At 35.2% G+C, this 69151-nt stretch overlaps 8 protein-coding genes across 16 annotated transcripts in view; 6 read left to right on the top strand and 2 right to left on the bottom strand.

The window, feature by feature from the left end:
* SYTD (Calcium-dependent lipid-binding (CaLB domain) family protein) overlaps positions 1-5879 on the top strand; it is an 8127-nt gene extending 2248 nt beyond the window's left edge. Inside the window, exons 6-13 of the mRNA XM_088510485.1 lie at positions 1459-1560; positions 1882-1956; positions 2571-2650; positions 3417-3567; positions 3653-3883; positions 4314-4613; positions 4821-4934; positions 5408-5879. Coding sequence (XP_088366611.1) covers positions 1459-1560; positions 1882-1956; positions 2571-2650; positions 3417-3567; positions 3653-3883; positions 4314-4613; positions 4821-4934; positions 5408-5554 — 1200 coding nt within the window. The 3' untranslated portion in view covers positions 5555-5879. The remainder of the gene's footprint in view (positions 1-1458; positions 1561-1881; positions 1957-2570; positions 2651-3416; positions 3568-3652; positions 3884-4313; positions 4614-4820; positions 4935-5407) is intronic.
* A 1117-nt stretch (positions 5880-6996) lies between these two features.
* Positions 6997-16934, bottom strand: LOC132190619 (bifunctional purple acid phosphatase 26). 3 transcript variants are annotated; one of them, XM_059605656.2, is made up of 10 exons: positions 16733-16934; positions 16191-16413; positions 13870-14070; positions 12738-12849; positions 11245-11474; positions 9955-10093; positions 9331-9551; positions 8186-8307; positions 7860-8021; positions 6997-7516 (listed from the first exon to the last, which is right to left on the bottom strand). In XM_059605656.2, exons 2-10 carry the CDS (start codon positions 16380-16382, stop codon positions 7465-7467), a joined length of 1431 nt encoding a protein of 476 aa, XP_059461639.2. In that variant the 5' UTR covers positions 16383-16413; positions 16733-16934; the 3' UTR covers positions 6997-7464. The 3 variants fall into 3 exon arrangements, with proteins under 3 accessions (XP_059461639.2, XP_059461640.2, XP_088366493.1); XM_059605657.2 differs by having other exon boundaries at positions 16191-16400; XM_088510367.1 differs by lacking the exon at positions 6997-7516 and having other exon boundaries at positions 7899-8021; positions 8186-8245.
* Positions 16935-18450: 1516 nt separating this feature from the next.
* On the top strand, positions 18451-20413 carry LOC132190201 (uncharacterized). Of its 2 annotated transcripts, XM_059605112.2 has the most exons (2): positions 18451-19790; positions 20292-20413. In XM_059605112.2, the coding sequence occupies exons 1-2, from the start codon at positions 18663-18665 to the stop codon at positions 20319-20321; spliced, it is 1158 nt and encodes a 385-aa protein (XP_059461095.2). In that variant the 5' UTR covers positions 18451-18662; the 3' UTR covers positions 20322-20413. The 2 variants fall into 2 exon arrangements, with proteins under 2 accessions (XP_059461095.2, XP_088366745.1); XM_088510619.1 differs by lacking the exon at positions 20292-20413 and having other exon boundaries at positions 18452-20158.
* Positions 20414-27872: 7459 nt separating this feature from the next.
* Positions 27873-34858, top strand: LOC132190382 (EamA-like transporter family). 2 transcript variants are annotated; one of them, XM_059605358.2, is made up of 8 exons: positions 27873-28355; positions 29728-30129; positions 31162-31379; positions 32080-32147; positions 32242-32343; positions 33366-33483; positions 33572-33707; positions 34397-34858. In XM_059605358.2, exons 1-8 carry the CDS (start codon positions 28275-28277, stop codon positions 34457-34459), a joined length of 1188 nt encoding a protein of 395 aa, XP_059461341.2. In that variant the 5' UTR covers positions 27873-28274; the 3' UTR covers positions 34460-34858. The 2 variants fall into 2 exon arrangements, with proteins under 2 accessions (XP_059461341.2, XP_059461342.2); XM_059605359.2 differs by lacking the exon at positions 27873-28355 and having other exon boundaries at positions 29728-29787; positions 29873-30129.
* A 1093-nt stretch (positions 34859-35951) lies between these two features.
* LOC132190569 (ER membrane protein complex subunit 7 homolog) lies at positions 35952-40306 on the top strand. The gene is made up of 7 exons (XM_059605602.2): positions 35952-36218; positions 36368-36411; positions 38848-38956; positions 39171-39234; positions 39321-39437; positions 39537-39645; positions 40028-40306. The coding sequence occupies exons 1-7, from the start codon at positions 36136-36138 to the stop codon at positions 40123-40125; spliced, it is 624 nt and encodes a 207-aa protein (XP_059461585.1). The 5' UTR covers positions 35952-36135; the 3' UTR covers positions 40126-40306.
* Positions 40307-51386: 11080 nt separating this feature from the next.
* LOC132191146 (hydroxyproline O-galactosyltransferase HPGT3) lies at positions 51387-58067 on the top strand. 3 transcript variants are annotated; one of them, XM_059606165.2, is made up of 12 exons: positions 51387-51753; positions 52076-52139; positions 52630-52679; positions 52806-52996; positions 54085-54145; positions 54318-54390; positions 54650-54773; positions 54866-54953; positions 55267-55317; positions 56596-56667; positions 57134-57246; positions 57557-58067. In XM_059606165.2, exons 1-12 carry the CDS (start codon positions 51629-51631, stop codon positions 57577-57579), a joined length of 1035 nt encoding a protein of 344 aa, XP_059462148.2. In that variant the 5' UTR covers positions 51387-51628; the 3' UTR covers positions 57580-58067. The 3 variants fall into 3 exon arrangements, with proteins under 3 accessions (XP_059462148.2, XP_088375499.1, XP_059462149.2); XM_059606166.2 differs by having other exon boundaries at positions 51710-51798; XM_088519373.1 differs by lacking the exon at positions 57557-58067 and having other exon boundaries at positions 57134-57275.
* Positions 58068-58996: 929 nt separating this feature from the next.
* LOC132191143 (Cysteinyl-tRNA synthetase, class Ia family protein) lies at positions 58997-64242 on the top strand. 3 transcript variants are annotated; one of them, XM_059606162.2, is made up of 10 exons: positions 59325-59438; positions 59555-59618; positions 60395-60413; positions 60515-60676; positions 60975-61145; positions 61754-62035; positions 62193-62318; positions 62814-63017; positions 63481-63582; positions 63780-64242. In XM_059606162.2, the coding sequence occupies exons 1-10, from the start codon at positions 59414-59416 to the stop codon at positions 64014-64016; spliced, it is 1392 nt and encodes a 463-aa protein (XP_059462145.1). In that variant the 5' UTR covers positions 59325-59413; the 3' UTR covers positions 64017-64242. The 3 variants fall into 3 exon arrangements, with proteins under 3 accessions (XP_059462144.1, XP_059462145.1, XP_059462146.1); XM_059606161.2 differs by lacking the exon at positions 60395-60413 and having other exon boundaries at positions 58997-59438; XM_059606163.2 differs by lacking the exon at positions 60395-60413 and having other exon boundaries at positions 59551-59618.
* Positions 64243-64309: 67 nt separating this feature from the next.
* On the bottom strand, positions 64310-68884 carry LOC132191144 (heparanase-like protein 3). The gene is made up of 9 exons (XM_059606164.2): positions 68330-68884; positions 67324-67360; positions 67029-67212; positions 66542-66687; positions 66028-66258; positions 65577-65766; positions 65335-65460; positions 64779-64878; positions 64310-64686 (listed from the first exon to the last, which is right to left on the bottom strand). The coding sequence occupies exons 1-9, from the start codon at positions 68861-68863 to the stop codon at positions 64327-64329; spliced, it is 1908 nt and encodes a 635-aa protein (XP_059462147.2). The 5' UTR covers positions 68864-68884; the 3' UTR covers positions 64310-64326.
* Positions 68885-69151: the final 267 nt, after the last annotated feature.

The following is a 69151-nucleotide window of genomic DNA, read 5'->3' as shown; positions in this document are numbered from 1 at the left end:
CTGTTCATTTCATTCAAACGAACTCTTTTTATTTCTAACTTATTCAGTTTTTATCCCGTCTTTCTAGTCTCTTTATTCTAATGCTTATGGGATTCATCGTATCTAATCTACCATTGTCCATGATGTGTATCTTACTTATTTTCTTTAAGTTTTAACATTCAATAAAGCATGTTTTATTTATGGGTGTTACAGTAACCCCTTGGGTGGTAAGGTTGTCGACTCTCTTGAGAAAAAGAGCCTAGTCCTTAAGGGGAATAAAGGAAAGAATAAAGTTTCTTCCCCCCTGAACAAGAGCGAAGAAAGCTAGTGGTTTCTTGGAGCAATCCCTTTTTTGGCTTTCCATGTTTTTGGTTTTTGGAATGTGAGGGGTCTTAATGCCCCTATGAAAGACAGAAAAGATAGGCTTTGGATAAGAGAGCACAGGATTTTCTAGCTAATGTCAAGATTAATCTAATAAAAGAAAGATATAACTTCAAAAAATGAATTCTCATCCTGCCCAAGTAAATTAACATGATGGGACAATCTATGGTTGGCATACTTTGGCATAGTTTAAAGAATTTAACACTCCATTTGTGGCTTTCACAGCCTATTGAAACAGACTACAAGCTTCACATGTGAATTTTGCCTTTCCCAACATCTTCGTAGCAAATGTTGGCCTGCATGATGTTGTGTCAATACCAACATTGCCTTAGAGGTTATATATCTTCGTAGCAAATGTTGGCCGCCTGCATGATGTTGTGTCAATACCAACATTGCCTTAGAGGTTATGTACTGACTTATTGGTTATTGTAAAGTTCTTTAAAGCTTAGGATTTTACATTGCATAAACCTCCAGCATATATGCATCAACGTGTAACGCTTTCATGCAAAAAAATAGCTCTGGATGGACTCTTTCTCTCTCTGTGTGCATGAAATGCACATGTATGGGGTTAGGATTATTTATGCCAAGATGCTCAACAAATTGCTTGACTGGTGTATATTTGGTAACATGCTAAGAGCAGGAATGTCTACTACTGCAAAAGAGAATCGAAGTTTTCATTTATATTATTTCGTGTTGCAAAGTGACATCTGTTCAATATAACACTAACATCTTATGAATGGAAATTTGACATATAAAGTTGCTCTCTGCAGTCTGTTCTGCATAAGTGAAATGCATCATGAAACCTTTTAGTTATATACTTGTCATTTTAAAAATTAAAATCTTAAATTCCAACCATTTCCTAGTAACATCATTTTATCAGAATTTCTCTGCATTTTTATTTTGCATTATATATATATATATATATATATATATATATATATATATATATATATATATGCATCCTTCGTATGTATCAAAAATTTGTTGTTCAACAAAGCATGGGCTCTCATGAATATAACAAAGCTTTCTGAGTTATTGTGCTTTTTACCTTAATAGAGTCCTTATCATTTTGTTTTCTGTTTTGACTTGTTCATCTAGGTAAAAGATATTGGATTCACTGGGGTTTTCAGGTTAATTTTCAAACCACTTGTTGATGAGTTTCCTTGTTTTGGAGCTGTTTCTTATTCACTGAGAGAAAATGTGAGTCATTAAACTATTATTAGCTTTGTTTCTTTTCAATCTTCTTAAGGCTTACATCAACAACTGAAAGAAAAGAAAATTTACTGGAGGTGACATTTATAAACATCCAACCGCTCCTTTCACATGGATGCACATAGCTAGAATTACATACTTATATAGAGAGAGATATCTGTATAAACGCTCCTTCCTACATAAAATTCGTTACAAATAAATTGAAATGTTATATAAATATGTTTACTAAATATTTTCTATACAACTATATAAACATGTGATGCCCTTACATTTTATTCCCCACCTTTTTTTTTTGGCTTTTGGCTACAGAAAAAGATGGATTTTACTCTTAAAATTGTGGGTGGTGAAATATCAACACTCCCAGGGATTTCTGATGCTATTGAGGTTTGTGCAAACATGTGTTCTGGAACTTCTGTTATTTCTAACACTGTCATAATGATTGGTGAATTTCACATGTAAAATTATACATTTGAATGTTAATGTTTTTAGAATATTGATTACATGATTATATTACATTTAACCAATATTCTAGCAAAGGTATATTCCACAGATATGGGGTTTGTCTTTTTTTCTTTCTTTCTTTTTTCCTTTTGTTCTTATAATTCTTTGTTGATCCTGTTGGTTGGCCTCATAAACCAGCATGTTCAGATCTAGCAAGATTTTCACTAGCTTCAAATTCCACACAACCAGGTGCCAGATGGCATTTAAGGCTATCCGTGTGTTATTGGACTAATCTTGGAAGAGAAGTTATGTTTTGGTCTTATAACTAGCCCAATACTTTCTGGAAGGAATCAACAATATCAGGTGGAGTAGTCCAGGCTATGTTAACTCACATTTGCAAACAGGAACTTCAGATGGGATGGAATAGAACATCACATGTGATATTACTACAGATGTGAATCACTTTGCCTGCACTGCATTCTGTCATTATATCTTAAGCCCATAATGCTTAAATCATGAACAAGCATTAGGAATCTAATGAAATTTATTTTGTTCAGGAAACCATACGGGATGCTATTGAAGATTCTATAACATGGCCAGTTCGGAAAATTTTGCCTATATTACCTGGGGATTATAGGTATGCTAATTTTACAATGAACTATCTGTCCTTTTTCTCCTCTAAAAAAATCAGATCGACTATTAACTTATCTTCCTTTTTTAACTAATCAAATTGTCAGTGCTTAAGAATAATATTCTGGAAAAGTTACTTAAGAATAATATTATATATAACTTATTTCTTAGAAGCTAACAAATGTATAAGGACTCACAGACCACTTTTATGAGCTCTATGTGAAAAACTTTTTGAGGTGAGATTACATATACTTAATCAACAGCATTTGAGTTGCAGCTCAATGAGGGTTGGTGAGAAATGAAATCTGAGAGATATATTTAGATAAAAGCATCCATTGGTAATTGCAATTAATTTGGAGGTGTGATTTGGTGACACCTTGAATTTAGCCCAAATGCAATAAATCATGTTATAAAGCTTGTGCTAGGGAATTTAAGTTGAGATTGGCTTATGTTGACCTCAGCTTAGTTAGACTTGCCTTACAGTTGAAGCATCCAGTTGCCACACTCTAGCAAGGCTTATATGCATGGTTATATATTAAACGTTTATTCATACTATAATTCGATATTATGCATATATTCATACAATAATATATGATTCAGTCACCAAATCGTCCCTGAATATGCATAATGTATACAGTTGAGCAACTATTTGGTTACACTTCTGTTTCGCTGAAAAGCATTCTTTATGTTCATACTAACAAGCTCAAAATCCAAAGCACTTTTTTTTTTTTTTTTTTGTTCTGATGAGTCGTCTATGATCTTGTTGATCTTAGTGACCTAGAGTTGAAGCCTGTAGGAACATTAGAAGTGAAGCTAGTGCAAGCGAAGGACTTGACAAACAAAGACATCATTGGGAAATCTGATCCTTTTGCTGTCTTATTCATACGCCCACTGCGTGACAGAATGAAAACCAGCAAAACAATTGTAAGACAACCATTCTTTTTTGTTAACCTTTTCTGCTCATCTTCTTGCTGTTAAAATGCAATGCAACTCTTTGTTTTATTTTCAGAATAACCAATTGAATCCAGTCTGGAATGAACACTTTGAGTTCATTGTTGAAGATGAATCTACACAGCATTTGACTGTAAGAGTTTTTGATGATGAAGGGATTCAGGCGCCCGAACTCATTGGTTGTGCTCGAGTGCTACTGAAGGACCTTAAGCATGGTAAAGTTGAAAATTTGTGGTTGAACCTGGTGAAGGATTTTGAAGTTCAAAGAGACACTAAATACAGGGGCCAGGTGAGAATGCTATATGAGTCTTCTTTTTCATCCATCCCTTCTGATAGATATATTTGTGTTGGGCAGGCATCTTGCCCTTATCAGAATGAAGAGATGACGCCAAAATTGCGTTATAATTTAGGCTTATTGAATTGACTTGAGCTAAAAGAACAAGAACCAAACAGAAAAGAATTCAATTTTTTTGGAGTTTCCAGATTGACATACACTTCCCCGTTTTTGAGAAGAGGGTGAAAAAAGTGAAGGAAAGTTAGCCATAGCATTTCCCATGTACAATGGCTACTCCATAGTTCCTAACTGTATACTAACTTTCTTTCAGTCCACACTCAATTTTATTGCCACATTCAGTCTTGATATTCGACAAGTTAAATACTGCTGTTTATTTTCTTGAACTTGTAATCATCTCTATCTAATACATTTTTCTTCACCCTAGATGCACTTGGAGCTCTTGTACTGTCCTTTTGGAACAGAAAGTAGCTTTAAAAACCCCTTTGACCCCGAATACTCAATGACCTGTTTGGAGAAGAAGGCCCTCAAGAGTGGAGCTAATGGAACAGAGGTTGGTGATCTTGGAAAAACTGCAAAGCAAAAGAAGAGGAATGTCATTGTAAGAGGAGTATTGTCTGTGACAATAATAGCTGCTGAAGACTTACCAGCAGTAGATTTGATGGGAAAGGCCGACCCCTTTGTTGTCCTCATTATGAAAAAAACTGAAACAAAAGCCAAGACTAGGGTGAGATTCAGATTCTAAAACACAATAATCATCCATGTCTTCAAGTTTAGTTTCCTCTTTAGAAAAATGGCATTCATCTAATCCTTCGTTGTTGGCCTACTAGTTATCAATGTTCTGGAGGTCCTAAACCCTCTATAGTTAGATACGGGATAATATACATGATGCTCAGATTAAAATTCTGGAACATTTTTCTCTCTGCTTTCTCAGGTTCTAACCAACACCTTAAATCCAGCCTGGAATCAAACATTTGACTTTGTTGTGGAGGATGCATTACATGATATGTTAATTGTGGAAGTTTGGGACCATGACACTTTTGGGAAGGTAACTTTCTGGTACAAGTTTGATCATATTCTTTGTTTTGGATGACGAGCTTGGTTTGAGTTTGTGACCTCATTGATCATAACAGAATTAATGAACTATTAGCATCATCATGCAAATTACATACTAGAAAAGCATTTCTGGAATCTCACAATTCAAATTCTAACAATTTCATTTGGTTCCCGGATAAACCAATTCAAGGCATCATTCAAAATATTGACACTAACTAGATCACAACCGCCTTCTAAGATTGATTTATTTGGATTCAATCCCTCAGATGAGACAGCAAGCTTATAGTGTTGATGGCTTACATAAATTAAATGTGGTATGCAATGTTGGGGTTACATATGTTATATCATGCAACTCATGCTCACCATTTAGGCATCACCATCTGCCTTGCAAATTGCAGCAATTGTTACAACATTATTAGTTCAGTCTTTAGCCATGCAAATCTTATTGCTTCTTGAATCTTTCAGGAAAAAATAGGAAGAGCCATCATGACACTCACAAGGGTGGTTTTGGAAGGGGAGTTTGAGGATAGTTTTCCCCTGGATGATGCTAAATCGGGAAAGCTTTATTTGCACCTCAAGTGGACACCAGAGCTTAAATTCCGGGATTCCTAATCTTTGTAAAATTGCAGACCAGACGTGAGAGTTGGCTTCAAATTCCATTGAATTTCCTTCCCATGATCCATATAAGAATGGCATTGGCTGTTACCATTATGTCAACCTGTAAAGATAATTGAAGGAAAACACTAGAAGAAAATCTGATTGGATTCTATGTCAAAGCTAGAAGAAAATCTCAAGGAGCACAGTTACAGGACAAATTGTTGGGCATGGCACCCACTGATACCAACATCTTCAATGTGTACATGTAACAGATTTATTGTAAAATCTGTAACTTTTGATTTCTGGTTGTATTATTTTTCGAATGGTGATTGAAATGAAGATAGAGTCTATGATTGAATGAAATGAAATGGGTTTATGAATTTGGAAATGGAAATTCAAATTTTGACTAAACTGGTTATTTAGAGGATAACCAAACCTCTAATTACAAACTAATGAGAAATGTTATTCTTATATCTCCTATCCATTTCCATTTCTATTTTCTTTTAAATTCATCTTTAAGTCCTACAAATTCACGGGTGAGTTTTGAAAAAGAGATGGTGGAATAGTATGTCTCAAACCATTTTCTCTCCTGTATGCCATTTCATTCCTCATGTTTAGGGTTTTAAAAAAAATCACAAAAACCTACTAACATCAGATTCCTACATTTAACCAACCATTAAGGGTTGCTACAGTATTTTCCAATGTGTAGGGAACCAAAAATGATTCCATATACATTATTTTAATATAAATATTTCTCTTTCCTCTCATCTTTCATATTTTTGTTTTTAATTAGGGATTAGGGATTGTGTTAGAATTTTGTAAAAAAAAAAAAAAAAAGGTGAGGGTAGGTAAGAATCTTGTATTTTTTGTAAAGAAATAATATTTTAATGGTATAGAGAAAAGTACGAGAAGCTATTGTGAAATATATTTTCATAAAGAAGTAAAAAATAGTTTTGTATCCTAAACTTAGGAAAACTGCTGATAGTGTTCTAAGAATTCAGATAATACTTTTGGATCTCCGATTACACTTTTGGATCTCCGATTACGTTGCCCTTTGGGCCTTTTATACAAGAACTGCAAAACAAACTCTAACCTTTTGTAACCAACCGAATTAACTTGTCTATGACAAGTGGGCTTCAGCCCAACTACTAATAACCCACTTGATTATCTAGGCCCTTATTCTACCTATCCACTATTGTTAGTCCCATTACAGTCAAATTTTGCGTTGTGTCCAATTTTACACATAAGACCAATAACATAATCCCATGTATTTTCCAAAACAAATTTTAGAAATTTCATATACGTTCCCCAAAAAATAAAAAAAAATAAAAAGCCAAAGAGGGGTGGCTGGAGATCCACCATGCAGAGTTGAATGCATATTTTCAATAACAAGTAGATGACAGTCCAAATTTGTACTTGGCAATATTGATATCTTAAGAGGCAATCTGAATCCAGCAAAAGAGAAAAACGCAACTGAACATTTATTTCTGCTAAGAGCATCTCCTACTATCACCTTTACAACGGGGGTCGTAGCATTACATTTACAATGAACCAAGAATATGTTGTCATCCCATAAAAATGGATGGTACCACTGTGTCACCTTTACAATGGAGTCCTATAATATATTATGCAACAGCAACAAAATGAACTTCTTTGCTATTTATGTATAAAATTTGAACGCTGGAAAGATTGTCTTCTCGGAAATCCAAATGCCAAAAATTTCTTTGACTGAACAGCCTATATTGTACTAATCCAAAAAAAAGAAGGTCCTATTGAGAATACACATTATCCTGCGGTGGCACATGCATCTTAGCAGTGTAAAAGATTAAGAAGCCCTGCATGCACCAACAGATCTGCAGATGTAATTGAATAGAGCTTCAAAGAATTAAGGAATCTTATCCAATTATTTCAGCAGTTGAGTTCTCCTACAGCTTACAATGACTCTTCCTTAATCTTCTCCTCTTCAGATTGCTTGCCCTGCATAATAGCGAATTTTACTTGCTACATTTCAAATTCACGAAATTAACTACTAAAGGCCAGTGCCATTAACAGTGTTAATTTCACATGTACTATCTGCCTGGGAGAGGTTCCCCCACATTAAAAAAAATTTCACATGTACTATGTACAGATACTATTAGAATATAAGAAGATTTAAGTGGCTCTAGGTTTCTTGAGCATTTATATGTACCACATACAGATATTAGATTTAAACCTTCATAGTTCAACAAATTTTATTATCAAGTCAGACAGGCTAGTAGAGACTGAACATTCACTTTCAAAAGTAAATCATGAAAGAGAGTTTTACAGAGATCGTACTTACCAGTACTGATTGTAAAATACTACAGAATCAGTCTGTGCTTTCTTCCCGTCATCATTTCGGTTCCAATGGTAGAACGCATGGGTTCTGTTCCTGATCTCCAATGTAGAATGACCATAACTGGCTTCACGGAATGCAGAATAATCTGGTTGCGGGTCCCAAAACCTACAAAGGAATTACATATTCCATGATAAACAAAAATGTCCATGGAAGGGGATTCTAAATGCAGCAAAGAAATTATTGGAGACCTCAATACCTTCAACAAGTTAATCCACTTCATAATAGATTGAAGAAAAATTGAACAATTTCAAATTGCAGAATTGCTTTACCTTCCAGCAAGACCTTCTTGATTTCCTCCATCTCCAACGGTTAAGTACACAGGGGCTGAACTGTCAGGTACAGGATAACGGTCACCGCTTGACACATTGTAATGTATATTCGAGATGCGATACTACAGAGCAAAAACATTTATGTTTTTGAGCTAAAGCTTTAGTTGACGTTTTAAGGTGCATAGCATGAATGGATGGCATATAAACACTATTCTTAGCAGAAGAAACCTTGAATGTAAATGATGCTCTACGATTACATGTAAGTCCTATCATGGGATATATAACAATATGGCTCTGGGAAAACTGTCAAGGCATTGATGAATGAAATTGGCAGAACTAATTCCATTAGGGGGACACAGTTGTGAAATTGTCAAAGCAATTTGAATAGGGAATGAGGAGTAACAATGTGGAACCAACTTCACTACCTGCCTAATGCACTTTGGTATCATTGTGATGTGCGATGAACAATTAGTTAGGAAGATTAATAAGTCAATTGCTACAATTTTCGTGAGAATTAGATTCTAGGACATGACTGACAGGATTGTGTGGAATATGTGGGAGAAAAAAGGATGAACAAAAAAAAAGCACATGATCAAACTTTATGAAAGAAGATAATGGAAAATGAATTGGTGTTTACATTCATTAGCACAATTGATTTTAAACACACTAATAAGGTATGCCTACCTACCTATTTGCTTCTTTTCTTTAAAGTTCCATCTTTCATTGCTTTAATCAGGAGAATGTCCAAAGAAATTCGTTACAATCTGGGAAGGGAGAAGAATTTAAATACAATTTCAGAAAATCAAAAAGAATAATGCACAATGAGACCCTGGGCAGATTCATAATCCACGTGGCTGTGGCCCATAAGGATCCACTTAAAGAATTGACCTTAAATATTGAGACTAACATAATGTGGTGGAGGGGAATCAGTGAAAGTTTTGGATACTGTGGTGTCGTGAGATTTCCTATTTGTTGGACAAACATACATACATACATATCTGAAAGAGACATGATACAGAACCAGAAGGACATAAAAAGGAAATAATATCTTAGCTTAGATATACAGTACTCATACTCCTTTTGCTTGTTTTGATCTAATTCTTTACCCATAGAAAAAGGACATTAAAAGGAAAGAAATTCCTTACTGATCTTTCATAGGCATGGACATGGCCAGCAAATATGAAATCGACTTTGGAACAGACAAACCAGCTCTCAAAGACAGCTCGCATACTTTCACCCTCCATATAGTGGCCTTGGTTACTACTGTAGATGGGCACATGCATGAGAACAATAAGCCACGGCGTCTTCAGTCTGTCCACCCTTTTTAGTTCTTCGTGCAGCCACCTCCATTGAAGTGTATATTTCACTGATTAAAAAAATTATGAAACTTTTTGAGGTTAAAAATACATAATATAAATAGTATAGAAAGACAATGTCAAATTGTCAATAATCTACTTCCACATGAAAACTGAAACTTTTCAGTGGATCCGGGTCATTCAGATATAGGAGGAGAAACATGTGTATAAAAAAATTCAAAATTTTGGATTAACAAAAGCACCATGGCACCTATAACCACCATACTTCACCCGTCAAGTAGACATGGAAACTATTCACTAACAAAAACTAGAATTTTATATATGTAAGTGCATTAGAAACTTTCACCGAGGCATTCTTGACCATCATAACCTTATCTGATGATAAAACGAGTGATAACAAACTGGTTATCAGAATGCATCAACATGAAAACAGAGAAGGATAAGACAAATTACCAAATGGAGAATAGCTGGATAGGACTATAATATGTGCAGATGCTCGTCGAACAGCATACCAGAGAGGACTAGTGCTATTGGATGCAATATGGGGTGTCATGAATCTATGTAGATATGACTTAAATGGAAGAACTTCTCCCTGAAAAATATGTGATAATGTGTAACAAATCATGATATTAGAAGTAGATACATCATAGTCTGACAATAATTATCAAAATAAAAAGTTATTCAGTATAATAGAAACTTTGGAGAACACTAAAGAAAGCTTGTACACATAGCATCTAAAGAAAGCTTCTTCCAACCTCTTTTCTCTCTCTAGTAAGTACTTCCAATCTCAGTTTCTTCAATTATAGGGAAACAATTCAACTATATGCATTCACCAAACTAAAAAGCAACACAAGACTTTATTAAGAAAGTTAAAAAGAAAAGGAATAAAGGGTGACTTGAAACAAAGAAAAGAAAGAGACGCTTGCCCACACCCAGAGGAAGAGAGGGTGTTTAACTAAATTTACCATTTCATATCAGCTTAGATTTTTTAGATAACTTATGATTTAACATGGTATCAAAGTAGAAATCTTAAGTTCGAATCATGTCTTCCTAATTCATCTCCCATTTTAGTAAAATATTTTACATGTTGGACCTCGTTTATTAAGGAGGAGTTAAAATATTATTAAATGATTAAATTCACAATTTCCTATCAACTTAAGTTTTTGGGATAACTAGATATCAATTAAGGAACCACATAGTTTCTCAAACCAAACACCCAATAGGGAACAAAAAAAGTCTAGAAATCCTTAAAGAGGCAAGTTACTAGCAATAAACACAATTGCATGTAGAATCCATTTAAGATATGCAACATAAGCGCCAAAAATCTGTGAACATTTGAACAATCACCATCACCTAGAAGGCAACTCTGGTACTTCAGAATTGGTCATGCCCAAGACTCTTGGCAATCTAATTGGACAAGTAATCTACTTTATGAACCGTGACTAATTGCATACTGCATGATGCTCTTGAAATATCAATAAAGCTATCTATAGCTCAATATGACACTTTACTCATTCATCTATGTAATATAAAATAAGGAATATATTTACACATACATACATGTGTATGTATATGCATACATGTGTATATTACATATATAAATACAAACAAATATGTAGTACTTCATACAACATCGATGTGCTCATGCTTACTTCCACAGAGGAACAGAAATAATCAATAAGTTCATATGGATGAAGATAAGAAAATATGGAAGATTTACAAGGTATGACTTTGTTACAGTACCATCCTTGGCATGTACTCTATTTCATGATTCCCAGCTGACCAAATCCATGGCTGATATGCAGAACTTCGTTCAATGAAGCGACCCCATGAATCCCATCGAATACCAACATTGTTGTTGTATTCATATCGATCAGCATAAGAGAGATCACCAACGTATAAGACAGTTTGTCCTCCACTCTGCATGTAATGCTCAAGAGTGGAAAGGGAATTATATGTTTGTCCCAGATCACCTAAAATGTCAAAAAAAAATAATAAAATAATAATAATAATAATTTAAAAGAGAGAGAGAGAGAGAGAGAGAGAGAGAGAGAGAGAGAAAGAGAATGAGAAAAATCTTAAAACACATCCTATAATAAATTGTTCTTCCAAACACTGTATTTTGACATGCATTCCATATATTCCTATGTGAATGATATATAGTTTATTCTTTTTTGGTACTTGGGTCGCGCCCCTTTGGGTTTTAATGAAATTCGATTACTTATCAAAAAATAAAGTTTGTTCTATTTTTGCCTTCAAAGGCAATACAAACTGTAAATCAATATTCACAAAGCTCAACATCTCATTTAGGGTTGTAAATAAACCTAGCTGTTCATATATAGCTTGAACTCGGTTTATATATACTCAACTCAAATTTAGTTCATCTAATAAATGAACCAAGTTTGAACAATATTTTTAACTTTTTTACTACACCAGCTAAGCTTGGCTCAACTTAATTTGGGCTCGTAAACTACTCATATAGGAATTCTAAACTAATTTATAGCTCATTAAAATATTATATATATATATATATATATATATATATATATATATATATATCATCTTATGTGACATGTATATTTACATGCTTTTTTTTTTTTAAACTACTACACTTATTTTTCATCTAGAATATTAAATAAAACATTGAAGAACTACATACAGGCCAAGTATTGTAGATTTTTTATTTAGCCTTTTTTTTCTAAGCGTACATTATTCTATTTAGTTTCTCTTATTGACATACTCTCTTTGTTTATTCCAAGTCTTTTAGCTTTTTAATATTCATTTAGCTCAATAAAAATAATTACAAATACCAATCCAACTCTTCTTCTTTTTTCACCACTTTGGGTCTAATTTCTTTTGTCAGTGATGCCAAAGATGCACTATTTGGAACAACAAAAAATAAGTATGATTAGGAAGAAAAAAAAACGGCCAGTTTGGTTGAAATATATCCAATGTTCTTCTTTGAAATTTCTTTCTATTTTCTGGTCAAGTTTATTACCATGAGTTCCAAAAATAAAATAAATACCCTCTTTAATCCTTCAAACTCAGCTAATTTTAGCTGAGCCAAGTTTGAACAACCTTCTACAGCTCCACTCAAGCTTGAGCCGAGTTTGAACCTACATATATTTCTGTTCGGCCGAGTTTGAACATCAATTGTTGGCTTGATTACCACTCTACATAATGTAAAGCAAACTAGTATTCTTCTTTTAAGAGGTTATAGAAAAACAATATCTTACCAATAATTCCAAAAGTATAGGAAGCATCTGGATCAATATCTGGAGGTGTTTGAAACCAAAATTCACGAGAGGAGTCACCTACTCCAATCTTGTAGTAGTACTTTTTGTTGTACTAACAGACAAGATATTGGAAAGTGTTAACATAATACTATACACGTATAAAATAAACAGATTGTATATAACAATAATAATTATACTAATAAGTTCTCAACACCAACAATTTGCCTGTTGAAAAAAAAAAAAAACCATACTTTTTTAACCTGAGACCTTCAGTCAACTGACAATTGGAAAGTAGCAAAATAGATTTAATATATGCTACAAAAATGGCCAAAAAGCTTTTTTTTTTCACCAGACATGGAAAATTGAATAGCACTTAGACAAAAGCAATAAAGGACCAGAAAAACCCATAGGTTAAAAGAAACATGTGAATTCAAAGAGTTGTTGTGAAAAGATGATGAAGAACTTTTCATGTTTAAAGTATGTGTGTATTTGTGTGGATGTGTATGCTTGTATGCACATAGAAATGATAGAAGTGTGAAATGTAATATAAGATAGACTAATCTTCATCACAAGCATAAGCACAATACAAATATTTCCCAATAATGAAATATTTTCATAGCTTCTGAGATTTTCACAAAAGATTATTACAAATTAAAAACTTTAACAACTAAATGGATTTAAATACCAATATTTATCATACTTTGCCCAACATTTGTCTGTTTCCGTATACGCCTGCTTGCATGGGCATCAATCATTAGTTACCTTTGCATACACAAGCATGGATGTGCATAATTGTAGACATCATTGAAGAGATTTGATTACAAGAACATGACATAGAATGAAGTATACCTAGTTTTATTTTATTTTTTCGTTATAAGTAATCGAAATATCATTAAAAAGCGCAAAAGGCAAAACTCAGGTAATCAATGACAGCCAAAGAAAATAAAAAAGGCATATGAAGCTATATATGTTAAAACATAATTTCAACGAAAAGATTACTAGGAGTCTAGGACACATATCATTCGAGTGATATGAAACCAACCCAAAGTTGTTTTATTTCAATTATTAAAAAACTGAAGCATACTTAGTATACTAGGTTAATTTGACTATGCATGATACAGGTTATATTTACCTCAAGTCCATCAACAAGACAGTGATGAATGTAGCCAGACTTGTAGTTGTAGAAGGTGTAGTTTGTCACTGTGCCCTCAGCAGTAAAATCATATTTCTCCTTTGATATGCCATACTGTACTTTAGTGTTCCCAGGTTCATCAGTTGTAACCCATGAAATTATTACAGCCGTTCCATCATAGTCACCTTGAGTGATATGCACCTACACCAAAAAAACTTGAGGTGTAAATATAGCAGGCAGGGAAGACTATTTATAAGAGGGAAAAAGAGAAAGGAAAGAAAAGAAAAGGGAAAAAGGAAACATATCATAAATTTTCAATAGACGAAAGTCCTGGCATACTGTCTAACATCATGCAAATGACAAGTACCAACAAGTCAAAAAGCTTGAATATAAGCTCCATCATCTTTTATAATGTACAATAACGGCATTGAGGCGTATGTTCACTCCACGTGAGGAATTAAACTAACAATTTTGTAGAGTTGGAATATATTTCCCATCTAAATGCATGCTAGTTTCTAATGAGACCAAACCAGTGTCGGAAAGCTAACTAAGAACACAAGGTGGTAGTTGATGAATTCAATCGTCATGATATAGCATCACAAAATGGTGCTGCAATCTTGTGTATTTAATTGATGGTAATTGATGGTAGAACACAACAAAGTACTTTGCATTTCCATGGGACACTAAAAGCAACTCTCAAGACTATTAGCCGTTATGATTGGGTTGGAGGGTTAGGAGAGAACAGACAGGATATGGGGGGAAGGATTTTCAACATCATTAATTGGAGGAGAGGATTTGGGGGGGGGGGTTTGCCCACCACCATTCCATTTTGAACTGAGCGGACTCAGAGGGAATGTTTGAGATTTAAAATAATGAAATATCCATTTTATCCCTTAGATATATTCATATAGCAATGGATTGAGGTTAAAAAAAATGATACAATGGTAAAATGATATTCCTGTCCTACAACAGATTTAAGTTTACAAATAACACATTTTGTAATAAAAGAAACACTCGTCGTAAACAATGGAGTCAATTTTGAAAAAAAAAAAGAAAAAGTGAGTTCAAATTTAGGAGAATGTGATTTCCATTTAAGGGTATATGGAAAGTTAAATGGATAAATGCTTTCAGTTTTGGAAACTTTGATCTACATTGGGACAGCCCAGAAAAAGAAGCATATCATCTATTGTGGGATGAAGTAAATCCTTTAGCCTCTTTTTCTTTCTTTTCTCTTCTCAACCAAACAAGAGACAAACAATTTCCCCTCATATGTCTATTAATCATCCAAACAATACCTCTCCCTCTTATCTTCTCGCTCCTCTTCTTTCTTTTTTTTCTACTAAAATCCCTCTCATAGTGTAAGGAGGAACCCCCTTCCTGAAAAGATCAGGATCCTCTCCATTTCAAGCCAATTCATGTTCAACAGTAGGTTTTTTTTTGAAAATAAAAAAAAACAAAAAAATTTAATAGTGTACATGGAAACTTATCAAAAAAATAGTGTACATGGTACCACATATTTAATAATTTTAAATGACGTGGAAACTTATTCACTATGTGGCAACATATAGACCATTAGATGTGTGAAATCTAATCTAAATCATGAAATGACTCCTCTCCATCCCACTTGAAATTGAGAAGATCACATTCCAACTGAAAAGAGTATTCAACATTAAATACAAATATAGTTATACTCTACGAATTACGTTCAAGAATCATGTACTTCTTACAAGTGATTCATCCCTACCTTTCAACAAAAGTTAAGCATCTATTCCCTTTAGATGCATAGTTACTAAGAATGTTGATTACAAGGGAGGAAGTCATTCATAATGGATAAGGATCCTCTCCATTTCAAGTGAAATAGAGATAAGTCATTTCATGTTTAAGATTTTATTTTATCGCATCAAACGATGTACATATTATCATGTCATTTAAAATTTTTAAATAATGTGAAAACATATTCACCATGTGGCGACATATAAACTATTAAATCTATGAAATCTAATCTCGACCACGAAATGACTCCTTTCCATTTAACTTGACATGGAGATGATCCTATTCCATTCAGAACATTGCCTTTGCGCAAACCAAGTATCAAAAACAACAATAGCCAACACCCATAAACAATATATCTACAATTAACTTCTCAGCTTGTAAAGAAACAATCCCTTAACATAACCAACCGGTAAAGCCAAGAGAAATATTTTCGTGTATATATTTGGCAATCAACACTCTTTACTTGGTCAAATACTATATAATTTTGTAAACCAGTTAACATTTTGAACGTATTTCTAAGTTTCCAATTAACAAAGATGAAAGCTTACTTGCTGTGGCGCATTATGACCTTTTGGAATTGCAAAAGCTTCATGATCAAGAGGGATATCGACCGACGGCCATTCAGAACGAATAAAAGTACTCGTTATCCCCGCATTCCCGTGTCCCACAGAACTTAAGATGATAAATATTAGAGGCACCGGATGGTATAATAACAAGCGCACCCCAAAAGCCACCAGCATTGGTATTCTTCACTCAGCCTGTACAACAGCCCTATAAGATTAAATCCAACAAGTTAAAACAAAATCCAGAAAATTACGGTCTAAACCGAACAAGCCCCACCGCCACCCATGTGATCATAAACAATTTTCAATTCTCTCAACCGTCAGATTTCGATTCACAACTTCATTCCCAACTGAACCCAGTTTTTTTTTTTTTTTTTTAATCAGTCAATCCAATCAAAACAAGAATCCCAAGTACACCCAGAAAATACAAGATCGAGTACAACAACAATTCAGAAAAAGGAATTTCTGCTTCAAAAACAAACATCTTCAATACTAGAGAGAGAGGGAGGGAGGGAGGGAGGGAGTACCTGAACCAACGCAACGCAACGTAAAGAGTAGGAAAAAACTTTCTTGGTGAGTCGATGGTTATAGAAGTAAAAGGCAAGGAGATTTGGGAGCTCTGGGACTGAGGATTGGTAAGCGTGAAATCACAGCCAACGGTTTGTTGTAGTGTCGCTATTTTTATGGCCAGCAGATTCTGAAACTTTCTTCTTTGTAAGAGTCTGTCAATGGGAGTTGCCAGCGTCCTCAAGTTGATGTGGGTTCCGTACCATATTACTACCTTGTCTTTTTTCCATTTTCCAAGAAAGAAAATAAAGTTATTAAAAAGATGTATATAAATTAAGTCTTTTTCTCTTAACAAAATATGGTTATAGATAAAATACTCATGGATAAAACCACTCATGGATAAAACCACGGGTCACCGTCTTTATTGATTTTGGAGACTTCGACGTTGAGGGCTCAAAAGTTGGTAGGGACAAAAATTTGTTTGTTACTAATTTATACAAACTCATCTAATAAAGTGACATGTATTTTATAACTATTAAAAAAACACGTGAGATGTCACTTTATTAGATAGGTTTGTATGAATTAACTACAAATCAGTTTGTAGCATATTTATGTTTGATTGGTGATGGCCTGATGGGTGGTAGGTGTTGGGTTAGAACGAATGAAAAAGTCATTGAGTTAATTTGAATTAAAGATATAATATTTTTATCTTCATTATATTTGATATTTTTATTAAAGGCTATAAAAAATAAAATAAAAATAAAAATTATACCATATCCTAATAAAAGGGACTTTAAAGCTTCGTTTGGCAAGGGAAGGTCCAGCACTGTAGCTGGAACGGTACTGTTCCAGCTACAGTGCTGGCTGACACAGAACTGACTTTTTTAGATTAATTTTTTTTTTTTTTTTTTAAGCAAAATAAAAAAAAAAGAAAAGAAAAAAAGAGGAAAACGCTGGGGTGGCTCCAGCCACCCCTTGGCCAAAATGGGGTGGCCGGACCACCCCATTTTTGGCCAAGGGGGTGGCTGGAGCCACCCCCTGGCCGATCTGGGGGTGGTCGAACCACCCCCGTGGCCAAGGGGGTGGTCCGGCCACCCCCTTGGCCCCAAAAAAAAAAAAAAAAAAAAAAAAAGGAAGGGGTGTATTTGGGGGTGGCCGGAGCACCCCCAAGGGGCTGGGGGTGGTTTCGGCCACCCCATACGGCCGGTATGGGGTGGCCGAAACCACCCCCAGCCCCTTGGGGGTGGTCCGGCCACCCCCAAATGCACCGATCCTTTTTTTTTTTTTTTTTTTTGGGGCCAAGGGGGTGGCCGGACCACCCCCTTGGCTATGGGGGTGGTCGAACCACCCCCAGATCGGCCAGGGGGTGGCTCCAGCCACCCCCTTGGCCAAAAATGGGGTGGTCCGGCCACCCCATTTTGGCCAAGGGGTGGCTGGAACCACCCCATCTCTTCCCCTCTGTTTTATTTTTTTTTTTTTTTTTAATATTTTGCTTAAAAAAAAAAAAAAAAAAAACGAAAAAGCTGCCAAATGTCAGCCCCGCACTGTAGCTGGAACAGTGCCGTTCCAGCTACAGGGCGGGGCTTTCCTTTGCCAAACGAAGCTTAAATGTGATATTAGATTGGCCTCTCAGCAGGGCTAGGCTTTGACTTCCCAATAAAGCCAATTTAAAAGGCTATAGGGAGGGCCCAATTTATAGCATTTCGCATTCCTCGCAAACATCTCTTCCAATTTCGTCTTACGCTTTATGGAATAACCGAGACAAAGGGGAGCTCTTTCTCCTTCACGGGGAACGCTTGTCTACATGCGACGACAGCTATAGGCTCCGCCTTTGTTTTTATGTTGAACGGTTGGTTGGTTGCTTCTGCCTTTTGGACAAGTTGTTGGTTTCCCTCTTTCTCTCTCTCGCGAAGTCACTGATGAGCTTCAAATCTCACTGACTACGCAGCCATGGACGAAGTTGAACAGGAACTACAGAATCGACGCGTTCTAACGCTACTAGAAGCGCTAAAGAAGACCTCCAAAGATCTACGAAGCAACCCCATTTCCCCAACGAACACCCACAATTCGGAAACCACTGTTGAAGCTCTTTCAAAGCTCGAAGCGGAGGCCGCAGCCGTTGTTTCCACGAACCCAAATCTTTTCAACCTCCATCGATTGCTCTGCATTCTCAAGACCCTGCTCGAAACGCTCGAAGAATCTCAGGGCTACAGCTTCAAACCCCTCCTCCGCCGCCAGATCACTAACTTCAGGATTTCCCGGGCTGCGTGCAAGTTGGAGGCTGAGATTCAAGCGTTTCTTGACCGAGAAAGTGTGCAAAATCTTGTAAGAACGCTGCAGGAATCGGCGGATGAGGAGCAGAAGGTTAAGGTCTTGGCTGATTTCAGAAAACGGGTGGGCCAAGGTTTCGATAGAGATTTTCAAGAGTTGGTTTTGAGAGCGAAGGTATTTTCTATTCTTGAATCTTTACTCTGTGACTCCATGTGTTCGAAGCGGGTTCGAGACGAAGCGGCTCTTGTTGTAGATGCGTTGGTTAGATTCAATAAGAATGTTTTTGTGGGATTGGTGTTCATGGGTCCGACAATTAATGGAGCCTTGACTTCTATAGGATCGTGTTGTTCGATTCAAGTTCTTTGCTCACTGATCAAATTCATCAGAACTCCATTAATAGATGAAATGGAATCGAACGGTGAAATACCGAGAATCATCAACCTGTTGAGCACAGAAGATTTGTCTATTCGAGCGGCAGCTTTGGATTGCATTCTTGCACTTGCTTATTTTGGGAGAAAAGAAGTTGTTGAAGAAATGCTTGAAGAAAAGTTGGTGGAGAAGCTCATGGAGTTGCAGAGATTAGAACATGGAAGTGATGAGATTGAGAGAGAGAATAATGGAGAAGTTTGTGTGGAAGCGGAAGTGGAGAATAGTCCATTTGGAAGCTGTGTTGCAAGTTTTTCAGTGCAAGTGGAAGTGGGGGAAGGGTTGAGTAAAATAGAGAAAAGAGAAGTCAAACGGGAAATACTGAGGAGAGTCAGAGAGGCCTCTGTTTCTGAAGCAGAGTCATCCGCCATTGAGGCAGAGGTATTATGGGGTTCTTCGCCTTGAAATTAGATTAAAGCTTTTTTTTTTTTTTTTTTAAGTGATTTAGTTTAGGGACAAAGTTTCAATTCGGTCTATTAAACTAATATATGTTACATGCATTTTTAATAGTGCATGTGATTCTCACACATTTTTTTCACGTGCATTTTGAACATATATTAGTTTAGTAGATTCGGAAACTTTATAATTAGTGTTAGAAGAGTAACCACAAAGGAGTTTACTAATGGGTAAGAAGAGTTGAAGAGTCTTAATAAATATTTGGTTTAGGACTTCTATCTCTTATGATTTGAATTGAATGTATTAGTAGGGTTGAGATTATAGTTGTATTATAATTACAGTAGTTTTGCTTATTTAAGGATTATTGATCAATATAGAAATCCTCATAGAGGAATTTTATCAAACACTTGTGATCTCTGTCACACAAAAAGAGCTCTCTCTGTTTGCTTGCTTGTCATTGTTCTCTGACCTATAAATTGGTGTCAGAGTTATGGGAACCTACAAAGAACGGATTGAAAGGTTAGAAATAGACATCCAATAAGTCATTCAACGAATTGAAGCTCAGGCACGTCTCACTGACTCAAGAATGCAAAGTTTGAAGTGTTCTTTTCCGAGAGACGATGGATCAGCTCTCACAAACCCATGATCGAAGGGATGAACCACGGCCGCTGACAGAACGGGATGAGCCAAACTTGGCCGCCCAACCACCGTCATTGACGGCCACCCGCCCACCGGGGTGGCCGAGCCATCCTATTCTTTTTTATTATTATTTTATAATTTATTTATTTTTAAACTTTAAATAATATTTTATTATTTTTTCTTTTATGAAGACAGCTATCCCATTTATTGCTCTAAAAATTTAAAAAAAAAATTCTAACCATAAAACTACAGAGCCCAGTAATTTGTGGTCATATCATTAACACTGACACAAGTTGTTCAACCAAACCAAAAAAGAGCTGTGATGGTGGTGTGGTAGTGCTACTATTAATTAGCTTCGTTTGGCAAGGGAAGGTCCAGCACCGTAGCTGGAACGGTACTGTTCCAGCTACAGTGCTGGCTGACACAGAACTGACTTTTTTAGATTAAATTTTTTTTTTTTTTTAAGCAAAATAATTAAAAAAAAAAAAAAAAAAAAAAAAAAAAAAAGAGGAAAACGCTGGGTGGCTGGAACCACCCCATCTCTTCCCCTCTGTTTTCTTTTTTTTTTCTTTTTTTTTTTAATATTTTGCTTTAAAAAAAAAAAAAAAAAAAAAAAAAATGAAAAAGCTGCCAAATGTCAGCCTCGCACTGTAGCTGAAACAGTGCCGTTCCAGCTACAGGGCGGGGCTTTCCTTTGCCAAACGAAGCTAATAATTACCATTAAAAAAGCTTCAATATAAAGTAGGGCCTTTTAAAAAACTAGTGGATGAGTTTTACGTTGGGTTGGTTGACATTCGATTTGATGGAATCCTATATATGTGTACCATAATGGGACAAAGTACCAAAATAGAACTACCAGAGTCAAGCCAAACTGAGTTACATACTAGGGTATAAGTTTGATTCTCAATGAAAAATCTTGTGTCAGATTAGTGTAATTTACCTTGGGTCTCATTCATATTGTAATGAGATTGGGTTGAGATTGTTAGACTATAGCTCTATTGAACTTGAGGAAGGGTATGCAGTTTTTACTGTTTAGGCCCCTTTGTCATTAGTTTCCATTGATTAGAAATTAGAATGATCATATCACATCTATAGTAGCTACTCTAATTGCATCATTTGCATTTTTTTAGCTTTTTTTTTTAAAAAAAAAAAAAAAAAAAAAAACTTTTTCATATATAATTGGGCCCTGATCCACAGGCCAAACGCCAATTTGCAAACTCAATAATCAATATCCTTGTGGAATAGGATTTACTTTTGATCCATATATCATTTACGACAAGGACGTGGAATCCTCAAACCTCCCAAGGCCCAACCAAGAATGTCGCGCGGCAGTGTCTACTGTCTTGTAGCACGGTAGCACCGGCATTTCTGTGTCACCCCTCGTAGAGCATGTTGAAACTATCAAACATGTTAGTCCAAAGCACACAAAAGGCTAGGACTTCGGGGGTGTTTGGCAAATGGGATGACCTAAATACTGTAGTTGATGTAGATTGATGTGAAAAAAAGTAAGAATGTTTGGTATAAAAAAAAAATGAAAAAGTAGTATGAAAAAGTGAAAAAGTTTTGTTTTGTAGTGATTTTTTTATTTGAATAATAATAAAAAGTGAATGATTTGATATTAAAAGTGAAAAAGTTAGAATGTTTTGATGTTGATTTTTTTGAAAAATGGTGATGAATAGTATTTGGGCTAATCCCATCCCCATTACCAAACAAAGCCTTCAGGTACCATCAAAGTAGGCCATTGTTATTTGTTATGGATATTTCATCAAAATATCTTGAATAATATTCTTAATTTTTCTTTCTTTTTTTTTTAAGGATAATTGATTTATCACATTTCCGACATGGCTGTCAATTGTCATGGTGGCAGCTTGAGTGTACATTGCACCCTTGTTGGCCGCCCAGCCAGACGTAGGGAGACATGCCCTGGGCTAGCTCGAGTTGCTGGGGTGGACATGGTGCAGCCCTCTTGTTGGTTGAGTCACACCATCTTTCTCCACTGCCACACTCCTTTCTCGAGGTGTGTAGCAGCAACACCCATGGCAGACTCGAGGCTTACTATAAGTTTGAATTTTGTCTCCGTAATTTATTTTTATTTTTATTAAATATTTTATAGATTGGGTCTCTTGTTTTATGAAGAGTTTGAGTTCACGAGTGAAAAATAAGTGTTAAAGTATTAATTAAATGGCGATAACTTCTCTTTAAACTCATGAATTACCACGCAATTTGGTAAATCCCCAAACTTCAAAATCACTGAATTTGAATCTCTAAACTTTCAATTACAGTCAATTTGAACCCCGTCAAATTTTAAAAGTTAAAAGTGAGACAATGATGTTTATACCCCTGACTTTTTTATAAAATTTCAAATTTACCCTTAATTCCAAATTAAAAAATTAAAAACAAAAACAAAAATCAGGGATATTAAGATCTTTTTAGGTATTGTCGTTAGAAATTAACAGCTAAATCAGACAGAAGGGTTCAAATTGACTGCAACTGAAAGTTCAAGGGTTCAAATTGAGAATTTTTTGAGGGAGCTTGTCAGATCGCATGGTAATTCATGGGTTTAAAGTGAAGTTATCCCTTACATTTATTATCTTTTATTCTTAAACTTTTGGATACTTAACGTTACTATTAGAAATGCCTACTTAATTTACTTATTATTAATTAATTTAAATAATTAAATTCACTTTTTTTATCAATTCAAAACTTTAAAATAATTGATAATTTACTATAATATTAAAACCGTGATTGCAAGTTTGTTAACACCACATTATACATCATATTTCAGCTAACTTAAATTCACAAACCTTCTAGCTTATGCTAAAACAATATAGCCCAAAAATCAATATTTTCTCTGTCTTTTTTTATCTTATTCTACAAATTTAATAAATCAACCATTAAATTTGTAAACTCACGTACGTAGACCCAGACAAATTCAATAATAAATTCATCCATTTACTATAAAAAAAAAAAAAAAAATGTTAAAAGATGGTTAACATTTTGGATATTTGTCATTCCCTTTGGTTATAATACCTAAAATGGAGGCTATCAAGGGAATTCATTTCCTCGCAAATGAAATTTAAATTTTTAAAATATCCTTATCAAGGGGTCCAACGAAAACAATATCTCGTCAATAAACAATATATTGATCAATATATTAATTTTGGTTTTGCAATGATTGATATACAATTACTTTTGTGACTAATAATTTTGTATATATATCTGCCAATAAACCCCATATTTTTTATTCCATAATAATTCAGTTTGATCTTAAAGTTATGGGTGAAAAGGCGGTTACGGTTAGCGGTTATTGGCTAAAACCGCTAACTGTAACCGCCTAGGGGCTAGGCGGTTAGTGAATTGTTAACCGCCTAGGCAGTTAACCAGCGGTTAGCGGTTAATAATTAACTCTAATAAACCACTAACCGTTTTTTAAAGAAAAAAAAAATCAAAACGACGTCATTTTATGGTAATATGATAAAAAGTGGTTTTTTCTAACCGCCTACAAAAGCTGTTAGTGGTTAGTACGGTTAGCGAGCGGTTAATAACCACCCACCTTTTCACCACTATTTAAAGTGAGTTGAATTCCTACACAAAATAATACATGTGTAAATTTATCAAAGTCGAATCGTGTTTGACCTTGTACAAAATGACCTTTGTATCGTTTCTTGTGGGCCGCCTCCATTGTCCACAAAATCGAGAACGAAACGACATCGTTCTTGGCAGGGGTGAAAAGCATATGCACCAAGCACAAAACTATGTCATTCCTATTGACTAGAGTGATGTCATTTCCGGCGCCCTCTTAGCGTACGCCATGAAACGAAATCGTTCAAGTTAAGTGGAACACCATTGTTTCGAAGGGGGATGGAGGTGTATTTTTAATCAATTAGGGGGTTTTCTTCTTCCTCTTTCAGGCCTCTTTACCTGAAACTAAAAAATAAGAAAAGTATGAAAAACACCTTAAAAACCTTCAGATTTTTATTTTTATTTTATTTTTGAACCCATGAAGATTCCCCTTCCTCCAATGTTTCCAAAATTGCCTATTTGTTGGGATGGTTCTCCAGCCTCCAATACTTTCAAAGCCCGGATAATGAGAAGTTTCACTCTTTTATTGATAAGAAATCATTTGTCTCCTTTAATGGAGAACAAAAAATACATCTTTCCAGTACTTTTCTTTCAACAAATAGCATCGTGACAAAGAGGTTTTTCTTTTGGTTTGGCAATTGATTAATGAAGATTGGAGAAACTCATTATTGAAGCCAAACCCAAAACTTGCATGGTGATGATTTGATAGATCTTTATCATAACCTTTTGTGAATTTTCATTCTTTTCTTTGTCTTATTCTATATGAGAAAAAAAATCACATATTTTAAATTAAAAATTAATTATAATACACTAAATTAAAAAAATTATATCCGACCCCATTTGGAGATAAACTTCCTCCACTTCCTTTTGCATTAATTTTTTTGAGAACAATTAGGGAGCCAAACATATGAACTCAAAAAAAATTTTAAACTGACGTAGCAAATCGTGAGTAACAGATAAGGGAAAGAAAATTGATATTTTTTTAATTTAAAAACTCTTGTCACATCAATTTTAAAATTTTTCTGAATTCATTTGTTTAGCTCTTTAACACTTTCCTAATTTTTTAAGATAATACCATGTAAACCAATGCATGGTAGAAGAAATTTGCATCTCAAGTCTCAACATCCTCGAAGAAATTAATTGTCGGTGAATCGTGAATTTTTTTTTTTTTTTGTTGGTGTGTGATTTAATCGTGAAAAGAATCTAAAGCTTCAATTGAACGTCTCTGTCACGAGATCTAATTTATTTGATCATATATATAAATAATGACCACCTACCATAAAAAAATGTTATTAGATAATTTCTCTCTCTCTCTCTTTCACATCGTTGGGTAGCCGTCAGCTAGATAATCATGTAAAATGCCAATATTTAAAGCTTCCCAGAGCAAATAGAGACGAGGGAATATCCTAATGGTGCCAAGTTCTAGAATATTCAAACTAATTATTACTATTATTAGAAAATTTACATGAGTTAAAGTTAAAATAAATAAATAAATTATTTAGTCCATATGATTTACAGTTTTACTAAATTTATCATTGGACTATGAAAAGTATTTTAAAGATTCATAGGCTAAGCTTGCTTATATTTAACTCGTTAATTCCATGGAGAATTTGCATGACAAATATTAAAGATATAATCAATCAATATTATTGGAGTACCATGCAATCAATTATTCGATCGAGATGTACAAACTTGCAATCATTTCAGATTTAATTATAAGATGTTAAAACATTGTTTCTATTTAATATCAATATGATTGCTTTCAAAATGTCATTGTCTATTTGTCTTATTTTAATTCATATTCGTTCTCCATAATTAAAGAAAAGGGTCCAAAAAATAGCCATTTTTTTTTTAAATCCAAAAAAGAAAAAGAAAGAAAGCCATTTAGTGTGCATTATTATCGTGCCATCTATGTGTGCGTTTTTAACGTGTCCCTTGCAACACATTTCTTATACTTCGTTGAAATTACTAATCCCGTGGGTAAGTGCGCATTGGACCCATGTGAGATTGTGGTGGCACGTGGAATACACGCACGGTCGGGGAAGGTTGTAAAAGTTGAGGTGAGGACGGTGAGGCTGAGGTCCTGAGGGAGGGCGGGGGACAAACGTGTATGTGAAAATTACAATTTAACATTTTAAATCACAGATTAGTGTTTAAATTTGTACGTTTTCAAAAAAGCATCTCATTGCCTGTTTTTCGAAAATGCAAATTTTTATGCGTTTTTAAATCGTAATTTTTAAAAATAGCAATCTCAAACTATCAATTTCTTAAGAGATTTGGTTTAAAATTACACTTTTTGTCTACAAAATCATAATTCCTAATGCATCCGTAGGGCAATAGACTTGTCACTTTAACTGAACACGCATGAGGAAGCAAGGGAAGAATATACAAGTAAAATGTCGATCGGGGTGGAGGAGGGGTTCGTGAGAGGGCGGCAGAGCTCTTCCCTCCTTCCCGAGCATTCATAAATGAGGCAACGGGAGATCTTATTTGGGAGATGGAAAACTCTCAAAGAAGACGTGTGGAGATATATACAGGAGATAAAATTTGACACACATGTACTAGATGAATTATAAAATTTGAACTTTTGGGCATTTAAATATGGATTTTAGCGATGGAAACTTTAATGTAAAAAATCTTTATTGAGTAACTGATAATTGCTTATGAGTTGCTAAGGAGATGAAGATCCATTTATTGCATATGGCATTAAATGTGACGTGGTCATATTCTAGTAATTTTAAAAGTTACGTTACATTTGGGAAGATATAAAGTAAGCTAGTCTTCCTTCTAGTGTTACATTTACTCTTAGTAGTGTCTATTCATTGCTTAAGCCAATTAGGTGGTCTCATAAGACCCCAAATAGCAATTAAAAAAAAAAAAAAAACTCTTAAGGCCTTCAATGCTTGTTAATTATGGCCCTAATTATGGTAAAAAATAATAATTGCAAAAAATTGATTCTCAAGATATTAAAACTTTAAAAGAAAAGAAAAGAAAAGTCACATCACCCTTAAAACCCTTAAAAGAAGTAACTAAACTCATAATTTTGTCTAAACTTAAAATCAAGCTAAGTTCGTTCGTTTAGAATAACATAAATCCCTTGAAAGTAAATACTAAATACTAAGCATAGATGAATTCTACACGTCATTTGGATAAAATTAAAAACAAAAAGGAAGAAGAATGATTTTTAAATAAAAGAATATAAACTGAAAATCAATATTAATATTATTTAAATATAAAAAAATCCTATTTAAATTTATTGTTTTAAGCCTTAAAATATATCAAATCGGCCCTAACTGTTAAATATGTAAAATTTAATATGAACCATAAAATAAGTAGTAATACCATTGAGTAGTCTAATAGACTACCATATAACTATTATGCAACTTAACTGAGATGATGTAATGGTGAAAAATCAATTTTAATTTTTTTTTTTAAGTACTGATTTTTACTAGGGAAAAAATGCTATTTCTCAATCTCCTATCCATTTTCATCCTTTTTTTTTTTAAAACAAAAAAAGCAACCGTTAGTAAAATAACTGTTTCTTTACTATCATATCATCGACAATCTAATAAATAGCATTACTCTGCAAACAAATTGCTTGCGTTTGCCTTGAATCCTATCCACCAATGTTGAGCGATCCGCCATGACGCCATGTCAAACCTCAAAGTAATATATTCACGTAAAGGACCCTCTTGGCATGTTGTTTTTGTTTATACCGCATATTGAAGACAAATGAAGGAAAGAGGGAGACATGAAATAGAATTTCTTCAGGTGATCCTGGAATCAGTACAAAGAGAGAGTTATTATATCCTCTCTATATATAATAAAGACTCGAAAAAGAAATTAATGAAATGAGGGAGAAATTCTAAGAAATAGAGCTCAATGGAATAATTTGACATCTTGACAGAACAAGAGGGCATTAACTACTAAAACCCACCAAAAACTTAACTTTAACACTTCCCTCTCATTCTCTTTCTTTCCATTTTCGTTGGCTTTTCTTTTGGCAAAGAATCACCTCCTCCTCGTCAACCCCACAACAGAACGCTCTTGTTGTGTCACAACAGCTGCCCCATTTGGCTTCTCTTTATCTGTCTCTCAGACCCACCTTCAAAGATCCAATTTTTACATGTGGGTGAACGGTGAAACGTCGAAGGCAGGCTCAAAGATCTGAGAGGACCACCACCACCACGACGCAGATCTCTGCCAATTCCTGTAGCTTTTCTGCATCTGGGTCTTGTTTGATTCGTGATGACTTGGAAATACAGGGCCGGGTTGTTCCTCATAGGTGCTGTTGTTGTTATATGGGTCACCTCTGCAGAAGTCACCCAGGTCAGCTTATTCAACTTTACAAAAAAAAAAAAAAATGTTTATGTATTCTGATTTGCTCATTATGGGTGAAATTTTAGTCATGGCCGTGCGTTTGTATGCCTTAGGTTTATGTTTGATGGATCATAGGGTCTTGTTTTTGTTTTTTGTTTGGAAAAGTTTGTGATTGTTATGTATTTGTATCCATTTGCTGAAAATTGTCCATGGAACTTTTACGAATGAAGGAGAGCAAATAAGGTACTCTATTATCTCTGTATTTAAAATAAGGAATGTTGGGTTTTAGTTTGAACTCAAGGCACCGAGCTACACCAATAACACCTTAGTCCTTTTTTTATGGGAAGTTTAAGAAGGAAGAGAAAGGGGAGAGTGGTTTAATCAAATGAACACAACATTTTATGTAGTTCTAGAATCGTTAGTTCAATCAAGTTTTGCAATTGATTAGGACCAAGGGAACAGATAATTTGCCTTCCTTGATTCTCTTAGTATGCTCATATGGTTTCTTGTGAATCATAGGGCATAAGTGAATAATCCTGGGACTAATTTTGCAAGGAAAGAACTGGCATTCAGTGACATAATCAGGAAGGCAGTTTTAGTGCTGAGAATATGAGTTAAATCAACTCAATTAAAGCTTAATCCCAAGTAAATCAGGATTTTCAACTTATAGGGCTTGGCCACATATATCCTTTTCTGCTATTCTGTCCTACCTAAAATCATATTCTCTGTCACCTCCCTATTTATCTTATCCTTCTTCGCTATATCTACCCATGCCTCCCCTTACCTCTTTTCACTCCTTCAACTTGAATTAAATCACTTTGTGCCTGAAGGATGTGGGCGAGTCCTAAAGTGTTTTAAAATGAACAAATGAGATTGAAGTTCCTATAAAGGTCAAATTGGATCCTTTAGGGCCCGCCCCCCCCCCCCCCCCCCCCCCCCCCCCCCCCACAAAAAAAAAAAAAGTGTGAGAGAGAGAGAGAGAGAGAGAGAGAGAAAGAGAAAAATGGCCATCAAAACAGCTCAGCCATGGGCAGTAGATTCAACTGTTTGAATGTCATATACTTTTTGCAATCCTATGAGAATTTGAGATTCTTTTTGCAGTGGATTCTGTCTTATCGCTTGAAGTGAAATATTTCTGCATATATGCATCACGAGGGTCATGCTTGTTTTAGCAATTTGCAGGGTTCTTATATGACGTGGTGTTTCTTGTTGCATCAATTGTTTACATATTCATTCATGGGTAAAAAGACTATATACTTTGATCACTCAAAATGTTTTAACATAATGTTAGTTCTTTACCTATTGATATAATACTGCTCCATGGCAGCACCCAAACTATCTTCCTGAGCCAGGTTTCAACTGACTGATATCTTATTTACAGGACATATTTACAGACTATAAGCAGCCATTTGCTGTAACATATCTTGGAGCTTCTCTTATGGTAGTCTACCTCCCTATAGCATTCCTAAAGGATTGGTTTTTAAATTTCCTAAAACGCCGCTCTTCTAAAAGCAGTAAAAATGCAGAAAGCATGAATGAGTTTTCTGCTGGTTTTAGTTCGACTCTAAAATACAATGGAGGCCAGAAAAGCTATGAATTGGAACTTCCGGGGACTTTGACCAGAAAAGATAGTGAAGCAGACCTTTCACCTCGTGCAGAAGGAAGGCCATTGGTTGCTAAACATAAAGATGATGCACAGATTCTGAAACAAGAGAGAGAGCTTACAACAAGAGAAGTTGCTATTTATGGATTTTACATTGCCCCAATTTGGTTTATAACTGAGGTAAGGCACTTCCTTGGCTGGTTTCTTCGAAATTATTTCCATTTTGTTTAGTTGAATGGTTGATCATGAATGCCATCCCTAGATCCATTTACACTTTTAGATAAATGTTTAATTCCATCAATTTGCAAGAAAATAAAAAGATTCTCCCTCTACATGTATCTGCATTATTGTCTCTCTTAGAAGTGTGCTTGTACGACAACCAGTGAGTACTCCTAACATATCTAAAGCTTTTCAAATGTCACTAATTTTGGTATATACCTCTATCTTTTCTTTCTTTCTTTTTGTTGTTTGCGTGTGTGTGTGCGTGTGCGTGTGTGTGTGTGTGTGGGGGGGGGGGGGGGGGGGGGGTGTTGGGGGTGTCATGAAAGCCCTCAAAATTTTCTTGATTCAAGTCTATTCTTATGCCCTGCCCTGTCACACAACTGTTACAATAACTATGTCTTTATAGAATTAGTGCTAAGCATTATTCATTGCTCCTTTGGATGTGTTATTCAGTGTTTGTAGATGTGCTTGTGAGGTGGAGGAGAGTTTTTTTTTGTTCTGGCGCTTGTGGCAGTTTTGTCATGCCTTGTGTGTGTTTTGCCGTGCATTAATCTGTTAGGTGCCAAACAGGCTCTTAGGTCAACTGACCCATGTTTTGAGGGTTGTTTCATCTTGTTTAATGTCTCATAAGGTTCTCAAGGAGAAGAGTGTAGTGTGGGTTTATTTAGTCCAAAACATGTGTATCATGGCATTGACCCAAATCACGCATCCTTGCTTTGTGCGAGGACATGGCGAGGAGGTGAGTGCCTCTAAGTTTACCAACCTACCCACCATTGGACTGTGAGGAGGGCAGGTGAAGGGGAACTTGAAATATGTCCCTCTAATGTGTATATGTATTCGGATTTTACATGAATAATGTGTACATTCTCTTGTTACCTTAAGAGTTTTTTGGTGGAAATTTGTTTATTTGCTATCATGGTGATATAAAGGGTTTAAATTTAGGTTGAAGGACCCAAAAATACTTCTTATTGATGCTCTTTTTACTTACAGTATCTATCAAATGCTGCACTGGCACGTACAAGTGTTGCAAGTACAACAGTATTATCCTCTACTTCAGGACTTTTTACTCTTTTCATTGGTGCATTCCTGGGCCAAGATTCTTTAAACGCTGCAAAAATAGTTGCTGTCTTTGTCAGCATGGCTGGTGTTGCCATGACGACTCTGGGAAAAACTTGGGCCACAGATGAGTCACAAATGAATGCTTCTGCGTAAGTCCTTACTCCATCTTTGTCATCAAATCATATCTAATCTTGACTTTTGTTATATTTAGGACTTATCTCAGTGATAGGTGAAGTAAAGGGATTTATTGATTGTGTTTGATGTAAAAATTACTGTAAGGATTGGGGTGTCTTGTATACTCCCTGTGTACATGGGTTGCGCCCCTCTGCACGTTGTTTGAATATACATTATTTATCAAAAAAAAAAAAAAATTACTGTAAGGATTGTGATGTTACTATCATATGTTGTCAAATTCAGGGAAGCTGCATGTTTGCAATTGGCAAAGCTTTATTCTATGTGCTGTATGTGGGTGTGGGCTGTAGGGGTCAAAGGTTTAGCTATGCTGCGTGTCAAAATGCAGCTTAACTTCTTTTTTGTTTCATTGAAAGATAGGCTCTACGCCCCTTTACTATAAGATGAAAATTGATAGTTATCCTTTACTTTCTAAAGCTCCCTTTATTCATGCTGAAAACTTCTAGTGGAGCTTAGTTGCTGTGCCCTGAAGATTTTAACATTCTACCTTAAGAATTTGATAGACAATAGCCGAAGCTATTAAGTGAATGGATGCATTTATGTAGACCTGCTGGTTTTACATTTCAGTATATATATTGTTAGGCATATTTATGCTCTATCAGTGTGCTTTTGTAATGCATGTTTTGGGTGTTGACAGTTGATATTTGTTTTTGGCAGTGGGAAACGGTCTCTTTCTGGGGATCTTTTTGGCCTTCTCTCAGCTGTGTCATATGGTTTATTTACAGGTTCAGGATTGTGTCTGTTACTCTGTTTAGTATTCATTCTAGATTTATATTGACATACATTAGTGTAACATTCTATTTACTATCAATGCTGTAGTGCTTCTTAAAAAGTTTGCGGGTGAAGAAGGAGGAAGGGTTGACGTTCAGAAGTTGTTTGGATATATCGGATTATTTACACTTGTAGCATTGTGGTGGCTTGGTAAGAGTTCTTGATTAGCTATAATTTTATTAACCAGCCACCAAATGTATTTATAAGGTTCTTTATTTGCTCTTCCCCCCTTTTTTTTTTATTTAATTTTTATTTTTTTAACTTTCTATAGTCCAAATAGTAGCAATGTAGCATGTAGTGACAGAGTCAGCCATATTATTAAAAGCTTGTTGTAAGAATGGGTTTCGCTCTAGCGCCATAATAATATTCCAAAGCTATTCCATGTTCTCCATTATAGTAATTCACTATTCTTAACAAGAGGCCTGGAGGCTTCTTGGCTCATCATGCCCTTGCTCTGGGTTTACGTAGGGCTACATTGATCTTTTCTTGAGTACCCTGGAGAATTTTTCTTTATTTTTACTTTTTCCCAAAACTATTAAGGATGAGTGGATGCTAATAATGGACTTCACTTTTCCTTGCGATGTTTATTTTCAGTAACCAATTATGATAATTTTGTAAAAATGGTGACTTCAGTAGTAGAAAATTTAACAAAAAACTATGAGAAGAAATATTACTGGATGGTCGAGTATTCTATGAATGGTTGATATGGCCAAATAACTAAACAATGGACTGTTCATATCTCCTCATTGCATGTTAGCTGATGGAGGAAGCAGCTTAAGCAGCTTGACCTTTTGGAGACATGTAATAGTCCAGGTCTTCAAACCCAACCCTTCACGTTTAGAAACATCTTTGAAACCCTTACTTTAACCCTTCACGTTTTCTTACCTCCTTCAGAAACTGACAGCAAAAATCTAAGGGCTGTAGAAAAGTTCAGGTTCAATGCCCAGCTTTGATGGAATATATCTGAACCTATAGACTCTTAAGGCATTATATTCCAATTGTGTACTCTTTTCCTTTTTTTCTTCATGTCTAACTTGGTGTCTGAAAAGTATGCTTAGATCTCTCTCTCTCTCTCTCTCTCTTTTTTCCCTTTTCTGTGGTGTCTTTCATGTGGTAAGCAGTGTATAGTATTGCTTATTTAAATGAATCTGTTCTTTTGATTCTTCTTTCAGTTTGGCCATTGACAGCCTTGGGAATTGAACCCAAGTTCACAATTCCTCATTCTGCTAAGCTGGACGAAGTTGTTATTGCCAATGGCTTTGTTGGAAGTGTCCTCTCTGACTACTTTTGGTACATAAAAACTACCGTTTATAACTCGGTGAGCGTGAGCTCACATTTTCTCATTCTCTTTATGCTACAATCTCTCATTTCTCCGTAGGGCACTGTGTGTTGTATGGACGACTCCATTGGTGGCCACCTTGGGCATGTCACTCACCATTCCTCTTGCTATGATGGCTGACATGGTGATCCATGGTCGTCACTATTCAGCAATTTACATTCTTGGTTCCCTTCAGGTAATGAAGATGCATATGACTTTAATTTTCTTTGACTTTGTTGTAAAAATTAGCATCTGTTGTATCTTGGTTAATCCATTTTTGGAAGGCATCTAGTATTCTTTTATCATATATTGGATGAATTAGGTGGGAAATGCAGTTGTTGGGTGGTAGGGCACTTACAAGCCACGGTAGAAAGATAAGGCTGTTTATGATTGCGATAAAAAAAAAAAAAAAAAAAAAAAAAAAAGTGTCATACATTTTCTTTGGTTCCTATTATATACATATTATCTTTTGAGTTGGGGAAAAGAGATATGGTGCAAGTCTAGCCATCAAAAAGATCCTAGTCACCCTTTGGATGCTGCTGAATGTGATTCCAATTTCCAATCCATTTTTACTTCAGTTTGAGAGGCAGCTAGTACTCAGCCACAACCCAGAGGGGGAGGTCTTGAAAATCTTTATAGGTCATGTCCAGTGGCCATCATCTCTAGTTTGCTCTCAAATGTCCTGTTGAATTTCTGATGGGCATCGGCCGAATTGTATTTTACATTGGAGATAATATTAGTTCATTTCATTGCTAATTTATTTTGGTAATTATGACCAGATCTCTGTACTACACAACCGGCTCTCATATTCTGTTGCTATTCGAAATACGATGTATTGATTCGAATTTCTGAGGCTGGCTGTATATCTGAAATGGTTTATTGCAGGTATTTGCAGGTTTTGTAATAGCTAACCTTTCAGACTGGTTCACAAAGAAGTTGGGATTGTAGCATTTTGTTATATTCTTGTAGCTTAATCTGGAAAATTTCATTTCTTTCTCGGGGCCATTCCCTCTTCAACTATTTTCATTGGATGCCGTATTCCCAATGGATTGCGCCAAAAGTTTGATTCCAGTACGCATCATTGGCGTCTCGAAAGATCAAAGTGATGAATTTAATTGTTCTATAGTTGATTGTGTAAAAACTGTAAATGAAGGTTTTTCTTTATGTCTGATTCTGAGTGTTGAGCCCCAAGTGTAATAAGTTCTTTTTTCTTTGTTAGGTCATGAGAATATATTTCACATATTTTTGTCAATGTTTCTGTGAATGTTTTCAATCAACAATGTATTTCCCTTCCGGACAATATTTTCACTTGATTACCTTCATAAAGATTGATATTTGCATGCTTCAGTTGAATTCTTGGGGTCTTATTTATTTATTCCTTTTTTCTTTTTGAAATTCATATAAGACCCAAATTCACAGGCTTAACTGCTCCAACATTCAACATGACAAGCATCAGATAACAACAGTGGCTGTATATAGCAATTGCAACTTCATCTCAGGAAAACTTGGCAATAGTATGAGAACTTGACAGAATGATAATTATAACAAATTAGCATGCATAAAAGCGATACTGCCCTACCAATTAGACAAATTCATAATTAAACTGCAACATTTAACATGACTAAAAGCATAAAAAATAACAATTGCCTTTACTTTAGGTTGTTGCAGTTTTTGCTACAATTACCTTATAAATTGACATCAAGTTCTTTACAAATTGATGTGTTAGTTCATGTGACACTTATACATCAGTCACTTAATAATTAAATTTAATTTTGAATTGCAGGTACTTGAACTACCATGCTAGTTTGTTCCATGTATTACTTATGACATCATTCACTAAGTAATTAAATTTGATTATGAGGACAGCCGTGACACACAAGTTTGAAAGGTGTTATAGTAAAAGTTGTAATACTCAAACATTTTCCTTTATTTCATTTTGTATTTTTTTAAAAATAATTACTGTCCATCCTCAGTTCTTATGCATCAACAATCTATATACGTTCTTTTTTTTTTTTTTTTGACATGTCCACACAAGAGGGGGGAATTCGAACTAGTGACATACGCTTCATTAGGCGTGGTTCTAGCCAATTGAGTTACTTCTTGAGGACAACTATCTATATACTTCTTAGATAGTCAAATAGGCTAGTAATTTTTTATACGACCCGCAAATTCGACATAAACTCAATATGAAATTAGCGAGTTAGAATTGAATAGTCTGAATCATTTAATTAAATGGGTTGAGTTAGAGTTAACATATATAGTCTTATATTTATGCATCAACAAGCAGCACTTAGGGTTAATAACTTTTTAAACAACCAGCTATTTCAACATCAATCAAACACAAAATTAGATCGAAAAGTTTTACCATTTATATATACATATTTAATTCAATATATATATATATATATAGATATATAGATATTTGTGTGAATAAGCGGTGTTTGATTCAGTTGATTCGAGCGTCTGTGACTTGTGATTGCGCGACCAAAGGAGCACTTACAGGTCCGCAGCACGGGATCACACAACGTACTGGAATCTGAGAACACGAAGAAGAGCCCCGATTCGCTCTCTCTGGCTCTCAATTCCGAAGCTTTTCCCAAATCCTTGCTCTTCCGGCAGCGGCCATGAGATCCAAACCGATTATTCTCGTGCTTTTGGTACATTTATGCCTCTCCTTTCTCTATTCGTCTCTCGCCACCTCACCAGGGTAGGTTTTCCCCATCTATGTTTCTCTTTTTCCATATTTTTCTCATTTTAAAACTAAATTATTAAATCTTTGGAGGAAAATGAATTTTGGTAGCTTGAATTTGATTTCTTTGCCGTTTATTTAAGTTGCTTATATTCTTTCTTGGTCAGGTCCAGTGACGGTTTCACCATCAATGGCCGGGTGAAGATTCCAAGTATGTTTTGTTTTCCTTGTCCCATATTTCGTTCTCTTCTTTCTTTTTGATTAACTGCAGCTTAGAAAGTCGAACTAATTTTCATCGGAATTGTTAATAGGATTAATAGAGTGCTCTCTAAGGACAGGACATCAATTTAAGTGAATTTTTAATAGGATTAATAAAGCATGCTCTAAGGATGGAGATCAAACATAATAGAATTTGTTGGGAGGAATTTTGCCAACCCAGTTGGGAGGCAAACTTTTCCTCTCACTATTATATCATCATGTAAGAAGCGCGAGTGTCATTTAGTTATTGAGATGGTTGGTATGAGACCAGAACATAGAAAACGTGATTTAGAAAGAATCTGTTCCATTGCAATATAAGAACATGAATCAAATCTACTACTAGTTTTTTGTTGGCCTCTCATTCATGCCTCATGTGAAATGAAGCTTAGCTTTCTGCCTCATTTCATTTTAAGATTACGAAGAAGATCATAAAAGCGCTTGGACATTGGGCTCAAGTGGTGGGATGGGGTTGTGGACCTTTAGTAGATCTTTGGTTCAAATCTTACTGGCAAAAAAAGTTTGAGGTAAGAGTAATTTGTAGAAACTGCTTGTGGTAAAAGTTCTTCACCAAAAAAGAAGTATAGCCTGGGGCTGGGAAAATTTCACCCGGCCCGCCTAACCTAAAGGGTACTGACCGCTGGTGGTCGGTTATTGACCAACAGCGGCTTGGCATCAGTAGGAAAATCTACCTTCCGTTGGGGGTTGGTTTTAGGGGTCAAAAATCTGGCCTATACCAACCCGACCAAACCCTTTGACAAGCCAAAGCAAAAGAAGACAATGCTAACAACAAATCACTAAAGGGCAGGTTGGACAAGTCCATCGTCCCCCTCCTCAACACCCTCAACTACCACCCCTTTTACTTAACTGGCTCATGCTTTGTTTGTATCTAGATTATCTCCCAACTTAAACACACAAATCTTCCCAAGAAAAAAGTTAGGGGAGGGATGTTTCTCTTCATCTCTCATGACTTGGCCGATCTCGACTCGTCCTCTTCCTCCTCTTCCCCTTTGAGTTGACTCACCACCAACCTCCTTTGAAGTCGATTTCAGGTTCAAGCTGCTCATTTTAGCCCTTTCCTTGAATGTTTTGAATGTCTAGATTATGATGAGACAACACATAATATATCCCATTTTGTAGAGTTAATGTCGCAGTATCAAGGACATGAACAAGCTCAAAAAAAATGTTCTTGCACAAAGCTATCTTTGTTGATAAATCTTAAAATTATAGTCATTTACTCCTCCATTGACTCATCACAAGCTTCATCAACATTTTATGCAAAACTTTGCATCATCAATTTTTTTGTGAATTGCCTTCTTCACTTCGGTTGAAAAAACATGTAATTTTTTTAATTTTTTTTTTTGTATCCTTGGTGATATGTAAGAGGCAGTTTTTGGAGGTTTAGTTATCACTCCACCAACATTTTCATTGTATGAAACCACAATCCAATATCTTAAAAGAAAATTTCCACGATTGCTTGAATCTACACTTCATTCCGACCTCTAAAAGCAACTCCTTGAAATTTCAGCTTTCAAACAATATCAATTGAGGCCTTCAACTATAGTCAATTGTTTGCAATTTGTTCAAAAGTGAAATTGTCAAACACCTTTTGTACATGTTGAGATTGGTTCAACACGTCCTCACGTGACCTCTCAACAATTTTTGTGAAGTGAATTAGGATCTTTCCCTATATATTAAGAAAAACACAATTTTTTCATCCTTAAATTTCTTCTAGTAATTGAATCCATCAATAGTGAATGCACGTTGCAAAGGATTTGTAAATGGATTACTAAAGAGAAAGTATGGCAGACAAAAGGCTGAGTCTTTATCATGCGGATATTCTAGCCATGAAGAAAATAGCTTTAACCACAAAGGTTGAAAGCTACGAAGATGATGTACTGGTCCAGATCTTGGGTATTTTGAGAGAGTAGGTTGGTATGGACCAGCTTTAATGTTAACTTGTTGAATTTCATTCTATTGATTAACATCAATGACATCATAATCCCATAGTTGGGGATGATATCCGGAATCACGCTCCAATGAACTAATATCAATTTTATTGGCGTCAACCTTTTGAGATTTTGTATGAGGATTTTTATAAATTTTGTAGGAGGATTTCGCCTATCACCAATGCAACTCTTCAATCATGGATGTTGAGATCTCAATGGAGATATTGTTATTAGATTTTTGTTTTGTTTTTTTTTTTTTTTTTTTGGGTATTCCTTGATTTAGATTTTGGACCACAAGTTGGCTTTTGGTGCTCAAACAATGCACTAAACTTTTATGGTTTTATATGTGTATTGCTTTGCATATTTTGTTTCCCTCACTCTGCTTTTTTTTTTCCTACCCTTCTTAAGTCTTCATTGATATTGTTTATGAATTAATTTGGCAGGTATGGATGTAAAAGGTTTTGGTCTTCCTGGAAAATTATCAAATGTCAAAGTTATACTTAATGGTGGCCAGAGGGTTACTTTTCTGAGAGCTGATGGATTTTTCTCGTTGTATCCTATTTTTCGACTTTGAAATGCGTTATTCTGTTAAACTTGATTCAGGATACTTTACACATTAAAATTCCTCTCGCACAACCTCACTCTTTATCTTTTTTGCTTTGTTATAGATCTGTGTTTTTGTTTTGTATTTCCAAACTAGTTGCGATTTATTCCTTTTGAATCATACTTTAAGCACTATGTGATTCCTTAATATGTATGCTTAAAGCCATGACGTGCCAGCAGGAACTCATCTAATTGAAGTGGATGCTTTAGGCTACTTCTTTTCTCCGGTGGGAGTTACTATCCACAGTTTTCTATCAATTTTGTTTATCATTAATCACCAATAAGATTTCTTACGATTGCATTCTGTGTTTAGGTCCGAGTTGATGTCAGTGCCAGATATCCTGGTAAGGTTCAGGCAGCATTGACAGAGAACAGGAGGAGCCTGATTGAGTTGGTTTTAGAACCGTTGAGAGAGGAACAGTACTATGAGGTTCATTTAGACTTACTTTTTCCTATTTCTTCTTCTTACTTTGTTTTGTTTGGAGTTATTATCAGTTATTTGTCTCAATTCTGTTTTCTGCTTTTACAGATAAGGGAACCCTTCTCCGTTATGTCTCTTGTGAAAAGCCCAATGGGTCTGATGATGGGATTTATGCTGGTTGTTGTGTTTCTCATGCCCAAACTAATGGAGAACATGGGTAAATTGCTCTGTTCATAATGTTTTGTGTAGATTTACCTTTGTTGGCTTGGCTCATGGCTCATGTATATCGTAGGAGTAATGTTATTAAGTAAACTGTTATACGACTGTCATAAAATTGAGATGATATAACAGTGAAAATCAGCCTCTAGATCAGTAATGGCTTGTAAAAAGAAAAATCAAGGGCTAATTTTCATTGTCATGTCTTCTTAGTCGTATAATAGTCGTAGAGCACTCTACTAAATAGTTGGTTCTCATAACATAGACAAGCCTAATGTTTCATGAGAGCTTCTCAATGCTAATAGGTTTTTATTTTTATTTTTTATTTTTTCTGGTTCCTGTTCTCTTACTGACCATATCCATTTGTTGGGCTTTTGGGGCAGATCCTGAGGAAATGAAGCGAGCACAAGAAGAAATGAGGAGCCAAGGGGTTCCCTCTCTGGCAAACTTGTTACCTGGTGGTGCCGGCAGGAGTAGTTAAAGGGATTAGTTTGAAAATTTGTGAACATGTTTTCCCTTCTCAGTTCAAAAGCCTATATATTATTAAACATCGAGGTTGGAGCCCTGGAGGTCTTTGTTCTATCCAGCAAATAGGTCCTGAAACATTTATCTGAACCTACTCTCTCAAATTATACTTCTTTTCTGGAAGGTATTAGTGGTTACCTTGGTGGCTTGAAATATAGGTGGGAAACTATTCTTAAAGATAAACGTTATTCTACATTCTCCCAACATACTTAGCTGATGTGACAATGCTCAATCCACTCTTGATTTTTTTTTATTTTTTATTTTTTTTTCAATTAATATTAATCTAAGGGTGGATTGAATATACCACATCAGTGGAGTATGCTGGAAGAATGCAAAATAACATTTAACTTCTTAGGTGGTTCGTGCATGGGGGTGGCCCGTTTCGGGTGGTTGCCGGTTGGACCCCCCTTTCCTTTTTTCTTTTTCTTTTTTTTTAAAAAAATTATTTTTTTAGTTTTTTATTTTATTAATTTGTTTATTTCAGTTTTTTTTTTTTTTTTTTTTAAAAAAAAAGGTGGCATTTTTGGCACTTAGGTAGTTTGATGGGCTACTTTAGAACTTTTTAAACATTGTGGGACTCTTTTAAAAATGATTGTTAGTTGAGGGGCTTTTTTATATTTTTTTTCCTTGGTTATTAGATATAAATGACTTATCACATGAATATGAAATTATAAGACTTAAAAGAAAGAAAAAGTGTTGAGAAAAATGGGTAGCTATAAAGAGTAATTTATAGTGGAATGTGATGTGAAAAAAATTTGGACGTTGAAAAGTCATTGACATTATAATTCTATCTGTTATGCACAAGCCACAATGCAAACAATTGAAGTTTTATGTATTTTGAAAACTTTTCATACTTTTCTAATTCAAATGGACGTTGGAGAAAACAATTATGCACGTTGGAAAAATTTATGCACGCTGGACTTTCATAAAAGTAAAAATTGGACCTTTTTAAAAAATAAATGGTGGACTTTCCAAAAATTTATGGATGTTGAGATTTTCCATGAATATGGATAATGACTTTCACTCAGATATTATTATTACCATAATTAGGGGCCTCAATTAGATACTATTTATTAACTTTTTACCATATAAGAACCTTAAAATATTTTAAGAAAATTTTACAAAATTCTCTTAAACTTCTATGCGTTTTGATATTATCCCCTAATGTTAAAAAACTCTCAATAAGTATGGGTGTTAACCCAGTCCTAGTTCTTGATTATTGGCCAAAATTGGGGTACCCCGATTATTGGTTTTGGGAACCGGAATTGGGTAACTGACCGGTTCTGGTTTGTACCCGGTTATCTAGACCGGGTAACTGATTTTTTAAAAAATTTGTATTTTTGGCTTATTTTAGATATTGGGCCTAAAATAAGCCCAGTTTTTGTACATAGTTGGCCCATTTTTAAAAAAAATATTAGCTTTTTTGTCCTACTAAATTAGGCTTTATTGTGATTGTTCCAAATAATTTTTTTTAAAAAAAAACCCATAAAAAATCCCAAAAATCCTAAAAAAATCAATGTTTTTGACTATATTGGGCCTTAAAAATAAAAATCCAATTTTTTAAAATGCCGTAAAGAACAAGTATTTAAATAAACTACCAACCAAAAGAAATACTTATTTACAATAAAAATAGTTCATAAACATATTACAAAGACACTGAAACCTAAACTAAAAACTAAACTAAACACTAAAAAGTAAAAATAAAAGCAAAAAAAAAAAAAAATTAATATATGAGCCCAGTTATCTGATTATAACCGGGTGCCAAAAACCGGAACCGGAACCGGGGTCCCCAGTTTTTGTTTTTTTCCAACCAGAACCGGAATCGGTTTTCTGGTTCCAATCTTAGTTTCCCAGTATTTTTTGACATTCCTAAATTGAAGGTATCAAACTTTCAATTTTTTGCAATGCCCCCCTCCGTTAGGATTTTTTCCATTAAATTTTGTCAAAATTTACAAAATAACCATGTATTTTTTATTATAAAAAATAAAATAAAATTTGCAAAGATTCATGTGTTAGGATTTAACGGAATTTGCAAAATACCTACGTTTGAATTTTCGCAATTTTTTAGAAACAAATTTAAAACAATGGTATTTTGAAAAATTTGACAATATTTAACGAAATATTCAAATGGAGGGGGGACATTCCAAAAAATTAAAAGTTCGATACCCTAAATTGAGAGTTTTTTAATATTACGGGGATAATTTCAAAACGTGTGTAAGTTTATGAAGATTTTGTGAAGTTTTCACGAATATTTCTTTAGGAAGAATCTCTATTATACAGTTATTAATTGGAGCCTTAATTCGATACTATTTATTAACTTTTTACCACATTATAGCCTTAAAATATTTTTTAGAAATAACCTCTATTATACAATTACCAGATTTTTTTTTTTTTTTTTTTTTTTGAACATGTATACAATTACTAGTTGAGCCTTAATTATATACTATTTATTAACGTTTTACCATATTAGAGCCTTTAAATATTTTTTAGAAATAATTTTTATTGTACAATTATTAATTGAGAACTTAACTAGATAATATTTATTAAATTTTTACCATATTAGAGCCTTCAAATAATATTTTTTTGTAATTATTTATTGTATAATTATTAGTTGGGAGCTTTATTTGGGGGCCCAGGCCACTACGTAAGTTGCCTAGGACTTGAAGTATATATATGGCAATATGCATGGCTATATTGATAGGTAACTGCAATTAATGATTTCTCATTTAATTGTCTTAAATTTATTTACTTCATGAGAAATATTATCCTATGGTTTAGAGCCTGTTTGGAATTGCGGTGAAAAATAGAGCTTTTGAATATAGTGTACTTGAAGCGGTGACTGTCTATTGCTTTCTAATAATATGCCATGCCAACCATTGTGAATTTGAATGACACTACACTTTGGCAGGATTCTTTTGGGCTTTAGCCTTTAACACAAAGATGGCTAAATGATACAAATTGAAGGGTCCCAAAAGAGAGACAGCAAAACCTAGTCTCTATAGATGATGAATGAATGCATTTCATTAATTACTAGAAACAATGAAGGATAGAAAAACTTAATTGTCCACAAGAAATTTATATAGAAAAAGCACCTTGGTATTTAAGGAAGAAATTGAATATTTAAATGAGACGGAGATGGAAATTAGAATATGGTAGTATGTTGAATGAACAACCATAACAATATAAATGAAAAGATTAATGAAGCTAGGGTAATGGAAATAATGTTGGTGGAAATGGGCCAGGCTCCAATTACAAGAAACTAAAGAACACAACCAAAGTGGACCCTAATACGTTGTCAATGATTTTACAAATGAAAGCTCACCTTTTTATATACTAATAAAATGGCCCATAACAAATCTAACAGACTTTCCTCCCAAGTGAGCCCAACTAAGCCCAAATGCCAGCTCATTTGTTAGACCTGTTTTATACATAGAAAGACTTCCGAGACTCTGGGGGTGTTTGTTAAACCCCTTCACATTCCCCCACACTATTCACTTCATTTTTTTCTCAAAAAAATATTATTACTTTTATATCAAATCACTTACTTTTTATATCTAATCATTTACTTTTTATTACTATTCAAATAAAAAAATCACTACAAAACAAAATTTTTTACTTCTCAATACCACTTTTTCATTTTTCTATACCAATCATTATTATTATTTTTTTAATTCATTTTTCTATGAACAGTACCGTGTAAAATGCACAATGCCAGAGTGTTTAACAAACACCCCCTCTATTTCTCAGAGACAAATTCGTGGCCTTTTGATCCCAACAATATGGCTTCCAAGACGCGTACGCTAGCTTCTCAAGGTCATAAATACTCGGTGATGGCGGGTGACTTTTAAAGTCTTTTTATTCTTTGCTCTATAAGAATTGGGAAATTGTCCAACTTCGAGTCCCATCTTCCAACAATGAGACAAAAATTGAAATCTAACACAGATGCAAGCCTCTCCCAAGAACACTTTTTTTTTGGATATGTCTTTGTTGACGAACGTGGGGCGTGCACTTAAAAATCAAAGCCAAAATCTTGAAATACAAGTGGTTGAGGCAAAATCACTTGAATTTTGTTTATCTGACTTGCGGTGCAAAGGATGGCTACCCGGGGTAGCTGAACTTGATAATCTTGCCGTGGTAAAGCTGCTTAAAAGCAAGATCATGCTATACAAACCAAGCAAAAAAGAATTAAAAGACATTATTCCTTTTGGCTTGGTTTGTATGGCATGATCTTTCTTTTAAGCAGCTTTACCACGGCAAGATTATCAAGTTCAGCTACCTCGGGCAGCCATCCTTTGCACCGCAAGTCAGATAAACAAAATTCAAGTGATTTTGCCTCAACCACTTGTATTTCAAAATTTTGGCTTTGATTTTTGAGTGCACGCCCCACGTTCGTCAACTAGGACATATCCCAAAAAAGTGTTCTTGGGAGAGGCATCTGTGTTAGATTTCAATTTTTATCTCATTGTTGGAGGAATCGACCTTTCAAATTTAACTTTAGACTCACGTGCTGCAAAAAACAAAAAAAAAAAAAAACATAAGTACATATCTTAGATTATGAAGAAATAGGGAATAAAGGCAAAAACTAATGATCAGCTCAAAGAAATCAGTCAAACTTGCAGATACAACACATACGAGCTATCATCTGATAAGGGAAATATATATAAAAATCATTTCACTAATTCTATCTATGTTCAAATGAATATTTTCAATTCCATATCTAGAAAACAAAGCCTTATATCATGCAATCAAGCAAAACATAAAAATCACATATTTCTTTCAACAGTTGTAAAAATATTGACATTCAATAAGCAATAAATCTCATGGGTCATTAAAATTCATTTTCACATTAATGCTAACATCATGAGAAATTCACTGAACTTAAATTACGACAAAAAAAAAAAAAAAAAAAAACAGATCTCAAACAAAAGGATAGAGAAAGCCAACAAAACCAAGTAGGAATCAACGAATCACTCAGACGTCCTAGTTCTCATCAAAAATCTTGTCATCGTTCTGTGCGGCGAGGAATCACCATGCTTACTCAACGCCGTATCCTCTCTTTCCCTACCCTACAAAGCCCCATCTCCTTGCTCATATTTCTACCTTTGTATCTTCATTTGATTTCGGGGTTAGTATTTCTATTTCATTCTGTTTTTATTTTTGTTTGGAACAGTGCGAGTGCTAGATCTACCTCTCCTGATGGTCAAAACTAATTTCTCTTTCTTTTGATTTTTTGGCTTTTAAGGGCTGAGAATGATAAAGACAATTACACTTATATCTCGCTTGCCTCGCAAACCTCACACCGAAGGGCTTCCACAGCACAAGCCGCTTCCGCCTAAGCGACAGCCCCCGTGACGCGCCACCACGTAGGGGTGTAAACGAGCTGAACTTGACCGAGCTTTGGCTGTCCAGGCTCGGCTCGTTTATTTTTGGCTCAGGCTCGAGCCGAGCCTAAAACATGTTGCTCGAGCTCGGCTCGATATGGTTGGAACCCTGTTCGAGCTCGAGCTCGACTATTATTTTTTGTAATTTAAAAAAAAAAAACAACAACAACAACAAAAAATCCAGAATCCAGAATGTCTCAAAAGTCACAAATCCAAAATCAAATCATTGCATGTAAAATTAAAATTAGAAAATCCTATCATGGCATGTAAAATCCAAACATTAATTTTTGGATTGCTGTAAAATTAAACTAAAAAAATCCAACCGGCAAGGAGAGACGGAGACCGGCCACAGAGACAGAGAGACAAATACCGGCGACGATCCAGACAGTGACGATCCAGACAGTGACGATCCAGACGGTGACGATCCAGAGAGGACGAGCGCGGGCACAGCGACGAAGACATTAAACAGAGACAAAGACGTCGAGCGCGAGGAGAGACGGTGAAGGAGACCGACGACCTGTGAGGAAGGCGGCAGAGACAGACGGGCGACTTGTGAGGACTGGAAGGCGGCAGAGACAGTGAGACACGAGCGTTTGTGTTAGGTTTAGGGTTGTATGAAAATGAAAATGAAATGAAAGTGATGAATTTATACCCTTAGGGCCTTAACAAAACTATGTCGTTTTTGTTGTTTGTGTAAATAAAAATTGGTAAAAACAAATAGTTTTAAAAATTACTTAGAAATTAGAGAAAAAGTTTTTTTTTTAAAAAAAGAATTAAAAAATTGTATTATATATGTATTATATATGTATCATTATAATTTATATGAAGTTATAATTTTATAACATAAATTTGTATTGTTAATCCAATGTCAATTATTTAATTTGATATTATACAAATCTCATTATCATTATGCATGAATAATATTATTAAGTATTTGAATTATCATTGAGTCACATGATTAAGTATTGCTCTCATACATTTATATTATTTAATCTGCATATATGTATAATTATAATTTATAACATGTATAGACTTATAAGTTATAAATGTTTAACATACATTACAACTAACTCTCTATGTACTTAATTATTGTATTAGTATGCTTGTATACTTACGAGTCTGTATCATTATCTAATTTATATAGGTAATGGGTCAATGTTAATTGTTATAACTTATATACTTATATTATATGTTCTCACTTCTCATTATCACGATTCATGATATATGATTTAAATTCAAATTGTTAAGTTTTTACTTACTGTAAATTGTAATTGTAATGTATAAATTATAAGAAACACATTAGTTACTTAATTATTAATCATTTAATCTAATAGTAATACTCAAACTCTAACTAATAAATTCATAATGATCTAATGGTCATACACTCATACTTAAATTTTATGATCATATTATCTCACAATGAATATTAATATTATCTTAGATCTAAGATCATGTGATATATCATATATGTTTTATAAGAATAAAATATATAATTATAATATATTGATTAAACAACACAATAACTTATGCAGATATACTATATGATTATATAATGATTAATGATTATGTGATATACCGTATACGATTCCAATTTCCAAAGTATAAACTATCTAATTATAATATTTGTATTAAATGACACAATAATTTGTACGATTATACTATATGATTATATCATATGATAAAATGATTAATGATAATATCATATATTTCTTATTGTATATATATAATAAGAAATATTTATGTGTGTGTGTGTGTGTGTTTGTATTAATATATTTGAAAAAAAAAAAACAAAAAACAAAAAACAAAGGTATATAATATATTTGTTATTATTGAGTAAATGAGTAATGTTGACTATATGTTGTTATTTGTTACTTAATAAAAAATATACGAGCCGAGCCTAATAAGCGAGGCGAACCTTATACGAGCTTGCTCAGGAGCTTAGCCAAGCCGAGCCGAGCTTGCTTCGTTTAATATTCGAACCAGGATTTGTGTTCATGAAACGCTTTATTTAATATTCGAGTCGAGCATGAGCCGAGTTTATGCAAGCCGAGCCCGACCTTGCTTGCGAGACACTTCGCTCATTTAACAGCCCCAACTTGAACCTCCCCTTCATGTGTGAATTCATTTTCTTTCCAAATTATAACTTTTTCTTTTTCTTCTTGTTTTTCAATTTGTTTGTGTGTGGCTGTCGTGCCACGTATCCATTTTAGGTACAAGGCCCAATGCCTTTGTGATTGCATTGATCACGAGTACATGGAGTAATAATATAATGAGAACTAAAGTCCTTGTTGAGTTCTTTCAAATGTGATGTAACTTTTTTTTGAGAAATATGAAATTTTCATTGATGAAATTTCATGAACATAAAACTCTTACATCATAGAGCATACAACTCTGAAAAATCATAGCCAAAAGCTATGAAGATTATAAAGTCATAAAAATGACTTCAAGCTTCCGCCAACCCATGTACAATTACATTTAAGGAACATATCTGTTTCGTGCAGACTAGATCTAAGACAAGGGTAGCCAAAATACAAAACAAAAATAAAAAAACAACTAGAAACTAAAAATCCGATCGTGAGAGTTAAGCCCCCACACCGATTTACTACATCCTCAATTCGAAGGCCAGGACAATAAATCAATCATCAACCCGAAGGTTAGGACAAACAAAAAACAAAAACCCCACAAGCAGCAGTGGTGGAGCTCGTCATCGTAGACATCTCTTCAGAAGACACACCTTGGCCGAAGAAGACAATCAAATCTAAGGTTGAAGATACTATATCTAGATCTAGATCTAGAAACTAGATATAAAGCAATCCGCCAGAAACGGAGATCAGTGGAACCTACAGAGAAGAGATCGAGCACTGCTACCGTGAGAGAGGAGGAGGGAAGATCTAGATCTAGATCTTCCCTCCTCTTGAAGTTCTTCTTGGTGTTGTCTAGAAGAAAAGAGAGAAGAATTCTAGAGAGAATGCAGAGCCTCCACTTAATGTAATGTAGCTTTTAAAATCACTAATATATCAAAATTCAATAATGATCATCTCAAATTTAATCGTGATTTTAAAAGCCACATCACACTTAGGAAGAATTACTCGAGTATATGTGCTTGGTCGTTTAGTAGTTATATTAAGAAAAAAATTGCTAAATATTTAATTACAGAAATAATAATAGATGAAGTTTATTTTATAAAAGACTGTTGTTGATCATAATTTGAAGGAGATGTCAAGTTAATTTTTTTATATTTTTTATACATGTTTATAAAAGCTTTTGTATTAAAAAAATGGTTAATTACATTTTTAGTACTTAGGTTTCAATTCGTATCACATATAGTACCTGACTTATGGGTAAATACCATTTTAGTACCTCTCACCATTTCGTCAACTACATTAACGGACTGCCATTAGGCACCCCCTACGGTCAATTTGGGGGTGGTTTGACAACCCTCATGGACTCTGGAGCTACCCCAAGTAGGGGTGAACAAGTGGTTGTGGTTAATGGTTATTGGCTAAAATTGCTAGCTGCAACCGCAACCGCCTAAGGCGGTTATTGGATTTTAATAATTGTAACCGCCTTGCTTAGGCGGTCAGCGGTTATTCAAACCAATAACCGGCGATTTTATAACTTATTATTATTATTATAATAATATGAGCTTTTGGGCTTTTTTTAGGTGTTTTGGATTTTATGGGCTTATTTTAAATAGTTTTTGGTCAAAGTATTCTAAAAAATAATGAATATGATGAACCCTATCACTAACTCTTATTTAAAACTGTAAAACCCTTTTTTTATAGCGTCATTCCATGTTCGAAGTCTCAAGACGCTCTTTGCTAGGGTTTCATCTCTAGCAAAGCGCGCCGTCGGAGGGGGAGAACCCCTATTCTCCCCCACCCCCCCCCCCCCCCCCCCCATCCTCCCCCTCATCCTCTTCTCCTCCCGCCCAAGAGCTAGCCTATTTACTTGATGTCCCTTGTTTTTTGGGCATTTTCTTCCTCTCTCTCCCTCTCGGCCCCTTTTCTAATTTTAGGGTTTTTTGGAGGCCGATCTTCCGCCCTTCTCCATCCACCGTGCCTGTTGCTGGGTCAGGTTTGGCTCCGGTTCGTGTCCTGCCCAATCGACCGCCTGTCGCCTGGTCCACCTTGCTACCCAGATTCGCCAGTGCCCATTACACCTTTTGCACTGGATCCGTCTCTTCGGATGTGGTTTGATTTCGGTTATCTCCAGCTTTTTATTTTTTTTATTTTGTTTCTGGTTGTTTTATTTCATTTCCTTTATGTCTGTCTTTTGCTGTGTATTTTGATGTGTTGTTTTTGTTGCCTTGCCTGTTTGTCATACTTTGTGGGTGATGTTATTGGGGGATTCACTCAAATTCCCTCTAGTTTGTTTTGTGTGCAACGCCGATCTCCTCTGCGCCCGCTCTGCCACCCACCATCCGTTGTCGGGTCTTTCCTCATGTCCCCCCACGATGAGCTCCAACGCCACCTTTCGTGTCGGTTTCTGACAAGCACGCGATCGGCTTTCTTCCGGCTGCCGTTTCCCGCGTAGTGTGATTCTCAGGTTTTTGTTCTGTTCTGTTGGTTTCCATTTGGTGTTTGTCCGATTTTTTCTATTCTGTTTGTATTTTTGTTTTAGTTTCTTTATTTCCCTGTACGCTTTTATTTCCTGTTTTTTGCTTGTGATAAGACTCTTTCTTCTCTCGATCTGCATGCGTGATACCCTCTAGGTTATTTGCTATGGTCTAAACCTTTGGGTTGTGGATGAGAATGTTACCCTGGCTTTTGGGTTGAGGAAGAAGAGTTTTGGTTGGCGGTTTGTCTACCCTCAGTTTCGAGGAATAAACACTACCTATGCATTAATTTGAGTCTGTTTGGCACAGATCTGTTTTTTAATATGTAGAGTAGTCATAAGTTAGTAGATTGGTTTTGGGTTTGGAATGTAATACGTCATCTATGACGCTTGTAACCTCGTAGCTTTGGCTATTTATGCTTGTAAGAGCTTTATGCTCATCATGATTTTTATGAATAAGATTGATATGGATTCCCTTTCAAAAAAAAAAAAAAAAAAAAGAGTCGTTTTAATTTTATATTTTTAATATAAAATATAGATTTATTTATATTATTATATATAATGGTAAGTTGTTATTAACCACTTTTCCCTACCCTTAAAGCTATTAACCGCCCCGCTCTAAGCCATTTTTTATAACCGCCTACCAAAGCGGTTATGCGGTTATAGTTTGTACACCCCTACCCCAAGACTTTTGGGGGTGGTTTCGGCTCCCCCTCCTTTTGGGCATTGAAACCGGCTGTAGGGGTAGTCGAAACCACTCCCATGACAGTTCGTTTGTTTGGTTGACGAAATGATGACGGGATACTAAATTGGTATTTACCCATAAGTCAAGTATTATCTGTAATACAAAATGAAACCTAGGTGAAAAAAAAAAAAAAAAAAGTGAAAACCTAAGTACTAAAAAAGTAATTAACCATAAAAAAAAGTTCATTTTAAAGGGAATAGATCCTCTCGAGTTCAAATGATTTGGAGATTATCCAATTCTCTATATCATAAGGGTAGAATTGTCAAAAATAATATGAAACGACAATTCTGCCTTTGTGATATTAAGGACCGGATACTCTACACTTCAAAATGAACTGAAAATGATCTTTTTTTGCATTTTAAAGATGAGTTAATAGACATGTAACATTTATATAAGACTTATGACTTAATATAGGATTAAATTTAAGATTTGTCTGTTTTTATTTTCCTTTCCATAAATGCACATAAAAAATCTCTATGTATTTATATATATTTTTTATTTATATAAATTTGAACTCCGAATTCAAAAGATTAAGCCCCGTTTAGTTTACGAAATAGACCCGAAACGGACCTCGGCCTCTGCGACATCAATTTGCATCGGAAGTCACAGATCTCTCTCTCTGAAAATTCAAAGCTTCGTCTGTTGCTGCTGCTCTTCACTGATTCCTCTTCCATTTCCAATTGATCGGGCTACTTACCTTTTTCACGATCTCTCATTCAAATCAACAACACTTGCATACACGTATGTCCTAAGAGAAGTGACTCTCTCTGGTGGAGATGGAGAGTTCACCGGCGGCAATGAAATCGGACAGGCGGTGGAGATCTAAGCCTCTCCAGGCCTCGAAACCCTCGCTTCTGATGGCCTTCTTCTCTTGTGTCGCTTGGCTCTATGTCGCCGGCCGGTTCGTCCCTCTTCCTTGACCGAGACAGAAAATTATAGATTTGAGGTTTTGCTTTGATTTTAATTTCTGGAAAGAGTAATGATAGACGTTTAGGATGTGTTTGGCTGCATATAATTGGAAACTTTGTTGTGGATTCGGGTTCTATGGAAGTCAAATGCGATTCCGGTGTTAGTGGTTCCATGATCCAATCCATGGAAAAAGAGGAAAAAAGAAAAACCGAAATGCAGCGTTTAGTTCGGCTATCTAATTATATATGTTTTACGATTTGTGCATTTTAAATCATTCATACTAATTTTCAGTTTTTTGGTTGTGCGATAATTAGGTTGTGGCAAGATGCAGAGAACAGAAAATTACTTACTAGTCTTCTTGACAAGAACTCCCTCCAGGTCTGTGACTTATTTTTGTTCTCCTCCTTTTGTTAGGCACTGAATTCTGAATCTTGTACTAGGAAATTGAAGTAAGTTAAGAATGATTTCCATTGTATCGGACCTCAAGAAACAAAATTGAGCTCAGTTAAGCTTATTATAAATACTAGAATAAGTCGAGTTTTTCTCCAGGGGGTCTCTATACTTCATTGGGTCTCTCTTGTATAGCTTGTGTGTAATTGGGTCGTGCCCCTTTGTGCTTTTAATGAAATTAATGTACTTATTGAAAAGAATAAGTCGAAGTCGAATTTAATCGTGCGGTTCCCTTTTTTGTTGGGGGATTGAAGAAGGGACTTCATAAGATGAGAAATTATGATTTCTTTTATTTAAAGTTTTCTTACATTTTCCTGGGTTCTGACTTGAGGGACGGTGGCACGTGCTGATGTTTTGTTTCGTCTTCCATTTTTTAATTCAATATCTCTTTAATATGTTTCTGTGTTATTGTTGTTAGAGACCCAAAGTGCTTACAGTTGAAGATAAGCTAATGGTTCTAGGATGCAGGTACCTTTCTTATCTTTCTTATCTTTTAATATATATATATATTTTTTCCCTTTTAATATTTCTTTCTATAGTTTGGTATGTTTCCTTTTGTCACTATATGGTGTTTGTATTGGTATCTGTTTTTAGAGATCTGGAGAGGAGGATTGTGGAAGTTGAGATGGAATTGACTTTGGCGAAGAGTCAAGGGTACCTCAAGAACCAATTGCAGCAAAGTGGGTCTTCTTCTGGCCAAAGGCTTCTTGCTGTTATTGGAGTTTATACTGGATTTGGTAGTCGCTTGAGGCGAAATGTGTTTAGAGGGTCTTGGATGCCTAAAGGTCAGTTGGGATTGCGATGTGCTGATTATGCTCGGTCTATACTTATTCTTTCTTGGATGAATATTAAGCTTCCAACTTTGATTGGCATAGTTTGATTTAAGATAGTCTTTGTCGTTACATACATTTCTTGCTATCTGAATTCCATCACTCTCTTTTGGGACTGGGATGTGCATTGCTTATAAAATTGATCACCAGAAATTTTACATAACTTGATCTTTTCTGTTTTTTTAGATGTATGATGATATTATTAGTGGCAATTTGAAAAGTACATATTGCCTAATGAGTGTTTTTTGACTATTGAAATCAACTTGGGTATAGCTTTGGTGCTTGATATTACCTATTTCACTAGATGCGTGGTCCTAGCCAATAGGTTGAAATGGGTTGTAGAGAAGATTATTTTGAAGCCTTAGAATGCGTTTGTCAGAGGTAGGCAGATCCTTGACTCCGTTCTTATAGCAAATGAATGTTTGGATTGTTGGATTAGATCTAGAGTGCCAGTTGTGCTTTGCAAATAGGATATTGAGAATGCCTACGATCATGTTAGCTTTGAGTTTTTATTAGACCCATTGAGGAGGTGTGGTTTTAGGGGGAAATGGCGTAATTGGATAGCGCATTGTATTTCTTCAGTGTGCCTTTTCTGTTTTGGTGAATGACACTCATTCTGGTGTCTGTAGTAGTTCTCATGGTTTTGAACTTTTGAGACATGGTGATCATTTGTCTCCTTTGCCTTTTTTCCTTGTTATAGAGGCTCTGGCTAAAATGCTTTAAGTTATGGTAGATGGAGGCTGACCAATCAAGACATAGTTGACATTTCAGCATGACATATTATATTTAAGCAAGCTCGTGAGGATTCTTTTTGTAATATTCTATATAGTCGACATATATGAGGCCTTAATTTATGATGCTTCGACATTTACTGATCTTGTCTGTTCTCCTTTTACTTTTAATTAATTGCTTATTTATCTCTATCACTTATTCTTATATGAATTTCCAAATGTTGTATGACATGTCGAACATTATCAGCCCCATATTGGGATATGCCTTTCTTTTTAAACAATGTGTTACAGGCACCATTTTGGCTTTTCCAGGTGATGAATTGAGAAAACTTGAAGAAAGAGGAGTGGTCATTCGCTTTGTAGTTGGTCGGAGGTTTTTCCAAAAAAACTTAATCCTTAAAATAGTATATGCTTTCTTGTATTGTACATTTACTTGTTTGGTTGGTTCTTTTGGAACTACCAGCTCTACATTTTGGTAGGAGAATGGGACAAAGTTCTCTTTTATATATATATAATTTTTCTTTTTTTCACTTTGAAACTGGCAGTGCCAATCGAGGTGATAGCTTAGATCGCAATATTGACGAGGAAAATCGCTCAACAAAGGATTTCTTGATTCTTGTAAGTTATAGATTCAAATGTTAGTACAATTCAAGTGGTCAGTCTTCTACCTTTGATTATATGAACTGACATATAACGATATTGCCATGTACACCAATTCTTTGCATATAAAATTAAACTTCTAATGGAAAAGAAACTTTTGATTTCTTTAAGTTGTACGTACTTGCTCAAGTTTGAGTAGCTTTCCTCTCATTTTATATCTTTATGAACATGCAAATCATAGAGTTTAAACATACATGTTTCTTTGATAATATATTAGGAAGGTCATGAGGAGGCTCAAGAAGAGCTGCCCAAGAAAGCAAAGTTTTTCTTCAGTACTGCAGTTCAAAAATGGGATGCAGAATTTTATGTAAAAGTTGATGACAATATAGGCCTGGATCTTGGTAATTTTTTATGTACTATTTGTCCAGATCATCACAACTTTGTAAATTCTGATTTTTTGATATATCATTTGCACTGTTTTCTGGTCTGGCAGAGGGGTTAATTGGACTTCTTGATCGTCGTCGTGGTCAAGCTGGTGCTTACATTGGGTGCATGAAGTCAGGAGATGTGATATCTGACGAGTATATGCCCTATTATATTTTCTTCAGCTTCATTGTGATTGCTTGTCTTACCTCATCCATGATAGATATTAACATATGCACTCTTACTGATTTATAAGAACTCTAAATCTTAATTGAAGCTTTTCAAATTATCTTCCCAAGCTGTGCAGAATAATTATATGTGGCATGCTTATATTCTTGTCCTTCTAAAAAATGGTAGGGATTAATTGAAATTTTTGATAAAAGTATATATCTTTTAAAGGATCTTGATTGAGTATCTGAAAATTATGTTGAAATAAGCTTTTCAGCATCTAAAATTGTTGTTCATTTTCAGGGGAAAGGCTTGGTATGAACCTGATTGGTGGAAATTTGGCGATGAGAAATCGTAAGTGATCTAGCTAGTAGCTAGTGGATGAGAACAAGTGTGGATATTCAATTTTTTATATTTGGTATTCATAGATCTTTGTGCATTATAAGTGTGCAATGCTTTTTTATTTGGCTTAATTTTTTGTTAATAGTTTGCGATCTAACTGTATTACTCTAAATTAAACCAATTTTTTTCAAAAATTTTATTTTAACCCTTAAATTTGTTTTTTATTAAAAAAAGAAAGGAAAGCCTAGAATTCAAGGGGTGGCCGGCAACCCCTTGGCAGGACCTGGGGGTGGTCGCACCACCCTCGGAGCACCTTGGGCTGGACCCCCGAGGTGCCTTGCACCACCCCCGTTGGATTTGGGGGCCACCCCCGAGGCTCATCGAGGGTGGCCTGGCCACCTCCGATGGAGGACGCGGCCACCCCCACTATGTTTAGGGGGTGGCCGCGGCCTCCCCCGTTGCCATCGATGGTGGCCCGCCACCCCCAAATCCACCGGGGGTGGTGCGACCACCCCCAAGTCTTGCCAGGGCGTGGCCAGCCACCCCTGCAATTCTAGGTTTTCTCTTTTTTTATTTTTATTTTTATTTTTAATTTTTTTTTTTTTAAATAAGGGTGGGTTTTTGGTAATTTTAGTTCAACTCCAATTATAATATATATGTTGTTACCAAACTAAAGAATAGGAATAATTATTTTATTCCACTGTCCTCTATTCTTAGTAATAGCTATTCATTTTCCTAATGGAATACTCAATCCGCGAACCAAACGTGCCCTTAGTGGCTTAGTGTTTTTCTATGTTTCCTTGCCTTATTTACAGCTAATGAAGTCTTAATCATTCAGAACATATAAAAAAAAAAAAAAAAAAAATCAGCTGTAGTAACTTGTGAAATTAAGAGTGGCCTTCACGATAGCGTTAGACATGAATATTTGATAAATGTAAAGCATTGATAATCTTGGAGTAATTGGCTTTAAAAAAAAAAAAAAATCATATGAAGAAGCGGGCTTTATTATACAATACTCACTTGAACAGTCTGCAATGCAGCTTCACAATCGTCCTCACCCTTAATCATTGTCTGACTTGAAGGAGTTGACAGTGGCGTGTTTGTTTGCTGCATGATATGATAATTATTTCTTAGGATGCTGGGAGGACTGAAAATAGTTCTCACAAACTAGTCTGCATCTGTCCTCCTTTAGCGATCAATTATGTAGTTGACGGTTCTCTTTTTGATGGTGCCTCCTTGCTGCTCCAATTGCTGTGATACTAAACTTGATTAATTACTTTTCTTAATCAGGTACTTCCGACATGCATCTGGAGCTCTTCTTATCCTCTCCAAGAATTTAGCTGAGTATATTAACATAAACAGGTTAGTTGCCAGTGCCTTAACTGGGAAAACAGGGTCTGGTTCAATAGGCAATTCTGTTTTAAGTTTCGAGCTAAGGTTAGGTTGTGTCGGCTTACTCTAATTTGCTGATGATAAGAACCTCAAGATCTAAATCTATTTGAAAATTGGAACTTGATGGTCTGTCCAATTGGTGTGTCCATGACTCTCATTTGTTGTCAACTTGCATACTTTGAAAGTTTGCAATGATGTGCTTGTAAGTCCAAAGTGATAAAAGAATTGATTTTCAGTTTAAATCATGAGCAGGTAAGCTGCTTATAGTTTTATTATAAGCTAACCTGTATAGACCTTGGTGTTGAGCAGTTTCATTTCCTATATTGCATCATTTCTTTCCGTCCGCTGTATTAAACTGTAGTTGCTGAATGTAGTATTACATTTTAATCATTATATACGAGTTTGAAACTCATTTCATTCTCCTTGTCGTATCCAGTGCATCTCTTAAGGCTTATGCTCATGACGATATATCAGTGGGTTCATGGATGATGGGTCTCCAATCAACTTACATAGATGACAATCGCCTTTGCTGCAGTAGCATTAGACAAGGTGAGCTTGCTGCAATGCTTAAATTTTAATAGAGTTGGTAGTTTATTTAACATTTTCAAATTGTTAACACGAAATTCTTTATGGAAAATATAGAGTAGGCGAAAATCGATTCTTATATTGACGACTCTAAATAGAAAAAAAACCTTAAAGAAAGAGTCTAAATCACAGAACCATCTTTGAAACATAGGGTCTGAGCAGGTTTGGGGTCTGTCTTAATAATTGTGTTCAAAAGAAGTTTAACCATCATTTTTAAGACATGTTTACCAGCAATGTGTAACTTGTGTTTAATGTTCTTCTGTCGTATTTCCAGACAAGGTGTGTTCCCTGGCTTGATCAGAGGAAATAGCTTCTTATCAGGAAAATCCGCGCAACTTCCTTTTCGGTATATTCATTCAGCAAGTTTTGCATGAGCCACATCATTACTTTCCGAACATTTGTACACATTTGTTGCATCCGCTTGTCTCGAGGTATTTGTGTCTCACATTAGCAAGATTACTCTCTTGGATCAGAAGAGTGGCAGCAATTTTTATAGGGGGAATACATTTACCGAACCGTCCTCCCCCATTGGTGCCTCTATTTGAGCTTAAGTGAAGTTGGATGCAACTGTATAAACTCGATGAAATATTTCATGTAATTTAGTCAAAAAAAAGGAAAGCTTCTGTTTCCTTCCAATTATGCCTGTGCATTCTTTCTCTGAAGTTAATCCAGAGTTGAGCTATAGCAATGTTTCCAGTTGTATAATTTAATTGATTTGTTAACTTCCCATGCTGTGCAAATTTGCAAGAGACGTCTACATCCCATATTTGAATATCGTTTTCTGATTGTTTGATCGGGCCAAATTTTTGTTTGGCTTCATGTAAATTTTCGAGATCTACGAGATGGAAAAAGGCCATAGGGATTAGGGGATTTGTCAACAAAACTATTCCAGAAAACGCTATTAAATACCAATGAAACATCCTTTAGACCAATGTATGCATTTGGCTCCTGTCTTTCGTAATGCTTATAAAATAAGCATACTTGGAAAAATTTAATGTGAAGCATGTTCTAACGATTCTGTTGAGGAAAGTAGAGTAATCTAGGGGTTTTTTTTAGCAGTACTTTAAAGAAATGTGGCCAAAATAAAGGTGGACGAAAATTTTGCTGTATTCCCTCGTATGAGATGACCAAATATACCCAACAAGTGACTGCTCTCTTTGATTCAGATCAGTTGTGTTCTATTGAAATTATACTTTGATAATGGTTGTTACATTAAATAAATCAATTATCTTCTTAAACTGGTTGACCCACTTTATTTTAAAGGAGCAGAACTCCATAGCAAATTTTACAAATTTGATAGTGTATATAATGTCATTTAAAAGACGGTTTGATGTAACAAAACAAAATTTTAAGGGTAAAATGATACTTCTCATTTCTCCCTAAAAATGTTTAGGAGCCTATACCATTTCAATGGTTCACAATCTCATGAAATTGGCAATTGAGCTCCTAATCATCATCAAAGACATCTTATCTTTCTAAGAGGATTATTGCTATATAATTTTGGGTGATATTTAATCCTATGCACCATACATTTATTTTACATAGTCGATGTGATATTGTCTATCAGTATTTATTAAATAATCAACAAAATACGATAATAGTAGAATAAATTCTTATTTTTTTTTTCTCTAACTTGATTATTTGGAGGGTGGGGAGAACCCTTTATGGACCCATTTGATGAACCACATAAAAATTATCTCATATAGAATTACTAGTAGCAAAACCTCTATCCAATTCCAGGGGTACCAAAAGCTTAAACCCCAAAACGACAGCGAAGCGGAGAGCAGAACCACCGAAACAGCCAAAATGGCTACGCTTCTCAAGTTCTACAGACCTTTCTTCCCAATCCGATTCCCCAACTCGGTACGGACGATTCGACTCACATCCCACCACTCGCACACTCTCTTCTTCAAGCCGAAGCCCAAAAAGAGCAGCCTTATCCGTTGTACTCGTCTCAGTTCTCTGAGCTCGCCTCAGCCTTCGGTTCCGTCGTCATCGACGGAGCTGTGGCTGTACAACACGATGAGCAAGAAGAAGCAAGTGTTCAAGCCCAAAGTGGAGGGTCTGGTGGGCATGTACGTGTGCGGAGTCACCGCTTACGATCTCAGCCATATCGGCCACGCTCGCGTCTATGTCACTTTTGATGTTCTCTACAGGTCCTCACTTCCATCTCTCTATTTCTTTCCATATATTTGTGTCTATATATATATAGAAACTACGTGTTTGTGCATTTGGGTTTTGGTAATGTGTTTATGTGTTTGTGTTTAGGCAGATATCTTAGGCATTTGGGGTGTGAAGTCCGTTATGTTCGGAATTTCACCGATGTGGACGACAAGGTGAGCTGAAATTGCCCAGTTAGCTTACGCTTAAGAATTACAAATTTTAGCATTGATTTTGCTTTCTGCGTAGTAAATTGTGTGATGGACTTGTTGGGATTTCGAATAAAATGTGATAAGAGATTGCTTGGTTAGCCATGCATACTTATTGGCTTTGTATCTGAACGTGTATGAATCCATTTGGTTGGGCTTTCCCTTCTGTTGAATAGACTTTGGTTTGATCACTAAGATTGCGTTTGGCCAGGCGATTTTGGAGGCCAAAAGCTCCTTTTTAAACAAAATCGTGGGAGTGTGTTTGAAAAAAAAAAATTGGTGGCTTGAAAACGTAGAAAAATTCACGTTTTAAAAGACAAAAGCCAAACTGTGAGTTTTGAAACCGATAAACCAAACAGACACTAAATGGTCATGAAAAATGTAATTGCCGGAGTCGGGTGTTAATTTGGCTTCACATATGCAGATTAAGCTTTTTGTAGTTTTAGGAGTTCTGAAATAAGTGCTTTCTTGAGTTCCAATTTAAGATTGACGAATGAAGTTTAATAAATGTAGCATCTAAACGTTGAACTAACTTGAAGATCAAGACTTCTCTCCCCCGCCCTCCAAATGTCAAGTGCGCTTAAATGTTGGATGTGTTCTCTTGATATCTGATCTGTATGACTTATTTGTCTGCATTCTATCGCTTGAGCCATCTAATTCTTTGTTATATGCATCTTTCATTACATCTCTCGATTATTTGTCTGTTACTGTCCTGTTAGACAATGATGTAATTTGGGTTGTAGCTCTTCATGTGTCAATCAGGTTTTGATATTATTGTGCTACAAGAACTGGATACCAAATACCAACTTCTCTTCATATTGGTATGACAGGATAGCTGAGTCTGCACTTTTCAAATTCTGTAGATAATTGCTCGGGCAAATAAATTGGGGGAGGATCCAATCAGTTTGAGCAGACGCTACTGCGAAGAGTTTCGTCAAGATATGATATATCTTCATTGCCTGCCACCTTCTGTTGAACCGCGAGTATCAGATCACATGCCCCAAATCATTGACATGATCAAGCAGGTGCCTTTTTGATTTTGACCCCTTTTTGTAGCATTATCATAAAATGTACAGATTCTGCATTAACCTTGAGACCGTTGATTAAATTATCTATTGTCTCACGGTTCTACATGTTATTGACTTGTTAGTATAATGGTAATGTGAATGTATTCTGCAGTAACTTCACACACTTTCCTCTAAATTATCTTTTGATTTCAAGGAGTGTATTTGTATCTGTTATATAGTCCTCTTGCATTCTTGGATGCTTTTCCTTGAAATATTAGATATGTTAATTTTAATTCATTGACACACTTCTTGGCAGATTCTTGATAATGGGTATGCCTACAGCGTTGATGGGGACGTGTACTTCAATGTAGACAAGTTTCCTGAATATGGACGATTATCTGGGCGAAATTTAGAAGATAATCGAGCTGGTGAGCGGGTTGCTGTGGACTCAAGGAAGAAAAATCCTGCTGATTTTGCTTTATGGAAGGTAAGTGTCCGTTACAATTATGGAAAAAGCGCGTGCATGATGAATACAAATTATTGAAAAATTAGAATTGATAAATCTGACCTTTTATGCTTACTCTTAGCAGATCTGTAAGGGAGTCGGGTTTGTAGATTTCATATTTGTGCATGTGTGTGCGTGTGTGCACATACATGTTTATGTGTGGTTTGATGATGCACTCACACATGTAACATGTTGTGAATACTGGTTGACTTGGAGGTCTACATCTATGTTGCATGTGATCAAGACAATAAATTTTGATTTAAAGATTTTTTAATGTGAAATGCACTAAGTTTCTGTAACTAAATGATTCTATAGGAAATAGACTAGATATATGAAAATTTGTTGGTAAATTTTGACATTTTTTGGTATTGGCAAATCATCACTGCTGCTCTCCACATCGGTTATTGTTCTGATTGATCCATTCCCCTTGTAATATCATTTGGTTTGTGTATTTAGCCTGACTTCTCTGTTATCTTCAATACTAGAGGCGCATGGATAGAAGCTGGTTAACTTTATTCTTTATCATGTTTGCATCCAAGCTTCAGTTCAGAATTAGTTGAAAGTTTATAAGAGTTCATAATATTTTGCAGGCTGCAAAGGAGGGAGAGCCATGTTGGGAGAGCCCATGGGGTCTTGGAAGACCTGGATGGCATATTGAGTGTAGTGCCATGAGTGCTGCTTATCTTGGTTACTCTTTTGACATCCATGGTGGCGGAATGGACCTTGTGTTTCCCCACCACGAAAACGAAATTGCTCAGAGTTGTGCTGCATGTAAACAGAGCAATATAAGCTACTGGATACACAACGGCTTTGTAACCGTTGACTCTGAGAAAATGTCCAAATCCCTTGGAAACTTCTTTACAATTCGGCAGGTAAAGGATTCTATCTGGTTTAGAGCAATCAATTGTTTTCCTATATTTGTTTTATGTTATGACAACTGACTTTATCATCTTCTTTGAGTCCTTCGGTTTTTGCATTAGCGTCAATTTTGGAATCATCCCTATTGTGTAAGAATTAATGTTTTCACAGGTTATAGACCTCTACCATCCACTGGCCTTGAGACTTTTCTTGATGGGGACCCACTACCGATCTCCAATCAACTACTCTGATGGACAGCTTGAAAGTGCTTCAGATCGTATTTTCTACATTTATCAGGTACCGAAGATCTGATTGCCTTTCAACAAGAAGAACCCACCCCCATCCTCTCTCTCTCTCTCTCTCAGGGTGAATCACCCCGACGTTGTTGATCACATTTATTTTTTTATTCATTATTTTCCTTCAATTTTGAGTCAAACTCTTTATTTGGACCAATCTGCTGTGGTTATTAGTCTGATTGGTCCTTGATGAAAGACACCATTACTTTTTAGGGATTCCTTGGGTTTAGTTTCCAGTGATGCAATGCAGCATTTCAACTTATTTTGAGAAAATGTTATGCTCTTCTTGAATTTCCCAGCACTTTAGATTTGAGACAAATGAGATTCTTTTCTTGAATTTCCCAACACTGTAGATTTAAGACAAATGAGACGAAGAATACTTTAATAATAAATAATCTCATAGACAGATTTCACATGTCACATGTTTTCTGATGGTTTCTTGTTAAAATCACACTTTCTACTGCTTTTCATCTTCATGAGATCTAATTGACTGCAGACGTTGCATGATTGTGAGAATGTTCTAAGTCCAAATGAGGTGGCCATTCGAGTGGATTTGATCCCACCTGATACTGCAAATTGCGTCAATAACTTCCAAAACATTTTTGAGGCCTCTATGTCAGATGATCTTCATACTTCTGTTGTTATGGCTGCAATATCTGACCCATTAAAGACCATCAATGATCTCCTACATACCCGTAAGGTATTGTATTTCATTTACACATGTTTATTGGTATCAATATGCAACTTTGTTATGCTTATTTCATTTTGATTGATTGTATTGTGTACGTCTTGGAAGAAACTCACAGGATGGGATATTGGTTTGTATTTTGGCATGAAAATAAGTTTGAGTTGGTTTGACATTAGACAGAAGTGAGGGTTTCAAGCATTGTTAATAACTTAATTTGAGTTGACAATCGAACCTGAATCCCATGTCCATGATTTCAACCTGAGAAACTAACTTGTTCGTGACCAATTTAAGGGTCTTATTTGGACCCCGCCAAATTGCCGCCATAATTTTTGCAGTAAATTTCATTCCTTATTGAGATTCTTTACTCTGTTGCTTCTCCCTGCAGTATTATTGATGTGCTTATTTCTTGATATTGGTATGATATGATTCCTACTTCTCTTGCGTTGTATCCTGTGTAACTGAATGATCCTAGCAGGGGAAGAAGCAAGATTTGCGAATGGAATCTCTTGCAGCTTTGGAAAGGATAATCAGGAATGTTCTGACTGTTTTAGGATTGATGCCTACAAGTTACTCAGAGGTACAGAAGATTCATGTTAGGAGACTGCTCTCTGTTTCATTATGACAATGTTTACTCGTTCTATTTCTCAACTATTTCACACTTCTTTTTAAATGATCTCAAATATATGAATGGTTTGGGACGTGATGTTCCTCATATATTGCTAATGTTAGCTGTTTGCGTATTTTATAGTTAAGATTTACTTTCTTTTGCTACAGGTTTTGCAGCAGCTGAGGGAAAAGGCTTTGAAGCGTGCTAAGTTGACAGAAGACCAAGTCTTGAAAAAAATAGAAGAAAGGACCACAGCAAGAAGGAACAAGGAGTATGAAAAATCTGATTCAATTAGGAAAGATTTAGCTGCCGTTGGAATTGCTCTTATGGACAGCGGTGAAGGTACTACTTGGAGACCCGCTGTTCCACTCGCACTTCAAGAGCAGCAGGTGACGGCAACTTGAACGGCTTCTAGGTTTGCATTTTTTAACTAATTATTGTGATGCTGTGTGTAAGATTTGGGTGTATGCAGTTTTTCTCCCAGGCATTTAAGGAATATGTTCAATTGTGGGTAGATATTAAAAAAAAAAAACACAATTTTTCATTGATGCATTTTACATCGAAACAAACACAACTCCCCCCTGTAAATCTCTCTTCTCAATGAACATGTAAACATTTCATTTTTGGGTTTCTTCATCTTAGAGAATAAGATTAAAAAGAATGCACGAATTTTTCACATCTTGTTGGTATACTTGAAAGTGGGATTTGATCAATTTACTTACAGGCAGAGAAGTTAATATAAGGTATTTGAGCAAATACAATAGAGAAAGGAGCAATAGCTATTGGATGTGATTCATTTACATGTATTGGTTCCAAGGGTGGAATATCCCCATTTGAATCTACACCAAGTGTTTTCCCATTTAGAAGCATTGTTCGACTGTGTAAATCCCCATCTTTTGCTGTCAAGTGGTATTCTTCTCTTGTAACCTTACGATTTACAGCAAATTTTGTTCTTGGACTTCGATTTTCTGGTGTAGTTGAAGTCATGAGGCTGCTGCTAGCATTTTCAGTCGACACACGCACGTGAAATGTACTGTTACCATCTAGGTTGATCAGAAGCAACGTGATTCCTTGCTGCACATGCAGCAATGGAAACTCAATGAATCAACAATTTTTTTTTTAATTATTATTATTATTTTTTTCTGCTAGCTGTAGATTGTACTAACCGTTTTCTTTGAACAGTGAGCATAAGCGCGTATTTTACTTGTTCCCGAGAAGCTTGTGGGCAGAACGTTGTTTCCCATTAAGCGGTGAAAAAGAAGGGCACTGAAATAGAACAGTTATTTATTAGCTCTTTAAATAAAATCCTAACAAAATTTTCTTCTAAATTGAGTCGACGAAGATTTTATCAATCTAGTATATTAAATAGGGCCGGTAATTTTTAACACGACCTCTCCTCTGAGTCCGATACAAAATTAGTATGTTAAGAATGAGAGGTCTGACCCGTTTAAATAAACTGATTGAGTTAGAGTTGACTTATATAATTTTATACTCATGTTTTGACACGATCTAAACTCGACATTATAGTTGACAATTTTTGACACGATGCGAATTTGACACGAATCCAACTTAATTACATGTTTGATTCGTTTAATTAGATAATCAGAGGCCTATCTATTTTTATACTAATGCTTCAACACGACCTGAAGCCGAAATGTAAACACGAATTACTAATGCTAGAATGGAGAAAGATTTTGTTCAACCCAAAATTTGAAGAATAACCTGTAGTAATCAGGATTTGGAGCAAAGGTGGAAGTGTCGAGTAGGCCATAGTTTCCACCAATCAATGTTTGTCTACAGTATGTTTTGGTATCAAAAGATGATGCCATTCCAAGCTGGTCCAAATACCTGGTTGTATATTCAATGAAAAATAATAAAGATTACTATCAAAAACAGGGGAAAAAAGAGAGATTAAAATCATGAAAGAAAAGAGTTATAGAGAAAGTAATTAGCAAAGTAATTACCAGAAACTAAAAACAAATGCATTAGTGACAAGATTATGGCCACTATTATAAGCCCCCCCTGCTTCCCCAACCCATGCAACCGCTTGAGTCCCAGTACTCTTCAGAATGCTTTGAATTCTTCCAAAAGTATTGGATATGCTGTCAAGTGTAGATGGATTGAGGATCTCCTCAATAAGGTGATCATTACTGCCTATATTTGAGAGAACAGAAACAAATATTATGAGTAAAAATGCTCTAGAAAGAGTACTGGTTAACAAGTAAGGTTAAAACATGAAATATTTACGGGTCGTGTTGAAATATGGATATAAAACTATATAGGTTTACTATAACTCGGTGAATTTAATTAAATGGGTTGAACTCTTCAATCTTAACTCGCTAATTTCATGTTGAGTTCATGTCAAATTTGTAAATCATGTAAAAAATTAGGTGTTTTGAGATAATGGTGATTTACCTGGACCAAGGCTGTAAATATGGTGGGTAACAACTTGAAGAGTTTTAGGTGTTTTCTCTATGAATGCTGTGAACCAGTTTGCGTCAAAGAAACCTCCTGGAGCTATCACTTGGGGTTTTACTTCAAAACCAGCATAAATATCGTCCACTATCTTTTGGAGAGAGTTTAGGTCGGCTGCATACTGATCTGATGAAACCCTAGTTCCAACTCCACCTCCACTCACTTCATTTCCTGAAAAAGGAACCACAATTTTATATATATGGGCATTATGAAACCTTCGACGACAAGAATGTGTTCGGCACTGTGATTTTGCAAGACAAAAATTGTGATTTTACAAAACGCTTAATTGTGTTTTTAAAAAATGAACGTTTTGAAATCGTTAATCCAAACTAACTCTAAATTTGAAAAGATAATATATTGAAAATGATAGTTAAAGTGTGAACTCAAGACGTCTGTCTATTATGATATTATATTAAATTACCAGTTAACTCAATATGTGCATAAGAGTTCTTACCAAGCTCCCAACCATGAATGGTATATCCCTTGCTGACAGTATATCGTATAAGAGACTCAGCATCACTGGAATTCCAAACTCCTACAGCACCTTGGGAATCTATAGTCTTTCCTCTTAGTTCATTCAGGCCAAAAACAACAACTGCCCTGGATTTCAAAACTGCTCATCTTAACAAAACGAATTTCTTGAAGGAAAAGCACAAAGAATTTTCTTCCAAACTGGGAAAGAATTTTTTCAACCCAATCTATTAAATTGCCATATGTTTTTAGAGCACGTGATTCTTACATGCATTTTTAACCGAGCATGTGAAAACGGATGTCAGTTTATTAGATTGACATCTGTCCTCAGAGTGTACGAATCTCACATGCATTTTTTAACAAAGCATGTGAAAACAGATGCTGGTTTATTAGATTGACATCAGTCCTTAGAGCATGTAATCTTCACGTGCATTTTTAACCGAGCCTATGAAAACAGATATCAGTTTTACCCGGTTTTGTTGAAGAAAATGTTGAGTTGGTCCCAGCGAGAGAGAGGCAAACAGCCTTGAGAGAAGCCTAAAAACTCAGAGCTATTTTTGACAAATGGGCTGCAGGGTTCCGGATTGCCTTCTCTTTCGTATATCACTTTGTCTTGTAAGGTGCCCCCTACTCTAAGTTTTAGGGGAGAAAATGCTGCAAATAATACAATCGAACCCCATATATATAAGTAGGAGTATTTATTTATTTATTTATTTGTTATTATTATTATTATTTTTTTAAGTTTATGTGAAGTGACTACTTTACCTTTGATCGCATTCTTTAGTATTGTGTTGTTAAGGTCCTACCAAAACAAAACATGACACAAATTAGAATAAGAACAAAAAAACCAAAAAAAAAGAAAAAAAAAAGACAATTTTATTTCGAACTGGGTCAATGAAAATTATTTTAATCCATTTTATTATATTGACATATGTTTTTAACGCACGTGATTCTTACACATGTTTTAAAAATAACATTAATTTTATTAAAAATATAAATGAGAATCACGTATTTTAAAAATATATGTAAGTTTGTATGAGCTAATTTTTTTTTTTTTTTTTTAATTATCTATGTTTTATTATATATATAATGCAATTCAAAGGAGAGAGGGAAGTGGGGTATTTATTTACTCTTTGAGAGTTAGCCACGAAGACTTCTCATGGTCAATTTATTACTCTATTAAATTGACTATGGAAAGTCTCCGTGGAAGTCACTTTTAGTCCCAGCCATTCTTAATTGGTGGATTAGTGACATCCACGTTCTCCCAACAGTACTCACCATGACATTTTGTCTTTTTTAGTAGTACTATTTTCAGTAATCTACTAAGATGATCGATGTATAGTTGAGATGACGTAACAGTAAAAATTTATTAATTTTTTTTACTAACGCTGATAAAATAACTATTTTTTACTGTTATATCATAAAAATATATTACAGTCTTACAACAGTTTACTAAATATCGTTACTTGTGTTTGAATCTAAATTTTTAAGGGTAGCAATTGCCTCCCTTAGAAAAAACCTATTTGGTCAAAGAAAGGAAGAACTAGTAAAGAGAATGATAAAGACTAATTCTTATATGAACAATATAAGTTTTGTTTGCTTCATCTCCAATAAAACCAAAAAAAAAAAAAAAACGGTAAAGATTACAAGATTCGTGAAGAACTTTAGTTATTTTTTCACCGGAGGTAAACCAAACTTGAATGATGACAAAGCCGAGAAATTACAAAAAAATAAAATAAAAAGAGGAGGTTAAGGATGATATTGGACTTACTAGATTAAGTATAGAAGCTTGACCCCAGCTACAGGTTCCATAGTCACATTTCTCAGGAGGCCACCAATCCAGAGTGGCACAAACGAAATCATCATCTATTTTTCCGATTGATGTTGTTCCATTTACAAAGACGATGCCTTCAATGATGTTTCCAGGCCCTGTCGTGCTGTGTGAATCCACAGAGATGCTGTGAATGAGCCAGTAAAGGCAGAAACACACAAGAAATAGTAGAAACAGAGAACCCATCCCATAGAACACTGCTTTCCGCTTGCGCAGTCTTGTTAGAGAAACCCCTAACATGGCTATATATATATATATATATAGAGATAGAGAGAAAGAGAGGGAAGGAGAGAGAGAAATTGTCTGTAGATGAAACAATTGTAAATATATGGGAGTGTGAGAGAAAACAGAGGCAAACAGAGAGAGAGAGACAGAGAGAGAGTTGATTACAAGTTTCAAAATCAACGGCTGAAGTAGAAGGATAAATTTATGTTCTGTGCTGAGCACTAGTCTAAACTGCTGCATATTTGTCATTGCCCACCTCAATAAAGAAGACCCAAGTTGTCAATGTTGCGTGATTATTAGAACAAAAAAAAGCAGAGGACACCTCCACCAGACCCACATAAAATTAATGCAGAATGAAGGAAAACCCTCCACCAGACCACATAATTAAGCTAAGACAATCCCAAAAACAAACCCCATTTAAGGTTTCTAAAAGAATACAGTGGAGAGATTGAAATCATCACTTGTTTCGTTCAGAAGCTCTGAGCCGATAAAAAAGAATAAATTTACTCATTTAATCATTACTGTAATACACTCTTT

The sequence above is a fragment of the Corylus avellana genome, chromosome 9 (genome assembly GCF_965113065.1).
Source record: "Corylus avellana chromosome 9, dhCorAvel1.hap1.2, whole genome shotgun sequence".
NCBI lineage: Eukaryota > Viridiplantae > Streptophyta > Magnoliopsida > Fagales > Betulaceae > Corylus > Corylus avellana.
Note: the sequence above shows the minus strand (reverse complement) of the source record. Positions and strands in the feature narration are given on the sequence as shown.

Bases quoted from the DNA above. Each gene is read 5' to 3' on its own strand.
- LOC132190619 (XM_059605656.2), bottom strand. From the start codon at position 16,382: ATGCTGGTGGCTTTTGGGGTGCGCTTGTTATTATACCATCCGGTGCCT. The intron at 10,094-11,244 runs GTACTGTAACAA...CATATTTTTCAG, and splicing joins TAGAGTACATGCCAAGGATG to GGAGAAGTTCTTCCATTTAA. The intron at 9,552-9,954 runs GTAATTTGTCTT...TTTTTTAATCAG, and splicing joins ATCCAGCTATTCTCCATTTG to TGAAATATACACTTCAATGG.
- LOC132190201 (XM_059605112.2), top strand. From the start codon at position 18,663: ATGGACGAAGTTGAACAGGAACTACAGAATCGACGCGTTCTAACGCTA. The intron at 19,791-20,291 runs GTATTATGGGGT...AATTGGTGTCAG, and splicing joins CATCCGCCATTGAGGCAGAG to AGTTATGGGAACCTACAAAG.
- LOC132190382 (XM_059605358.2), top strand. From the start codon at position 28,275: ATGACTTGGAAATACAGGGCCGGGTTGTTCCTCATAGGTGCTGTTGTT. The intron at 32,344-33,365 runs GTAAGAGTTCTT...TTCTTCTTTCAG, and splicing joins TGTAGCATTGTGGTGGCTTG to TTTGGCCATTGACAGCCTTG. The intron at 33,708-34,396 runs GTAATGAAGATG...GGTTTATTGCAG, and splicing joins ACATTCTTGGTTCCCTTCAG to GTATTTGCAGGTTTTGTAAT.
- LOC132190569 (XM_059605602.2), top strand. From the start codon at position 36,136: ATGAGATCCAAACCGATTATTCTCGTGCTTTTGGTACATTTATGCCTC. The intron at 38,957-39,170 runs GTATCCTATTTT...GTATGCTTAAAG, and splicing joins GCTGATGGATTTTTCTCGTT to CCATGACGTGCCAGCAGGAA. The intron at 39,438-39,536 runs GTTCATTTAGAC...CTGCTTTTACAG, and splicing joins GAGAGGAACAGTACTATGAG to ATAAGGGAACCCTTCTCCGT.
- LOC132191146 (XM_088519373.1), top strand. From the start codon at position 51,629: ATGGAGAGTTCACCGGCGGCAATGAAATCGGACAGGCGGTGGAGATCT. The intron at 52,140-52,629 runs GTCTGTGACTTA...TATTGTTGTTAG, and splicing joins TTGACAAGAACTCCCTCCAG to AGACCCAAAGTGCTTACAGT. The intron at 54,774-54,865 runs GTAATTTTTTAT...CTGGTCTGGCAG, and splicing joins CAATATAGGCCTGGATCTTG to AGGGGTTAATTGGACTTCTT.
- LOC132191143 (XM_059606161.2), top strand. From the start codon at position 59,089: ATGGCTACGCTTCTCAAGTTCTACAGACCTTTCTTCCCAATCCGATTC. The intron at 59,439-59,554 runs GTCCTCACTTCC...GTGTTTAGGCAG, and splicing joins ACTTTTGATGTTCTCTACAG to ATATCTTAGGCATTTGGGGT. The intron at 59,619-60,514 runs GTGAGCTGAAAT...CAAATTCTGTAG, and splicing joins TCACCGATGTGGACGACAAG to ATAATTGCTCGGGCAAATAA.
- LOC132191144 (XM_059606164.2), bottom strand. From the start codon at position 68,863: ATGACAAATATGCAGCAGTTTAGACTAGTGCTCAGCACAGAACATAAA. The intron at 66,688-67,028 runs GTAAAACTGATA...TTTGAAATCCAG, and splicing joins ATTTTCTTCAACAAAACCGG to GGCAGTTGTTGTTTTTGGCC. The intron at 64,687-64,778 runs GTTAGTACAATC...CTGCATGTGCAG, and splicing joins CTCACTGTTCAAAGAAAACG to CAAGGAATCACGTTGCTTCT.